Source organism: Zingiber officinale, chromosome 2B (genome assembly GCF_018446385.1).
Source record: "Zingiber officinale cultivar Zhangliang chromosome 2B, Zo_v1.1, whole genome shotgun sequence".
Classification (NCBI taxonomy): Eukaryota; Viridiplantae; Streptophyta; class Magnoliopsida; order Zingiberales; family Zingiberaceae; genus Zingiber; species Zingiber officinale.
In genome coordinates, this window is record NC_055989.1 from 66,800,410 (window position 1) to 66,861,357 (window position 60,948).

The 60,948-nt window shown below is 41.2% G+C and overlaps 2 protein-coding genes across 2 annotated transcripts; one reads left to right on the forward strand and one right to left on the reverse strand.

Moving 5' to 3' along the window:
• Positions 1-32,952: 32,952 nt before the first annotated feature.
• Positions 32,953-33,904, reverse strand: LOC122048317 (classical arabinogalactan protein 9-like). The gene is made up of 3 exons (XM_042609903.1): positions 33,523-33,904; positions 33,115-33,305; positions 32,953-33,024 (listed from the first exon to the last, which is right to left on the reverse strand). Exons 1-3 carry the CDS (start codon positions 33,902-33,904, stop codon positions 32,953-32,955), a joined length of 645 nt encoding a protein of 214 aa, XP_042465837.1.
• Positions 33,905-43,470: 9,566 nt separating this feature from the next.
• Positions 43,471-52,770, forward strand: LOC122045764 (pumilio homolog 23-like). Its single transcript, XM_042606127.1, has 11 exons — positions 43,471-43,765; positions 44,534-44,774; positions 44,953-45,316; positions 45,383-45,688; positions 45,770-45,937; positions 46,244-46,387; positions 49,188-49,307; positions 49,416-49,595; positions 49,727-49,875; positions 50,685-50,867; positions 52,043-52,770. The coding sequence occupies exons 2-11, from the start codon at positions 44,551-44,553 to the stop codon at positions 52,509-52,511; spliced, it is 2,307 nt and encodes a 768-aa protein (XP_042462061.1). The 5' UTR covers positions 43,471-43,765; positions 44,534-44,550; the 3' UTR covers positions 52,512-52,770.
• Positions 52,771-60,948: the final 8,178 nt, after the last annotated feature.

A 60,948-nucleotide genomic window follows, 5' to 3' on the forward strand; every position in this document is an offset into this window, starting at 1 on the left:
GTTCAAAGAGTACAAGGCTGATACGGAGAAACGTCAAAGTAAAAGTATCAAGTCACTATGGTAAGATCGTAGTGACGAGTACCTCTTGGGAGAATTTAGGAGTCACTTATCAGAAGTCGGGATTCAATCTCAACTAACTGCACCTGGTACACCCCAACAAAATGGTGTAGTAGAAAGAAGGTAGAAGACTCTTATGGAATAATTAGATCAATGATGAGTTATTCAGAAAAATTATCAAATTCGTTTTAAGGATATACACTGGAAACGGAAGTGAACATAGTACCTTCTAAAGTTAGAACTCTCTACTCCCATAGAATTACAGAATGGACATAAGCCTAGTCTGAAGCATATTCGGATTTGGGTGGTCTAGCACGTGAGAGACACTGATAAGTTGGACTTGAGTTCACTTGTTTGAGAGTCATCCTAGAAAAATGAGAAGAGGTTTATAGTCCTTAAAATCGGAAGTTCATTATTGGTACCAATGCCCGATTTTAGACTATACTATGAACCACAAGCCCATGAGTAAAAATTGTTTTAAAGAAATTAAAGGACACGTCTAACCTAGTACCAACTGTACAAGATGAAATATCACAAGAAACTACAACACGTATCACAAATGATACACAATTACAGAAAGTGTCTCATCGTAGTGAGAGGGTTGTTAGGCAACCTAAAAGATTCATGCTTTGGGAGAGTCTTTGGATTTGATCCCTGGTGGACATGAACCTGATCCCCGGACATACGATGAAGCGCTCCAAGATAAAGATGCAGCATCTTGGCAAAGAGTAATGAATAAAGAATTAGAATATATGTATTCTAATAAAGTCTGGGAACTTGAGAAATCACCAAATGGTGTAAAAGTCATTAGGTCTACAATAGAAAAGGAAGGACAGACAAGAAGGTTTATACTTTCAAAGCAAGGCTTGTTGAAAAAGGGAAACCTTTTACCGGTAGTCATGCTTAAAGTCTATCCGGATTCCTTTATCTATTGTTGCTCATATGGATTATGAGATTTGGCGAGAGGATGTCAAGATAGTTTTCCTTAACGGAAGTCTTGAAGAAAACATCTATATAAAGCAACCAGAAAGGTTCATTGCAAAGAGCAAAGAGCATCTTGTGTGTAAGCTCAATCAGTCTATGGACTGAAGTAAAGCTCCAAGATCTTGGTACATCCGGTTTAATAAAGTAATCCAGACCTATGGATTTATTTTATAACCGAATGAGTTTTGTGTATACAAGAAGTGTGATGGAAATGTGGTGGTATTTCTTGTACTATACGTAGATGACATTTTTGGTAGTTGGAAACAATATCAAAGTGTTGTCGGAAGTAAGGGTATGGTTGTCCAAACAATTCGATATGAAGAATTTAGGAGAATATGCACGCATTCTTGGGATCAAAGACATAAGGGATCGTAAGAAAAGAATGTTATGCCTATCCCAGGCTTCATACAATCCTTGTTCGTTATAAGCATGCAAAACTCCAAGAAAGGTTTCTTACCTTTTCAGCATAGAGTAGCTTTATCTAAAGAGATGTCTCCGAAGACATCAAAGGAGATAAAGTAAATGAAGGCAGTTCCTTATTCTTCGGCTATCAAAAGCCTAATGCACGAGATCAGGAATCTATTTTGCCAAGGGCATAGTTAGCAGATATCAAAATAACCCTGAATAAGGACAATGGACTGTGGTAAAGCATATATTGAAGTACCTTAGAGGCACTTGAGATTATATGCTATCTTACAAGGCAGTTAATTTGGTCCCTGTGGGTTACACAGATTTTGACTTCCAATCAGATAGGGACAATAGTAAGTTGACCTTGGGATTTTGTGTTTACTTTAGGAGGTGAAGTCATAACTATGGAAGAGTGATAAGCATAGGTGTTTTTTCATACTCCGCCATAGAAGCTGAGTATATGGCAGCCTCTGAGGTAGCCATAAAAGCTGTATGACTCAGATACTTCAAGATAGACTTAGATATGATTTCTGGTTTGCCCAAAATAATTTGGTGCAGTAGCAAACTCGAAGAAACCATAAGTCTATAAGGCAAGTAAACACAATAGAGCGCAAGTACTACCCAATACGAGAAATCGTATAACGAGGAGAAGTTGTTGCCGCTTAGATTGCATCAGGTGATGACCTATAGATCCTTTCACTAAGGTCCTTAAGGCAAGAGCTTTTGATGGGCATGTTAAAGGGTTGGGAATCAGATGTATGGCAGCAGAAATGGCAGCTTAGTCTTTTAGTAAAAGTGGGAGATTGTTAGTGTTGGTGCAACATCTCTCAGGTCAAGGTTGACCTGGTTGACCAAGCTTGAGTCTTGGTTTGGGTTTCGATGTTTGACAATACAAGGTTGATTGAAGAAGAGTCAAGTAGGTCAAGGATTGACCAAATACTTGACTGGGAAGTCCTAACTGGGATGTTAGGCGAAATGAAAGTCCTGGTGAGTGAAGCCAGGCAGCAGAGAAATCCTAGTGAGTGAAGCTAGGTGAAAATCCTGGTGAGTGAAGCCAGGCAGAAGAGAAGTCCTGGTGAGTGAAGCCAGGCAGAAGAGAAGTCCTAGTGAGTGAAGCTAGGCAGATTGGAAGTCCTGGTGAGTGAAGCCAGGCATGATGAAGAAAAGTCCAAGTAGGTCAAAGGGATTGACCGGATACTTGGCACAAAGAAAAGTCCAAGTAGGACAAAGGGATTGACCGGATACTTGGTACAAAGAAAAGTCCAAGTAGGTCAAAGGGATTGACCGGACACTTGGTGAGGGAGTCCTAGTAGGTCAAGGAAGTGACTAGATGCTAGGCATGATGTACCAACAGGGTAAGGTTGACCGAATGTTGGTTTGGAAGGCTTGGGACTTCGTTTTGGGTAAAAACCAAGAGTTGGATCAATCAGTGGATCGATCAGTAGATCGGTCAGTGGATCGATCAGTGGATCAATCAGTTGATCGATCCAGGCAGTTTCCCAGCGCACAGAAAGCCTCTGGATCGATCAGTAGATCGATCCAGAGGTCCCAATCAATCAGTGGATCGATTGGGACGCTGCTGCTTCGCGCGAAAAGCGCTGGATCGATCCGTGGATCGATCCAGGCGTTATTCCAGAGCACAGAGGCGCTCTGGATCGATCCGTGGATCGATCCAAAGCCTCCCCGATCGATTGGGAGCATTCCAATCGATCGGGATTCGACCGTTAGCGTCGATTTAAGGCGCAGGTGTTCATTTCCTTCGGTATTGCTTCCACGACAGAGCTCAGATCTTCACCAGCGACTCCACAGAGCTCTCCACGCTAGTTCTTGAAGTTCTTGGAGGTTCTTCCAAGTCAAGAGGCGGATCTATTGCAAGAGGAAGAAAGCTAGGGTTAGGGTTTTCTTGTACTCATTGTAAGCTTTGTGCTTGTATTTTGTATCTTTTCCCCTTCTTCTTGTAGTGTGAACTTGTAGGGCTTCTCCGCCTTAGGTAGTTACCGAAAAGGAGGGTTTTCTTAGTGGAGGGTGCGTGAGTAGGTGTGGATCCTTAGACTAGTCACCTCTTGTGAGGTGGATACCAAGTAAACCAACCTTGTTAGCGTTGTGTGGTTTGTTTCTTGTATTTCCGCTACGCATCTTTGAAGAAACAAGCAACGACAAGCACCTAGCACGCGATGAGCTATTCACCCCCCCCCCTCTAGCTACTTTTCGGTCCCAACAGTTAGGATGTATACTAAAAGACTAGCTTTTGGTATAAACATTTATCTAGAAATAAGAATCACATTGGTCAAATGTCTACATTTATGATAAATGTAGTTGTTCAATTAATTTATATTGTAGATAACATGGTCTGTGGTGTCACACACAGAGGATCATGTTATCAGTACCTTATAAATTATAAACAATAGCTCACGACCAAGATGGAAAGGAACAAACCATTGGAAGGTCGTAGTGTAATTAGGTATTAGTTTATCTTAACTATATAATTATACTAGTACACTTAGAGTGTATTGAGTAGGACTATTAGAGGTCATTTCTTTTATACTGACTTTATAAAGAAACAAAGACCTCAGTTATTATGGAAGTGTGTGCTCTTAATCCTAATATAATAACAAGCACATATATTTGATATTTATTTCTTTAATTTATCAATGGGTGAGATTTAGTTCGATAAATCAATAAGCCCGATAAGTTGGGAAATGATATCACTTATAGTGTGTGTTGTTGATTATAGAAGGAAATTGTGTCGTAGTGATCTAGGTTGATAATATCCCCAAGAGGAGCTCATAAGGATTGTCATGTTAAACCATGCAGGTGGATTTAGTCCGACATGACGATAAGGTTGAGTGGTACTACTCTTGGACTAAGATATTAATTAAGTGAGTTGTCAGTAACTCATTTAATTAGTGGGCATTCGATATCTTAAACACAGGGAGACAAACACACTCATAATAAGAAGGAGCCCAAAACGTAATTTGGGATTGGTGCGGTAATTCAATAATAATTCTTTAGTGGTATGAATTATTATTGATGAAATTAAGTTGGGTGTTCGGGGGGAACACAGGAAACTTAATTTCATCGGGAGACCAAAATCAATTCCTCATCTCGATCCATATTGTAACCTCTATATAAAAGTCTGGTATCCACTTAAGCCTATCTTCAAGTTCATGTTATTGGCATATCCAAGGATGCCTCATGTTATTGTGATCAACGTAAACAGCCATTGCTTGCTGTGAAATGCCAATTGCTTAAACAAGAATAGCAACTCACGGTTTTGTTTGCCAATCAAGTCAATGTGAGAAGCTTTGTTTAAGCAACTCACGTTTTTGTTTGCCAACCAAGTCAACGTGAGAAGTTTTTCACGTTTTTGCTTGCCAATTAAGTCAACGTGAGAATATTGTCAATTTCCAAGGTGATCACATGGAATTAAGAGGAGAGGAATTTTAATTAAAATATTTTTTTTTGTGGAGAGATGTTTTAAAAGGAAGTTTTAGTTTTTGTCATAACTTGTCTTTTTAAAAATCATCCACATATTTAAAAGGAAAATTTTAAAATTTCCTTTTTACAAACCACCATGAAGGGATAAATTGTTAGAGAAATTTTTATTTTAAAATTTCTAGAAACAAATTAGGAAGTTTTAATTTTTTAAAACTTTCCTTGTTGAGGATTATGTAGGTGGCCGGCCATGTAATATGAGAAAAGGAAATTGATTTTTAATTAATTAAATTTTCCTTTTCATGGCAAAGAAATTAAGGAAGTTTTTATTTAAATTTCCTTATTTGTCAAGACCAAGGAATATAAAAGAGGGGGTAGAGGTGCCTTCATGGCTGACAACTCTATTATTTTTCCTCCTCTCTTTTCTTCCTTGGTGGTGGTCGGCCCTATTTATTTTTCCTTCTTCCTTTTCTTTCTTCTTCATTGGCCGGATCTTGTAATCTCATGGAGCTTGAAGATGGCCGGATTTTAGCATGGAGAAGAAGGAGAGAAAGGAAGTATCCCTTGGAGCTTGGTGGTGGTGACCGAACCACATCTATTCTTAGAATATTTATGGTGGCCGAATCATGCTTGAAGAAGAAGGTGGCTTAGGTGGATTCTCATCTCGGTAGATCGTTGCCCACACAACGTCCGGGATAAGAAGAGGAATACGGTAGAAGATCAAGAGGTCGTTGCATACAAAGGAAGGTATAATTAGTAATTAATTTTCGCATCATACTAGTTGTATTTCTTTTGTATGAATTCCAAACACAAGAGGCATTAGATTCTAGATTTTCGGATTTGTTTCGAAGATGTGTTTTTTTTTTGTTTTTTTTTTCGAATTTGTGATTCGATTGTTCCTTTTGGTTAACCTAGAGTTATTTAAGGAAATTAAATATTAGCTTTTCTTAAAAGGCTTTGTCTAGGCGGTGGTGGTTGCTCCCATATCCAAGAAGGTCATGTGCCTCGTCATGCAGTCCTGGAAGCTAATTTTGGAAATTAATATTTAATGAAATTAATAACATAGGTGGATTTGAATCAATAGTGTTAAGTTCCGCTTGCGATTCAAATCTAAACCATTAAGAATAGATAAGTTAAATTTGGAATCAATGATGTTAAGTTCCATCTGCGATTCCTAATTTAACTTCTAAATAACACAATAGGTTATTTAAGGAAAGGTTCGACACTTGTACAAAAAAATTTTGTACAGTGGAACCGGTACATTTTCTTAGGACTAACCAACATGAAGGAGCTGAAGCACAACATCACCCTCAAGGCAGTGAGAGATAAACATGACGATCACCCTCAATGGTTATGATGGTAAGACGCTTTAAAAAGTTGTTTAATTCAAGTAAAACTAACCATCCGTATGGTATAAAGAAAAGGGCGATCAGATGCTACCACTGCAACGAAGAAGAACACGTTAAAGACAACTGCCCCAAGCTAAGGAACAAGGACAAGGACAAAGGAAAGAAGCATGTCTAAACAAAAAAGTTCAAGACACTAAAAGCGACGTGGGATGATACGTCGTCCGAATCGGAAGTCGAGACCTTCTCTGGACTTGCATTAATGGAAAGTCATCAAGATGAGGACTACATTCAAGCTCGACCGAAATGAGCATCGAGAGCATCGATGAAGGGGGAGCTACGTCAAAAGAAAGCAACAGTTCAGGAGGAGACACGGATAACGAGATCGACAAGGTAAGTCAGGTACAATCTCTTCCTCTTGATAAATTATTTAAGTTTGTTAAAATATTAACTTAAGATTGCTGCAAATTAGAAAAAGAGATTAAAATTTTGAAATTGATTCTAGCTAAATCTTGCCCGTTAGAAGAGTTTAACAAAGTAAAATTAGAAAATGATAATTTGCAAAAAGAAATAAATAACTTAAAAAATCTTGTATACTCATCTAATACAAGTTATAGAAAATTCAATAATCTAAATTGGTATTTTAGATATCACAAGGGATAAATTATAAATATTTCAAAGAAATATGCCCCTAAGAAATACCTAATTAACCCAGTTGGCCAGAACCTATATTGGGTTCCAAAGTCGTGTTTAACTTGAACCTTAATTTTAATTTAGGTCCTTTCAGAGAATTCTTTAAATGTTTAATTTCTTTATGAGGCTTTATCTAAAAGTGGTTGATGATCCAATAGCCAAGAAGGCCTAGTGCCTCGCCACTGCCTGGAAGCAAAAATATTGAAATAAAATATTTAATTAACTAATTGATAAAGCATTAAATTAGGATCAGTTAATGCTTTAGAAATTTTTTTTCAAATGTCTAACTTAGATTTTTTATGCAAAAACTTAGAAAAATTATTTTTTAATAGTTAGTCAACAATATTTTGCTGCTTGAAATTTTTTTTACTTAGAAAAAATTCTCAAATTTTTCTTGCAAAGCTATCTAACTTAGAAATTTTCTGTTAGAAAATTTCTCTTATTTAATTTTTTTTTAAATTATTGTAAATTTTTGGTGATAACAAAATAATTTCCAAATTTTTTTTCTAAGTTTTTTTAGCACCCTTAGATTTTTCTTGGAACCCCATTTTTATGTGATCAAAGGGGGAGAAGAAAAAAATTAAGTCTAGGAGGAGGTAGATTTAATTATTTTTTTTGCACTTTATTGCAGAATTTATTGTTATAATTTTATGTCTTTTTACCCTAGCTTAACTTGGATTGCTCACATCATAAGAGGGAGATTGTTGGAACCCCAAAGTTATTTTGATGTGATCAACCAAGTTAGGTTAAGTCCTGTGGTGTTTTAACTTTGTGTTTAAGTGTACAGGAGCTTAGGAGAACAAGAAGTCGAGCAAAAGACACAGCTGGCGAGAAGGACGGCACGGGAGAGAGCCAACGGGCTCGGTGTGTCCGAGGGAAGCGCGCGACATTTTCGAGGGACGAGAAGCCAGAGCGGAAGGTTGCTCAAGAAGGCTAAAATTGGGTTTGGGTGAGCCTTATTTCGGTTGGCTGAAATCACCCAAGCGAGCGAAGCCGAAGCGGAAGACCCAGGCTGAAGCGAGCAGTATCGGAGCAGAGGGCTCGGACCAAAAGTCAACTAAGTTGACTTTAGTGGTCCAGGTGCCTGGACCAGTCCGGGCGCTCGCAGTGATTCTGGGTGCCCAAAACTCGATTTTGATCGGATCGCATTTGACCGTGATCTGTTACGAAGGGGATAAAACTTTATCCCCCTTCCAGGCGCTTGGAACCCTCCAAGCACCCCGACCAAGGCTATAAATACAGCCTTGGTCCAGAAGCTTTTTAACACAACAAGCAATTGCATATTCTACACTTGTGTGCTTCCCTTGTCTAGTTTAACTTCTCATTTTTTGTATGTCATTATTGTAAGAGGCTTCTTCACCTGAAGGAGATCTTTAGTGTGTGATTCATTCCTTAGATTAACAACATCTCCAGTTGTAACTAAGTTAAATCTGTGAGTCTCTTCTTTTAGTTCCTTTCTTTATTTAATTATATCCAAGTATTCTTTTAAAAGTTCGAGGAGGGTATTTTGTTTTAATTTGTGCAGTGCTAGTCAACCCTTCAATAGTCGGCCACCAACGGTCCCCAATAAGAAATACCCGACCAGTAGTACTTTTTGGGCCAACGTCCTTCCTCCCGCATGGTTGCGACAACATCCCTGATGTACTTCCTGCAAAGCATACTTCGCCTCTTCCATCCATAAGCATTTGAGTAGCGGTCTGGAGAATGCTCGCTTGTACAGATGGTCTCCGATCAAGGTATACATATGAGCTCTTTTCCTGATCAACCTAGCCTCTTCTGGATCAGCAGGTAAGATGCCCTGCTGAAGATGAATGATCATAGAGGCCCTCTAGTCGATCGGTTCTTCAATATTGTTCTGTAGGTCTATCTGATCTATTTGGAAGGTCTGGGCTATCGACTTGTCCAGCACCCAAGTGGTCAAAGAGATGGTCATTTTAGCTAATTCATCAGCTCTCTGATTATCTACTCGGGGAATTTTAGTCACTGTGACCTCTTTGAAATCTTCTTTCATCCTCTTATATGCCTCCCGGTATACCTGCAGCTTGTCACTGTTAACTTCAAAGTTGCCTACTACTTGCTGAGCTACAAGATGAGAGTCTGAATGAACAACCACCCGGGTGGCTCCAACATGCCGAGTTGCTTGCAGCCCTGCCAATAGTACTTCATATTCCGCCTTATTATCCGTGGCTCTGAAATTCAACCGGACAACCAACTGCAAGGTGTCTTCCTGAGGGGATATCAGGAGGATACCAACTCCGCTTCCTTGTTGGATAGATAATCCATTTACATAGATCTTCCAAGTTTCCTCGGAGTCAGGCTAATGAACCTCCGTCAGGAAATCTGCCAAAGTTTGTGCTTTAATTGCAGTCCGGGGCTGGTACTGTATTTCATATTCTCCCAACTTCGTAGCTCATTTGAAGAGGCAGCCTGCTACTTCCACATTAGTAAGAGCCTTCCCCATTGTGATGTTAGTCAAGACTGTGATGAGATGTGCTAGGAAATAGGGTCTTAAGCGATGAGTCATGAGCACCAATCCGTAGACCAATTTTTCTAGGGTCGTGTATCGAGACTCGGTCCCTTTTAATAGATGGTTGAAGAAATACACTGGTCGTTGTACATCGTCCTACTCTTTCACCAACACTGCTCCCATAGCCTAAGGGGTAGCTGACAGATAAACCTAAAGTGGCTCTCCAGCAACAGGCTTGAACAGCGAGGGTAGAGTCTCCAAGTGCTTCTTTAATTTCTCGAAGGCATGTCTATATTCTTCATCCTATTGAAACTTGGCTGCTCTCCTAAGTACTTTAAAGAAGGGCAAGGCTTTATCTGTAGCCCGGGATATGAACCAGGATAGGGCAGTTATTTGATCCACCAACTTCTGAGCCTCCTTCAGATTCTGAGGCGCCTTCATATCTCAAAGTGCCTAGACCTTCTCTGGATTAGCTTCAATCCCTCACTCAGTAACGAGGTATCCCAAGAGCTTTCCCCCTTGAGCCTCAAACAAGCATTTTAATGGATTTAGCTTCAGCCCATATTATCGTAGTGTGCCACAAGTCTCCTCTATGTCTGTAATCAAATTTATAGCCAAAGTGGATTTGATGAGGATGTCGTCCACATAGACTTCCACATTCCGCCCTATTTACTTTCAGAAGATCTTATCCATCATCCTTTGATAGGTAGCTCCGGCATTCCTCAATCCAAAAGGCATGACAGTATAAAAAAAGGTATCATTTGTCGTAATGAAACTAACTTTCTCCTGATCTTCCTGTGGCAGAGGGATTTGGTGGTATCCTTGATAAGCATCAAGCATGCAAATCCTTTTGCATCCTGAGGTCGAGTACACCATCTGATCAATCCTGGGCAACGGGTAGTAATCCTTGGGGCTAGCGCGATTGAGATCTCGTAAGTCGATGCAAACTCGCCACTTATTGTTGGGTTTAGCTACTAGGACCACATTAGAGAGCCAGAATGGGAATTGCAACTCTCTAATGTGTCCCACCTTCCTGAGCTGATCTACCTCAGCTCGGATGATCTTATTTTGCTCGGCTGAGAAGTTCCTCTTCTTCTGCTTGACCAGTTGGGAATCAGGCAGAAGGTGCAATTTGTGCTCAGCCACCTCGTGCTTGACCCCAGGCAGCTCCTCAGGGGACCAAGCGAAGACATCCCTATTGCGAGTTAAGCACTGGACCAGGTCCATCTTGATTTCAATAGATAGGTCGCTTGATATGCGGGTGAGGCTTTCCGGGCGATCAGGATAGAGTTGTACATCCTCCCAAGGGATGGGCTCCTCTTGAATGACGTGGATCCTGTCATCCTGGGTTTGCTAAGCCTTTCAAGCCTCCACCTTCACCATGTTAATGTAACACCTGCGAGAGACCAATTTCTCACCTCTAACTTCCCTGAACTAGTCTCCCATAGGGAATTTGATCTTCTGATGAAAAGTGGAGACTACCGCCCGGAACTCGTGCAGTGTCGGTCTTCCTAAGATGACGTTGTATGAGGACGGTGAATCCACCACTATGAAGGTGCTCCTCCGCGTCCTCACCAGGGGCTCGCTACCCAAAGATATGACTAGCTTGATCTAGCCCATGATCATACTTTATTGCCGGTAAAACCATACAATGAAGTAGTCACGGGTTGGAGTTCACTGATGTCGATTTGCATGCTCTCGAACGCGCTCCTGAACAACGCGTTGATAGAGCTTCCGGTATCCACGAAAACTATGGCAATGCGATTGTTAGCGATGATGGCCTTGATTATTAGGGCATCGTCATGAGGGAGCTCCAGCCTCTCCAGGTCTGGTGGTCCAAAATTGATGGTGGGCCCTGTAGCTTGCTCCTTGCTACACCCTACAGCGTGTATCTCCCAGCGCCGCTCATGAGACTTCTGAGCCCTAGTAGAGTCTCCATCTGTGGGCCCTCTTGAGATCATACCGATCTTGCGGATGGTCATGTTTCCCCTGTTCTCCTCTTCCCGGGCTTCTCCTGGCTCCTGGTTGCGGCCAGGCTATTGATTTCCTTGTCCCGCATTGTCCAGCAGGGGTCTACCAGACCGACCTACCTCGGGTTGTTGGTCGGCCAACATCCTCTGCTGAGTTCTGGGTGCGATCTCAGGTGGAGGCAGGCCCAGCTTCACCGAGCGCCGAGAGTCTCAGGCAAACTGGAGGCAATCACTTGTAGCATGGGTGTGGGGCCGATGGTAAGTGCAATAACGCGGTCCCCATTGCCCGGGCCTGGAGGCTTGAACAGCTGCCACACGTTGTGCCGGCTTGGGATTCTGACCAGGGGGGAAGGGCGGTCGAGCATCCTGGGTGCATGGAAGAGGCTGAGCTAGTGGTTGGGGTGACTTCTTCTCTGGCTTGTTGGTGGGAGTAGGTGCCTTGTCTATTTTACGTCGAGCAGCTTGAGCCTCCTCCACGTTGATATAGCTAGCTACCTTCCCGAGCATCTCGTCGAAGTTCTTCACAAGGTCTTAGATGAGATCTCGGAAGAACTCCCCCTCTACTAGTCTATGAGAGAAGGCACTCATCAGTATTTTCGAGGTAGCGGACGGGACGTCCTGGGCCACCTAGTTGAAGTGCTTGATATAACTTCACAAGGGCTCGGCCGGCCCTTTCTTAAAAGCGAAGAGATAGTGGTTTATCTTCTGGTATCCTGCTGCTGGCGAAGTGGCGCAAGAAGACAGTCTTGAAATCATGAAAATAGGTGATGGACCCGTTCAACAATCCATCGAACCATTTCTGTGCAGAGCCAGATAGAGTATTCAAGAATACTCGACACTTAATAGCATCGCTATATTGATTTAATAGCGCTGTTAGAGTGTATACTAAAAGTCTAGCTTTTGTAAACATTTATTTATTGAAATAAAAGAATCACATTGGTCAATTTCTGCATTTATTTGATAAATGTAATTGTTCAATTAATTTATATAGTAGATAACATGGAGTGTGGTGTCACACTCAGAAGATCATGTTGTCGGCTCTCTATAAATTATAAACAGTTGCTCGCGACTAAGATGGAAAAGAACAAATCATCAATATAGTCGTAGTGTAATTAAGTATTAGTTTATCTTGACTAATAAATTAAACTGATACACTTTAAGTGTATTGAGTAGGATCATTTAGGTAAGTTCTTTTTGTACTGACTTAGTAAAAGAACTAAACCTTAGTTATTATGGAAGTGTGTACTCTTAATCCTAATATAATAACAAGCACATATATTTAATATTTATTTCTTTGACTTATCAAAGGGTGAGGTTTAGCTAGATATATCAATATGCCCGATAAGTTGGGAAATGATATTACTTATCGTGTATGTTGTTGATTATAGAAGGAATCTGTGTCCTAGTTATCTAGGTTGAGAATGTCCCCAAGAGGAGCTCATAAGAATTGTCATGTTAAACCTTGCAGGTGGACCTAGTCCGACATGACAATAAAGTTGAGTGGTACTACTCTTGGAGCTAGATATTAATTAAGTGAGTTGTCAATAACTTACTTAATTAGTGGGCATTCGTAATCTTAAACACAGGGAGACTAACACACTCATGATAATAAGGAGCCCATAATGTAATTTGGGATTGGTGCGGTAGTGCGGTAAAACTCTCTAGTGGAATTAGTTATTATCGATGAACTTGAGTTGTGTGTTCGGGGCGAACACGGGATACTCAAGCTCATCGGAAGGCAAAAACCAATTTCTCCTCTAGGTCCCAGTCGTAGCCTCATTATAGCCTCAAGTTCATCCAAATGTAAGGCTCTTCTTGGTGTCCAAGAAGTGGGCCGGTCCAATGCTTGGTGACCAAGCAAGGGTCGACCACATCCTCTCCTATAGGGGCCGGCCCTTTGCTTGGTGACCAAGCATGAAGGGGCCGGCCATAATAATTCAAAAAGGGAGGGTTGTTTTGAATTTTTAAAATCTTCTCTTTGTAGAAAACTATAAGTTTTAAAAGAGAGATTTTAATTTTTAAAACTTTCCTTATTTGAATTATGCCACATGTTTTAATAGAAAGTTTTAAAAGTTTTAAAACTTTCCTTTTTTAACCATCCTCATGGTTTAAGAAAAAAAGGGAGATAAGTTTTAAAATTAAAATTTTCTATCATCATGTTAAAAAAGGAAATTTTATAAGAGAGTTTTTAAATTTAAAACATAGTTTTAATTTTTAGAAACTTTCCTTTTTTAACTCCTACTTTAGGAAAGAGAGCTTGTAAAATTTTATAAGAGTTTTTTCTCTTGTAAAATTTTAAAAAAATTTATTATTCCTTTCCTAAATATGGTGGCCGGCAGCTAGGGCCGCCAAAGGTTCCAATAATCCTAAACCAAATAGGATTGATCTCAACCATTGATTGGTGATTGATTCAATCAAGAGGAAAGAAAAGGAAAAATAAAAAGGGAAAAGGAAAAACTCTTGGATGATTTTATTTTTTGTAAAAGGTATTTCCTTATTTTCCTTGGGCAAGTAATATAAAAGAAGGGGTGAGGGGGCTTCATGAGACACAACTCTTATTCTTTTGCGTGGGTGATCTCTTGGTGGCCGACCCTCTCCTTTCTCCCTTTCCTTTTGCTCTCTTCTCCTTGGTGGTGGTGGTGGCCGAATTCTAAAGGAAGAGGAAGGACTCTTTTGGGTGGTGTTCATCTTGGAGGATCGTCGCCCACACGACATCCAAGGCGAGTCGAGGAATACGGCAGAAGATCTTGAGGTCATTAGCTTACAAGAGAAGGTATAACTAGTATTTTTCTTCCGTATCATACTAGTTGTTTTTCTTTGTATGAATTCTAAATACAAGAGGCAATTAGATCTAGTTTAATCGAATTTATTTTTCGATTTTGTGTTTTCTTCTTTTTCGAATTTGTGATTCGATTGTTCTTTTTGGTTAACCTAGAGTTATTTAAGGAAATAAATATTAGCTTTCCTTAAAAGGCTTTTCCTAGGCGGTGGTGATTGCTCTCATATCCAAGAAGGCCATGTGCCTCGCCATGCAGTCCTGGAAGCCAATTTTGGAAATTAATATTTATGGAATTAATAACCTAGGTAGATTTGAATCAATAGTGTTAAGTTCCGCTTGCGATTCAAATCTAAACCATTAAAAACAGATAAGTTAAATTTGGAATCAATGATGTTAAGTTCCGTCTGCGATTCCTAATTTAACTTCTAAAGAACACAATAGGTTATTTAAGGAAATGTTCGACACTTGTACAAAAATTTTTGTACAGTGGAACCGGTACGTTTTCCTAGGATTAACCAACAATTGATATCAGAGCTAGGGTTTGCCTCTGTGTATTTTTAGAATTCAAATAGGTTATGCACATGTCATACATAATTTAGGCAGGAAAATATTAGGATGTGCTAACTCTTTTGTTGCAGGCTCCAACTATTATGGCTTATTGATATTGTGTGTGATTGGACCCTTGGACATGTCAAGGGCATTATTTGTGTGCATGATTGTATGTATAAAAATATAGCAAGAGCTGTATTATTATTTTTTTTAGAATTTTATTTTTGTTCGATCTAGAAAACATGTACATTCCCTCGTGGAATATAGGATCGATATATGTAAAATTCTATTTTTGTTGCGGATCGGATTCTTGCGAGACGTGGTACTTTTGGAGCATCAGAGGCGCAGCGGAATAAGAAGCAAGAAGGATACGACAACTCGACCCGATGGCGGTGGCTAAAGATGGCAGCTGCTAGGGTTGGAGCATACTGAAGACAGTGATGGAAAAGGCCATAATAGTTGGAAAATTAATTTCCAAATTTATTGCTTTTATTTACTGTGATGTTTATGTAACGCCCCGGCCCAAGCGGGCCCCACTCGGACCGAACCGGGAACACCACCAGAATTGCCCATTGGGTTGACGACTAGCTCCACAAACCACCGGAGGTCCTTTCAGCGTGCTTTGTCCTCACTCGCACGCACCCTGGAAAACTTCCCAAGAGGTCACCCATCCTCAGATTTCTCCAAGCCAAGCACGCTTAACTTTGGAGTTCTTAAGTTTGGGCTTCCGAAAAGGAAGGTGTACCTTGGTGATATGGATAGTACCATCTAACCTTTTAAGCCATACTTAACCAGAATCTCAGAACTGGGTATTACAATCACCCCCACTTAAAGATACAACGTCCTCGTTGTGTAACCATGAATCACACCACAGACAAATCCCAGAATCTCCCTCGCTAGGTGGTGCCCTGGGTGCTCCTGCCACAGGCGCACTCACGGTCGTAAGGTTGCTCTGATACCATCTGTAACGCCCCGGCCCAAGCGGGCCCCACTCGGACCGAACCAGGAACGCCACCAGAATTGCCCATTGGGTTGACGACTAGCTCCACAAACCACCGGAGGTCCTTTCAGCGTGCTTTGTCCTCACTCGCACGCACCCTGGAAAACTTCCCAGGAGGTCACCCATCCTCAGATTTCTCCAAGCCAAGCACGCTTAACTTTGGAGTTCTTAAGTTTGGGCTTCCGAAAAGGAAGGTGCACCTTGGTGATATGGATAGTACCATCTAACCTTTTAAGCCATACTTAACCAGAATCTCAGAACTGGGTATTACAGTTTATATACATGTGATGTATGCTAGGATAGGTTAAAAATCCTCATTTTTAAATAACTAAGTGGGAGAGGGATTTTAATAAATCTCATGGTCTCCATTACTGGTTTGTAAGTGATGCAACAAGCCTGCGTGTTGGCTCTGAGTGCCTCCCTCCATAACGGATGAGTTTGTTGCGGATCACTAGATCAAACTTCCTTTTATGGATGGTTATACGAAATTATTTAGGAGCGTGTGATCTTCTCCAACTGAAGGGGCATAATCCTATTTAATGAACTTAGTATCAAGTAATGGTATACACTTAGACACATTCAATAGTATCCTCCCCAACGGAGTCACTGCTATTGTCTTGTGTGACCAAAGTGAAACCAACTATTAATTTTATTTGTCATAAAGTTAGGATGACAAGATAATAAAATTAATGGGTCACACCCTCCTCATACAAATGATGAATTTGTATACGTCCACACTAACGTGGCATGCAATATTCACGGTGATTTGAGGTGTTGGTTAATTTAAAATAGTATTGTTTGAGGAATCAATATTATTCTAAATTTAGAGTCTTGACCAAAGTTTATTTTTGTGATTCTTAGGATGACTTTCAACCCACTAGCCATTATACTGAAAGAGAACAAACTTACTGGTCCCAACTATATTGATTGGAAAAGAAACCTAGACATTGTTCTTACTACTAAAAGCTATAAGTTTGTACTGACTGAGGCTTGCCCTGATGCACCTGACGGTGACTCTACCCCAGAGGAGATTGAGTATCATAAGAAATGGATAAAAGCTGATGAGATGGCGCGGTGTTACATTTTGGCATCTATGTCAAATGTATTGCAACATTAGCATCAAGATTTACCAATAGCTTATGATATAATGAACAATCTCAAAAAACTCTTTGGGCACCAGAGTCGGACTGCTAGGCAAGAGGCGATGAGGAAGCTAATGACAACCACCATGACTGAGGGGACACCCGTAAGGGATCATATCCTCAAAATGATGGCTTATCTGAATGAAATACAAGTCCTTGGAGGAGAAATCGATGGGGAAACCCAGGTCGATATAATTCTCCAAACGCTACCCAGAAGTTTTGAGCAGTTCCGCCTGAAGTATAACATGAACAAAAGAGAATATACATTGGTGGAACTTCTGACAGAACTACAGGTAGCAGAAGGAATATTTCGTCACAGTTCTCAGATTCACTATGCTGAAAATGGTTCTACTTCTAAGTCGAAAGGCAAGAAGAAGAAGAAACAGGTCTTTTCAGCAAAGAAGGTGAATAAACCTCAGAGGTGATAGAAAAGCTGGAATGAAGAAGCCAAAGGGCAAGTGCTTCATCTGCAAGCAGTCTGGACATTGGAAAGCGGACTGTCCTCGTAGGAACCAGAACAATAAAGGTATATCTCATACTCTAGTTGTTGAAACATGTTCAGCGGTGTTATCTACCAGCGCCTGGTGTGTAGATACGGGAGCCACTGATCATGTCTGCAATTCTTTGCAGGGGTTCCAGGAAACCCGGCGACTATTTGATGGAGAGATAACTATCTACATGGGCAATGCTACTAAGGTGGCGGCTGTTGCAGTGGGAGACGTCTACTTATCTTTTGATAGGAATAGAAATTTGGTTTTAAGAAATTGTCTTTATGTACCCAATTTTAGAAAGAATTTAATTTCAGTTTCTAAACTGTATTTGGATGGATATTCAGTTTCTTTTAGTAACAATATGGTTATAAAGAGAAATAAGGTGATTATCTGTTCTGGTGCATTGGTTGACAATTTATACACTTTAAATCCAATTTCTCCCACAAAACAAAATATGGAAATTAATAACACATCTTTTAACTCTAAAAAGAGAAAAGAACCTTCGGAAATGAACCAAACATATCTTTGACATCTAAGGCTTGGACATATTAATTTAAGTAGGATTCAAAGGCTTGTAGCCGATGGACTATTGGGTTCATTAGAGTTGGAAAACTTTCCAACATGTGAATCTTGCTTGGAAGGTAAAATGACCAAGAGACCTTTTAAGGCCAAGGGGTATAGAGCCAAAGATGCGTTAGAACTGGTTCATTCTGATTTGTGTGGTCCTATGTCTATCCAGGCAAGAGGAGGTTATGAATACTTCGTCTCCTTTATAGACGATTATTCAAGATACAGATACATTTACCTGATGCGTCGTAAGTCTTAATGCTTTGACAAGTTCAAAGAATATAGGGCTGATGTGGAGAAACGTCTTGGTAAAAGTATCAAGACACTACGGTCTGACCGTGATGGCGAATACCTCTTTGGAGAGTTTAGGAATTACTTATCAGAGGTCGGGATTCAACCCCAATTGTCTGCACCTGGTACACCCCAGCAAAATGGTGTGGCAGAACGAAGGAATAGGACTCTTATGGAAATGGTTAGATCAATAATGAGTTGTTCAGAATTACCGAATTCGTTTTGGGGATATGCTTTAGAAACAGCAGTGTACATTCTGAATATGGTACCTTCTAAAACAGTTCCTTCTACTCCCATGGAATTATGGAATGGGCGCAAGCCTAGTCTAAATCATATCCGGATATGGGGTAGTCCAGCATATGTGCTGAAGGGAGATACTGACAAGTTGGAATCACGTACAGAAGTTTGTCTGTTTGTGGGATATCCTAAGGGAACGAAAAGTGGTTTGTTTTATAATCCTAAAAATCAGAAGATCATTGTTAGCACCAATGCTCGATTTTTAGAAGAAGATTATGTAACAAACCATAAGCCCATGAGTGAAATAGTTCTAGAAGAAATTAGAGAGGACACATCAACTTCAGTACCAAGAGTACAAGATGAAGTACCACAAGAGACTGCAACACGTGTCACACATGATACACAACCACAGACGGTGCCTCGTCGTAGTGGAAGGGTTGTAAGGCAACCTGAGAGATTCATGTTTTTGGGAGAGTCTTCGGACTTGATCCCGGGTAAACATGAACCTGATCCCCGGACATATATGAAGCACTCCAGGATATAGATGCAGTATCTTGGCAAAAGACAATGAATTCTGAAATAGAGTCTATGTACTCTAATAAGGTCTGAGAGCTTGTAGAACCACCTGATGGTGTAAAAGCCGTTGGATGCAAGTGGATCTACAAAAGGAAAAGAGGGACAGATGGGAAGGTAGAAACCTTCAAAGCAAGGCTTGTTGCGAAAGGGTATACTCAGAAAGAGGAAATCGACTATGAGGAGACTTTTTCGCCAGTAGCCATGCTTAAGTCTATCCAGATACTCTTATCCATTGCTGCTCATATGGATTATTAGATTTGGCAAATGGATGTGAAGACAGCTTTCCTTAACGGAAGTCTTGAAGAAAACATCCATATGAAGCAACCAGAAGAGTTCATTGAAAAAGGCAAAGAGCATCTAGTGTGCAAGCTTAATCGGTCCATTTACGGATTGAAGCAAGCTTCAAGATCTTGGAACATCCGGTTTAATGAAGTAATCCAGTCATTTGGATTTATTCAGTGTCCGGATGAGTCTTGTGTATACAAGAAGTGTAACGGAAACGTGATGGTATTTGTTGTACTATACGTAGATGATATTTTGTTAATTGGAAACAATATCAAGATATTATCGGATGTAAGGGTATGGTTGTACAAACAATTTAATATGAAGGACTTAGGAGAATGTGCACACATTCTTGGGATCAAAGTTATAAGGGATCGGAAGAAAAGAATGTTGTGCCTATCCCAAGCTTTATATATAGATACAATTCTTGCTCGTTTTAGCATGCAAAACTCCAAGAAAGGTTTCTTACCTTTTAGGCATGGAGTAGCCTTATCTAAAGAGATGTCCCCAAAGACATCAAAGGAGATTGAGGACATGAAGGCAGTTCCTTATGCTTCGGCTGTAGGAAGCCTTATGTATGCAATGCTGTGTACGAGACCTGATATCTGTTTTGCCGTGGGCATGGTTAGCATATATCAGAGTAACCCTGGACAAGGGCATTGGACTGCGGTAAAGCATATATTAAAGTACCTGAGAAGGACTAGAAATTATATGCTAGTTTACTAAGCAGATGATTCGCTCCCTGTGGGTTACACGGATTCGGACTTCCAATCAGATAGGGACAATAGTAAGTCAACATTAGGCTATGTGTTTACTCTAGGAGGTGGAGCCATTGCATGGAGGAGTGTTAAGCAGAAATGCGTCTCGGACTCAACCATGGAAGCTGAATATGTTGCAGCCTCTGAGGTAACAAAAGAAGTCGTATGGCTCAGGAACTTTCTAATGGACTTAGATGTGATTCCTGGTTTGCCCAAGATCATCACAATTTATTATGATAATAGCGGTGCAATTACAAACTCGAAGGAACCACGAGCTCATAAAGCAAGTAAACATATAGAACGCAAGTACCACCTGATACGAGACATCGTCAAGCGAGAAGAAGTTGTCGTCGCAAAGATTGCATTAGAAGATAACCTAGCAGATCCTTTCACAAAGGCCCTTCCGGCGAAAGCTTTTGATCGGCATGTGGAGGGGATGAGAATCAGATGTAAGGCAACAGATATGGCAGCTTAGTCTTTTAGTATAAGTGGGAGATTGTTAGAGTGTATACTAAAAGCCTAGATTTTGTAAATATTTATTTATTGAAATAAAAGAATCACATTGGTCAATTTCTGCATTTATTTGATAAATGTAATTGTTCAATTAATTTATATAGTAGACAACATGGAGTGTAGTGTCATACTCAGAAGATCATATTGTCCGCTCTCTATAAATCATAAACAGTTGCTCACGACTAAGATGGAAAAGAACAAATCATCAGTATAGTCGTAGTGTAATTAAGTATTAGTTTATCTTGACTAATAAATTACACTGATACACTTTAAGTATATTGAGTAGGATCATTTAGGTAAGTTCTTTTTTGTACTGACTTAGTAAAAGAACTAAACCTTAGTTATTATGGAAGTGTGTACTCTTAATCCTAATATAATAACAAGCACATATATTTAATATTTATTCCTTTGACTTATCAAAGGGTGAGGTTTAGCTCGATAAATCAATATGCCCGATAAGTTGGGAAATGATATTACTTATAGTGTGTGTTGTTGATTATAGAAGCAATCTGTGTCTTAGTTATCTAGGTTGAGAATGTCCCCAAGAGGAGCTTATAAGGATTGCCATGTTAAACCCTGCAGGTGGACTTAGTCCGACATGACAATAAAGTTGAGTGGTACTACTCTTGGAGCTAGATATTAATTAAGTGAGTTGTCAGTAACTTACTTAATTAGTGGGCATTCGTAATCTTAAACACAGGGAGACTAACACACTCATGATAAGAAGGAATCCAGAATGTAATTTGGGATTGGTGCGGTAGTGCGGTAATAACTCTCTAGTGGAATGAGTTATTATCGATGAACTTGAGTTGTGTGTTCGAGACGAACATGGGATACTCAAGCTCATCGGAAAGCCAAAACCAATTTCTCCTCTAGGTCCCTGTCGTAGCCTCATTATAGCCTTAAGTCCATCCAAATGTAAGGCTCTTCTTGGTGTCCAAGAAGTGGGCCGGTCCAATGCTTTGTGACCAAGCAAGGGCCGGCCACATCCTCTCCTATAGGGGTCGGCCCTTTTCTTGGTGACCAAGCATGAAGGGGTCGACCACAATAATTCAAAAAGGGAGGGTTGTTTTGAATTTTTAAAATCTTTTCTTTGTAGAAAACTATAAGTTTTAAAAGAGAGATTTTAATTTTTAAAACTTTCCTTATTTGAATTAGGACACATGTTTTAATAGAGAGTTTTAAAAGTTTTAAAACTTTCCTTTTTTAACCATCCTCATGGTTTAAGAAAAAAAGGGAGATAAGTTTTAAAATTAAAATTTTCTATCATCATGTTAAAAAAAGAAATTTTATAAGAGAGTTTTTAAATTTAAAACATAGTTTTAATTTTTAGAAACTTTCCTTTTTTAACACCTACTTTAGGAAAGAGAGCTTGTAAAATTTTATAAGAGTTTTTTCTCTTGTAAAATTTTAAAAAAATTTATTATTCCTTTCCTAAATATGGTGGCCGGCAACCTTGCTTGGTGCCCAAGCAAGGGGCCGACCAAGCTTAATCTTAAACCAAATAGGATTGATCTCAACCATTGATTGGTGATTGATTCAGTCCAGAGGAAAGAAAAGGAAAAATAAAAAGGAAAAACTCTTAGATGATTTTATTTTTTGTAAAAGGTTTTTCCTTATTTGCCTTGGACAAGTAATATAAAAGAAGGGGTTAGGGGGCTTCATGTGACACAACTCTTATTCTTTTGCTTGGGTGATCTCTTGGTGGTCGGCCCTCTCCTTTCTCTCTTTCCCTTTGCTCTCTTCTCCTTGGTGGTGGTGGTGGCCGAATTCTAGAGGAAGAGGAAGGACTTTTTTGGGTGGTGTTCATCTTGGACGATTGTCGCCCACACGACGTCCAAGGCGAGACGAGGAATACGGCAGAAGATCTTGAGGTCATTAGCTTACAAAGAGAAGGTATAACTAGTATTTTTCTTCCGCATCATACTAGTTGTTTTTCTTTGTATGAATTCTAAATACAAGAGGCAATTAGATCTAGTTTAATCAAATTTATTTTTCGATTTTGTGTTTTCTTCTTTTTATAATTTGTGATTCGATTGTTCTTTTTGGTTAACCTAGAGTTATTTAAGGAAATAAATATTAGCTTTCCTTAAAAGGCTTTGCCTAGGCGGTGGTGGTTGCTCTCATATCCAAGAAGGTCATGTACCTCGCCATGCAGTCCTGGAAGCTAATTTTGGAAATTAATAGTTATGGAATTAATAACCTAGGTAGATTTGAATCAATAGTGTTAAGTTCTGCTTGCGATTCAAATCTAAACCATTAAGAACAGATAAGTTAAATTTGGAGTCAATGATGTTAAGTTCCATCTGCGATTCCTAATTTAACTTCTAAAGAACACAATAGGTTATTTAAGGAAAAGGTTCAACACTTATACAAAAAATTTTGTACAGTGGAACCGGTACGTTTTCCTAGGATTAGCCAACATGCGCAGCGTTCCTAAACTTGCAGAGATGATCCTCCGAATCTTTACTGCCATCGTATTCTCCAATGGTTGGGGGCTTGTACCCCTTCGATAGCTTCTCCTCTAGTACCCTTAGAGAGAAGGGCACTTGCTCATCGGGTTCCCCTCGGGGCTCCTCCCTGAGGACTATAGTTTTCCCCTTCTTTGAGTCCTTGGGCGGGGAGCTTTTCACCATAGAGGAATGCGGTTGCTCTTTCTTATTATAACAGTCTGGGCCCTTATGGTAGTAGTTCGAGGCTAGTTCATGGTAGAAGGTCAGGGGGTACTCCTCAGGTTGCTTCCTCTTAGACCCTCTATCCGAAACATGAGTCGGGTCCTTGGAAACGACAACCATTTTGTATGGTCACGAGGCAACGGTCTGTTTTTCGAAAGCCGCTCATCTCTTAGCTTCCTTAAATAGCTCATACTCCCCTGCCATCATGGTCACGTTGATTCGTCCAGTCTCCTCCATCTTCATGCTCCAGAACAGGTGAAGAAAGTTCTCACAGACGGCGCTAAATTGATCATGTCCGGAATCTGAGTCAAATAAAGGTCGGGTGAGTTGTTGTTGGCGTTGACGGAGGGGCAACTGAGACACCTTTCTCGCATGCGGCGCTTCCAAAAATGGACTCCCATGCGATGTTGACGGACGACGATGACTGAGCCGGTGGCACCTGAGCTCTGTGCACACTCAGACAAGCACATGGGCGTTAGAGGCTAGAAACCAAGGGAAAAGTCTCCGGAGCAGGCCCTCCGACGCTCAAGTCAGGTACTTTTTCCCTAGAAGAACAGTGTACGAATGAAAAAGAAAGTAGGAGATAAGTGAGAATATGCGAGAGAGCGTACCTGTGTGAGGGAGAGGACCTCCCTTTTTATATGACGGTGCATACCTTTTGGAGCCTGACTGATGTTAGAGAATGTCGGGTGTCAGGACTTGTCGAGTGATGGAGGGCACGTGGCATCCTCTTATAGCCTGAAGGAAGGTTTCATTCGCAGGTGACTGCAGACCGTTGGAATATTCCTTGGCACTTAGCAGTTATTCTCTGACAGGTGGTTGTAATTCCCTGACCTTGTTGTCATGTAGCACCTTCTGTCCCGACCGGGCCTGAATAGGGCAGCTCGGGATGATCAATCAGATATAACACCTGGCCTAAACCTTGGGGAGTCGGGAGCCGCAGAGAGATTGTCCAAGAACTGATCGGGAGTTAGATGACCGGGAGTTTTAACTTACTGAGAGCACTAAGCCTAAGTACAACCAGGCCGTGAAAGCCCAACCCATCAAATCCAGGCCAAGTATCACCCCGACTGTCTACTCAGGTGTCTCAGATTTGGAGTTCTGGTCTGTGAGAACCCGACCGAGAATCAAGTTGCTGACGTCGTCACCCAGTCTTACTTCCTCTTTCCATACCTATTGACTGTCCCGTCCCTTTGGCTTCTAACTGCCACATCCCCTTGACTTCTGACTGTCATGTCCCCTTGACTTCTAACTACTCAATCTTATTAGACTCCATCGTTATACATGGTATCAATTAACATTAATAGTTTTTATGATTTAATTAATGTAATGAAATCATGAGAGTCTATATATGTCTAATTTGTAACTCTCATTTGATATAGAAGAAAACATCAAACTCTGCTGTAGCGACTCAATGCTCTAATAAAATCTTCTTCTTCTATTCTCTTCTTGTCATTGTTCTACAAAGAACAATGATATGCTTAAGGAAAAAATTTCAAGGAAAAACTCAAGGATAGATACATAAATTCATAACTCATCATTTCACTTTTTGTGAACCCCATAAATTTATGTGTCTATCATTTAATTTTTCATTGAGATTTTTTCTTTGAACATATCATTTTTCTCTACAAAATATATTCATTTCCAACATCCAAATGGTGCATCGGCCGATGGCCACCAACCTACGCTAAGTCACTAGATTTGTCATCCATCGATGTTGATTCCACGTCGACAGATGCCTAACGGGCACTTCGAAGCTACCTCGGTCGCCCATGGAAGGAGTTCTCGATGATAATCATCATGGAGTCGAAGATCGACAAATTCATCCACTAGGAAGGGAACCTGCCTTCGAACAGAAGGTTTGCGTTGAGCACGCTCATGGGCGTCGGTGCATTTTTGTTTTTAAAAGTACTATGAGATCATAATTACTATGCAATTATAGTATGTTATGATCTCGTAATTGCTGCATAATTATAATATTTATGATTTTATAACTGTTATAATTGATTAATATGGATAATAAATAAAATATTAACTATATCTTATAGCTACTTTAACATAATGTTCATCAACCTTAATCAATATTGATAATGTTAACTAAGGATAAAGTGTTCAGTAATTATTACATTACAATGTTATTAGTATTAATAAGAGTTAAAGTGTTACTGTAATATAATATTGACCCATATTAATTAAGATGAAATGTTCACGTTGTATTGTATTAACATTGTGATACGGTGAATGTTTGTGGGGTCAGTAAGGTGAGGTGGTCAGAAATCAAGCTTACGTGGAAGTCAGAAGTCAAACTTACATGGAGGTCAGAAGTCAAGCTTACATAGAGGTCAAAAGTCTAGCCTTCGTGGCTGGTCAGAAGTCAAGATTATATGGTTGTGGTCAAAGTCTTAGCTGACGGGGCGGTCAAGGGATAGGAGTATAAATTTGACAAGGGCCAGCCATGATAGCGGTCCAAGACAGGGCCCATGGGCCAGGTACATTTGAGGATTGAGCCCCTAAGTCAAGGGTAAAGGAAAGAAAGTCTTGGGGGTAGAATAAATAAACCTGGCGTGTATGTCAGGACGTAGAAGCCAAGGATAACGGTGAACAGAAGCAGGTCGGGAAACAGACTTGGCATATAGGTCGGGACATACAAGCCAAGGATAACGGTGAACAGAAGCAGGTCAAGAAATAGACCTAGCGTGCAAGTCAGGACATACAAGCCAAGGATAACGGTAAATAGAAGCAGGTCGGGAAACAGACCCGGCGTACAGGTCGGGACATAGAAGCCAAGGATAATGGTGAACAGAAGCAGGTCAGGAAATAGACCCGACGTACAGGTCGGGACATACAAGCCAAAGATAACGGTGAACAGAAGCAGGTCGGGAAACAGACCTGGCATATAGGTCGGGACATAGAAGCCAAGGATAACGGTGAACAGAAGCAGGTCAGGAAATAGACCTAGCGTGCAGGTCGGGACATACAAGCCAAAGATAACGGTGAACAGAAGCAGGTCAGGAAATAGACCTAGCGTACAGGTCGGGACATACAAGCCAAGGATAACGGTGAACAGAAGCAGGTCAGGAAATATACCTGGCGTACAGGTCAGGATGCACAAGCCAAGGATAATGGTAAACAGAGGCAGATTGGGAAACAGGTCGGGTGTGCAGGTCGGTACATGGAAGCCAAGGAGTACAGGGAGCAAACGCAGGTCAAGAAACAGACCGGTCAGGCAGGTCAGAACGTACAAGCTATGGATAGTAGTGGATCGAACCAAGTCAGGATGTATACCTAGCGTTTAGGCACTACAGGACAAACAAGTCAAGGAATCGTAACCGCTTGTCAGAGAATGTCAGAGAACAATCAAGGTGTCAGGGAATATGCTAACAATCGGGGTGCACAACGCCTTCGATTTTGCCGCCCTCCTATCAGGAAGAGCCACGTGTCAATCACCGCCAGACAAAGCCTGACATCCGACATTCCCTGACACTTGCCAGGTCCCAGAGGCATCCGTTGCAGTATAAAAAGAGATGCCTTGTCCCTTATGCAGGTACGCTCACTCGTCATTTCTCACTAGTCTTTACTTTTTCGTCCTTGCTCTGTGATTTTTGGGGAAAAAGTACCTGACTTGAGCGTCGGAGGGCCTGACCCCAGGACTTTTTCCCTGGTTTCTGGTCTCTAACGACCCGTGGACTCGTCTGAGTGTGTGCAGAGCAACAACATCATCGTCCTGGTCATCTTTCTTCGTCAGCCGTCCGTGAAAACCTTTCTAGGGGGGTGCCAGGTAGATCCGAGGCTTCAGCGACTTTCTGTCAACTTCCAACACACCAAGGCCTACCTTCATCCGACTCAGCTTCCGGATGGGATCAAATTTGGCACCGTATGTGGGAACACAACAGCCTGTTCGGGAACGTGAAGATGGAGGAGTTTGGCTGCATTAATGTTACTATGACCACTGGAGAATATGAGCTTTTCAAGGAGGCCAAGAGGCGAGCAGCCTCCGAAAAGTAAGCGCCCGTCTCGCGACCGCGACAAGTTCCTGCTGAAGCTTCTAAGGAGCCCCTCCCTGTCTCAGATCGGAGCTCTAAGAGAAAATAGCCTGAGGTATTTCCTCAGGTTCCTTATCGTGAGCCCGGTGTGGGATATTATCAACCAGAGCCCCAGGGCCACAGCCTCAAGAAAGAACAACCACAAGTCTCAATGGCCGAGAGCTCCCTGCCCAGGGATTCAAAGAAGGGGAAGGCTCTCATGATACCAGAAGTATTCCCGGAGGATCTGGACGAGAAAGTACCTTTCTCAGCCCGAATTTTAAATGAAAGATTGCCCAAGGGTTATAGGGCCCCGTCGATCGAAGAGTACGATGGGAGCAAAGACCCAGAAGAGCATTTACGAAAATTTAAGAATGCAGCTCTGCTGCATCAATACAGTGATGTTGTCAAATGTAAAGTTTTCTTAAACACTCTAGTTGGCTCTGCATTGAAATGGTTTGATGGGCTACCTCAAGGGTCCATCACCTGTTTCTTGGATTTCAAGATGACCTTCCTACGTCGTTTTGTCAGTAGTAATAAATATCAAAAGACATATCACTGTCTTTTCGCTCTGAAGCAAGAGTCGACCGAGCCCTTAAGAAGTTATATCAACCACTTTAATCAAGTGGCCCAAGATGTCCCCACCACCACTTCGGAGATTCTAATGAGAGCCTTCTCTCATGGATTACGAGAAGGAGAATTCCTCAAAGATCTCATCAAAAATCCCGCTCAGAATTTTGATGAAATGGTGGAAAAAGATACCTGCTACATCAAAGTGGAAGAAGCACAAGCGGCTCGGAGGAAAGCTGAAAGACCACCTCCCTCTACCAACAAGCCGGAGAGAAGAGTGCCTCAACCACCTCCTCAACCTCTATCGTGTGCTCGAGAAGCCAGACTTACCTTCCAACCCGGGCCGGAGATCAGACCCGCTCCCCGAGTTACAGCTGTGCATGCTCCCCGACCAGGACCATGGAACAATCGGTATTGCACTTATCATCGATCTCGCACTCATGATACTAATCACTGTTTTTAGTTTGCTCGAGATTCCAAACGGGCTGCCGAGATGGGCTTACCGCCGCCTGAGTTAGCCCCTCAGTTAATCAAGATGATGGAAGAGCAACAAGCCGCAACAGGATAGGCTGGGCAATCCCGTCCTGACCTAGCAAGGCCCAGTACTCATCAACCCGGTCGGGGGAAAGAGCTAGAAGGATCACGGGAGGCCGAGAATAGAGGCAATGCTGTCGTCAGGGAGATTGGCATGATATCTGGTGGGCCAACTGATGGTGACTCAGGAAGAGCGCGCAAGTCACATGTGCGCCGCTTGGAGGTTCACACTGTTGGGTGCAGTCAAGAGCAGGTTGCTGGCCCTATTATTAGCTTCGGGCCTGCAGATTTGGAAGGCCTAGAGTTGCCTCATTATGACGCCCTCATCATCAAAGTCATCATCGCCAATAGCCAAGTGGCTCGGGTTTTCGTGGACACCGGGAGCTCGGTCAATATTCTGTTCAGAATCGCATTTGAGGAGATGCAGATCGATGCCACCAAACTTCAGCATGTGGCTACTTCTCTATATGGATTTACAGGCAACGAGGTGAAGCCAATGGGTCAGATTAAGCTGGCCATATCTTTGGGCACTGAGCCGTTGGTGCGCACAAGGAGGAGCACTTTTATAGTGGTGGACTCTCCTTCTTCTTATAATGTTATTTTGGGAAGGCCCGCCCTGCTTGAATTTAAGGCTACTGTTTCAACCTTCCATCAAAAAATCAAATTCCTCGTGGGCGAGCAAGTCGGGGAAGTTAAAGGAGAACAAAGGGTTTCCCGCCGATGTTATATCGATATGGTCCGGGTGGAAGCCCGGAAAAATCAAAGGATGCAAGACAGAGGTGTCCATGTTGTTCAAGAAGAGCCTTCACTTATGGCTGAAGAGCCTATCCCCTGGGAAGAGATACAACTACACGCCGAGCAACCCGAAAGTCTGACCCGTGTGGCAAGCGACCTTCCTTCTCCCCTCAAGGAAGAGTTAATTCAATGCTTGATTCGTAACCGGGACGTCTTCGCCTGGTCTACAGAGGAGTTACCTAGGATCAGGCCAGAGGTAGCTGAGCATAAGTTACATCTACTACTAGACTCCCGACCTATCAAGCAAAAGAAAAGGAACTTCTCGTCAGATCAGAACAAAATAATTAGAGCCGAGGTGGACCAGCTCAAAAAGGCAGTCCATGTTCGAGAAGTGCAGTTCCCGTCCTAACTCTCGAATGTGGTTTTAGTAAAGAAGCCCAATAATAAATGGAGGGTGTGTATAGATTTTCAGGACCTCAACCGAGCGAGTCCCAAAGATTGTTATCTCTTGCCTCGGATCGATCAGATGGTGGATTCCACAACTGGTTGCGAGAGGATCTGCATGCTGGACGCATACCAAGGGTATCATTAGATACATTTAGCGGTGGAGGACCAAGAAAAGGTTAGCTTTATCAGGGCTGACGGTACTTTCTGCTATACTGTCATGCCCTTTGGTCTTAGGAATGCCGGAGCCACATATTAAAGAATGATGGACAAAATCTTCCGGGAGCAAATCGGGCGCAATGTGGAGGTGTATGTGGATGATATACTTATCAAGTCCCCGTTAGCCGTCAACCTGATCGAGGATGTGGAAGAAACATGCAGAACTCTTCGGCAATATGGGCTGAAGCTAAATCCCTTGAAATGCCTTTTTGGGGCTAAGGGGGGGATTCTTGGGCTACCTGGTGACCGAGCGAGGAATAGAATCTAATCCAGAAAAAGTTCAGGCGCTACAGGATATGCAGCCTCCTCAGAATTTAAAAGAAACTCAAAAGTTGGTCGGTAGAATAATAGTCCTATCAAGATTCATTTCCAGGTCTGCAGACCGGGCCGCTCCTTTCTTTAAAGTGCTCAGGAAGGCCTCCAAATTCCAATGGGATGAAGATTGTACCCGAGCTTTTGAGGAGCTGAAGAAGTACTTGGAGACTTTGCCATCTCTATTTAAGCCAGTTGTCGGGAAGCCCTTGTGGGTCTACCTATCTGCCACCCCCGAGGCCGTAGGGGTTGTGCTTGTTAAGGAACATGATAATGTACAACGGCTAGTGTATTTCTTCAGTCATCTATTGAAAGGGGCCGAGGTGCGATACACGACCCTCGAGAAATTGGTTTATGGATTGGTCCTTATGGCTCGGCGGTTAAGACCTTACTTTTTATCACACCCTATCACGGTTTTGACCAATAGCACTATGGGAAGAGCTTTAACTAATGTAGAAGTTGTAGGTCGACTTATCAAGTGGGCGATGGAGTTGGGGGAATATGATATACAGTATCAACCGCGCACAGCCATTAAGGCACTGGCCCTAGCTGATTTCTTAAAAAAAATTCATCAAACCAACTCTGAAGAAACTCGGAAGGTATATGTGGATTGATCGGCTAATCACCAAGGAAGCGAGGTCGAGGTCTTATTAATATCTCCTCAAGGGGATATACTCCAATTGGCGGTTCGATTGAATTTCCAAGCCACCAACAATGAGGCAGAGTACGAGGCTTTGTTGGCAAGACTACAAGTAGCCCGGCACGTAGGGGCAGCCCGAGTAATCATCTATTCTGATTCCCAGCTAGTAACTCAGCAAGTAGCTGGCAACTTTATGATAAATTGCGATAAATTACAAGTGTGTCGGGAAGCTTATGAGAAGATGAAAGAGGAATTCGCAGAGACCATGGTAACTAAGATCCCCAGGTCGGAGAATGAGAGGGCAGATGAGCTAGCAAAGATGGTCAGTTCCTTAACCACTTGGGTGTTGGATCGGTCAACGACCCAAACTTTTCTGATAGCTCAGATAGATCTGCAAAATAATATAAAAGCAACTATTGATTGGCGGGCACCCATGATCAACTATCTCAGGCAAGGTATCTTACCGACCGATCCGGAAGAAGCACGGCTGATCAGGAAGCAAGCTCATGCTTATGTCATGATCGGAGATCAGCTCTACAAAAGGTCCTTCTCTAGACCCTTACTCAAATGCTTGGGTATAGAGGAGGCCGACCAGGCCTTGCGAGAAATACATCTGGGATGCTGTGGCAATCATGTAGGCGGTCGGACATTGTCTCGCAAAGTACTCCTGGCCGGATATTTCTGGCCCACCTTACAAAGAGATGCTCACAAATTGGTAAATACCTACCTATCTTGCCAGAAACATCAAAATTTAACACATCGACCTACAGCTCTGCTAAGAACGTCTATTGTCTCATGTCCTTTTGATTAATGGGGAATGGATATTGTGGGACCATTTCCGATGGCACCAAGTCAGAGACGTTTCTTATTGGTAGTGGTAGATTATTTCTCTAAGTGGGTGGAAGCGGAGGCCCTAGCCAGGATCACAGAAGATGTCGTCATACAATTTCTATGGAAGAACATTCTTTGCAGATTCGGTATTCCTCACAAACTGGTGTCAGACAATGAAAGACAATTTCAAGGGAAAAAAATCTAGACCTGGTGCAAGGGGTTCGACATCACACAAGCCTTCACTTCAGTAGCATACCCACAAAGCAATGGTTAGACTGAGGTAGTCAACCGAGAAATAGTACGAGGTCTAAAGGTTAAGCTGGATCATGTGGGAGGCAACTGGGTGGAGGAGCTGTCAAGCATCCTATGGGCTTATCATACAACACCTAGAGAAAGTACAGGTCTGATACCATTCCACCTGGTTTATGGCAATGAAGCAGTCGTGCCCATAGAAATTGGAGTGTCATCAGTCAGGAAGACATTATACGATGAACACACAGAGCGGCGGTTGGCTGAGCTGGATCTTATCAGCGAAACCTGCGACAAAATGATGGCTCGGCTAGAGGCTTATCGACAAAGAATGAGACAAAATTATAACAGAAGAGTGATTTCTCGATTCTTTGGGGAAGGAGATCTGGTCTGGAAGCAAATCAAGCCAGTGGGGGATGTAACCAAGCTAGCACCGTAGTAGGACGGGCCTTACAAGGTCATCAAGAAGTTATTGTCCAGGGCTTATTGCTTACAAGATGAACGAGGCAAGAAGCTAGACCGACCCTGGAATTACTTGCGACCTTATCGAGTCTAAAGGAGCATACCAAGAAGAGTAAGCCGGGCGGTAAGTCGAGCCGTCACTTACCCGACAAACCAGGGTAGTGGACCGGGGAAAAGCAGATCGGAAAGAGCAGAAGAGGATGTGAAAGCGGAAATTGTATGCCCTAATACTTTTTGTGGCAAAACTAAGCAATTTTAGCAAAAGTAAGCCTTATAATGCAAAGGGAAAAATAGCAAAGTACTTTACAAGAAATTGTTAAGTCATTATATACAAGTAGCCAAGAAAGATCACTTGAAAGGAGAAAAAACTTCATCGGGGATCTCTTTAAGGATCCGATCATGATCTAAAAATTCAGGAGGGGGAGCTGAGTTCAAGTAGCCTTGCTCATAAAGTTGACGCAGAGCCCTGGCCGCCCCGTAGATAACAGACGTGGAGAAACGTCGTCCAGCTTGTGTACAGAATTTCGGAGAACGAAGGTACAAAGCGCGGCTCTGTTGACAGCGGTCATTTTCTCCTTCTTTGTAAATGGCCAGGGTTGTTGATGCCCCTTCTGCAGTAGTTCGAGCCTAAGACAGTTCATTTCGGGCGGCTAATAGTTCTGCTGCTTGGGATGTCAATTGGGCCTCCTGGGATTTTAACTTCTTGTCTTGCTCTTACGCTAAAGTCTCGCCGGCGCACAGCTTTTGAGCCAATTGGTCCATAGCTCGCTGATGCTCCAAAGCTTGCTGGTCCATGAGTTGCTAGTGTACAAACTCAACTTGGCTTTTTTCTTCCTTGAGGTCCTTAAGCTTTTGGTCAGATATCGTCAAGGATACCTCCAAGCTATTCTTTCTGGTTAGAGCCTTTATTTCAGCTCTCAAGGCGTAACTAGCCTGCGTTGGGTTATTCAATTGAAGCTCCAGTTCAGTTACTTTGTCCTGCAGCATCTTATGTTGACAATGAACGGCATGAAAGGATTGATTTACTATCAAGGACTCTGCGCAGGCCTGGGACATAGGAGAAACATCTGATGAAGATGAAGAATATAATAGTTGTAGTAAATAGTCAGGGAATCTGACCTTGATATATAGCTCAGAGAATCTATCCATCTAGGCGAGGGGTGGCAAAAGTTCCATCTGATGCCTACTTTCTTCCCACACAGTGGTAGGTGACCTTTCAGTGTCAAGGAGCTATGGGAACATCACGCCGAGATTGTAGCCCAGCCTCAAAAGGAGTGGTGGTACGATAGTAAAGAGGAACAGGTGGTGGCGATTGAGAAGGCCCCGCAACGGAGCTAGAAGGCCCAGCAGCCGACCCCGAGGGAGCTGAGGGAGGCACAGGAGACGGTTCTGGAGGTGAGGTAGCTGGTGAAGGGTGTTGCGAGGGGCCAGCTTCAACGCGTTGAGGCTGTTGCGAAGCAGCGGGTTGAACCAGTGACGGATCAACCTGAACTTCGGGCGGAGAAGGTTGAGCTAGCGGAGGCTCAACTAGAACCGTGGAGGGATCAGGAGGGATATTTGCTTGGCTCGGGATAGGAGCTTGGGCTGTAATAGGAGACGAAGGAAGAGAGGCGGTTGCAAGCGGGGGTGAAGGAGAAGGGATGGTGGAAGGGCCTGGGTCTGGCATCGAAGGAGGGGCTCGGCGGCGAAGTCTCTGAGACAATGGTTGATCATCCGAGTCAGACTCTTCAGATGGTAGCCAAGCCCTACGCCGAGAAGAAGAGGCGTCACGAGTCAAGCGGTCGTTTATCGAGCGTGCTTGATGAGCCGCCTGAGAAGTTTCTCTAAAAGCAGGGTTGGCGTAGGGAACGTTGCATGATCTTCGACCAAGGCCAAGACCAGGGATATAAGTAGCTCTGGGAGGATTAACCGATTGAAGAGGAGTCGAATAATGGGCCGGGCTGTGCGTGGGGCCCGGGGGCGAATAGGGGTAGCCGGCCGGGGTGGACGAGCAGTCCGGGGGCGAGTAGGGAGAGCCAAGGGAGCAGGTCGGACACTGGAAGACCCTCGGCTAGCAGACCGGGGTCGAGGATTTGCTGGGGAAGCCCCACCGGTGGAGGTCGAAGACGAGTAGGGAAGTGCTCTTCTTTGTAAAATGCCTCGACCCCGCCTCATGATTTCCATGTCACTCAGAGGAAGAGGTTGAACCTCTGAGGCACGGGTTAAGACTTCAACTGCACAGGATAAAGTAGGAGGTCAGTGGCAATAGAAAAAACAAAATATTTTTGAAGTGGGGATAGAACTGAAAGGGAAGCTTACCCAGGGAATGAGGCGTATCCGGAGTAAGATAGCTCAGGCGGAAGTAGGCAAATAACTCCTTGGACAATAAGCGGGTTAAGTTTAATTGACAGCCCACTAGGCGAGAGGAAGCCTCTATATAGGAGGTATCAAGATGAAAATCCTCCAGCGGCGGGCTCGGGGGAAGTGAAGATTGCCATCGCAAGGGCCACTCCACCTCCTGGGGAAATCGGATGAAGAAAAATTTGTTCCTCCAGCTTGGGTCAGAAGGCGGCAGGGGCGAGAAAAAAGTAGTCCGAAGACGAGGCTGGAAGCAGAAGGTGCCTTCTTCCTGTTGTCGGAGGGTGAAAAAGCAATGGAACAAGTGGGCGGACCAGGACAACTTGCAAACGTCGCAAAGTACCACGAAGCCGCAAAGGAGCCTTATAGAATTCGGCGTCAACTGTCCTAGAGGAATCTTGAAATGGCGGCACACATCCGAAAAGAAGGGGTGCAGAGGAAGACGAAGGCCGGCCACAAAGTGCTCCTTAAAGAAAGTGCAATATCCATTGGAGGGTCAAAAAATTGGTGTATCCTGGTAGGAATGACTACATGCGCATTATCCCCGACTCCGTAGGTATAGCGCAGGTCATCCCGATGCAATTCATCGAAAGTGGATGAACCAAGGTAGTACACCGCCGCCAAAGAAGGAAGAAAAGAGGGGGACGCCATGAGAAAAGAAATGGAAGGAAAGAAAAAAGATCGAGCGGGAAGCCAGCAACGCAAAAGCAAAGGTTCGGGAATGATACTGGACTCCAGCGGAAGGAAGAGGAAGGCGTGCAAAGCCTAGAGGCGAAGCTTGAGGAGATTACTTATAGCTGCCAAGCAGAGGGGCAGTTTCGTCAGACTATCATCCATCGGAGCAAAATAATTGGCGGGAACAAAGAGAACCGATGGATCTTCCTTGAAAATAACACCCAAGGGTATATTTGGAAAAGTACCGGCGCGAAGTACGAGAAGATGGATCTCGGAAAAAGACACTAGTTATGGAAAAGTGTCCTCGCTTTCCTGGTCTGGGATTAACCCTCAATTTCCCGGCCTTAAGTTAGCCTGACCTGGATTGCAGGGAAAAGAACAGACCGGGAGGTAGGGCCAAGCCAAGAGGGTAAGCAAAGAAAGGCGAGGAAAGCAGGTCGGGTAAAAGAGGGATTCTCGACCGGGGTCCAATAAGACAAGCTAGAAGGCCAAAACACATTCGTAGGTTCGCGAGTCGTATCGATTTGGAAATATGCCATAAAAGGATGAACATACTATAAGAAAGTTGATAAGCTATAAGAGAAAATTGAAGGCCGAGGGTCATGTCACATCACAAGAAGGTTAAACACGCTAAATTGTAGATAAATCTGGAGTTTTTAGCAAATAGTTTGAACGAGAGTTGGATAACTACATCTTTACATCAAAAGGGCAGTACATAATGCCATCTCAAGGATTATGGCCAGCAGGAGGCTCCGGAAGGAGGAACAAGTCGTCATCATCTTTAAAAGAAGGAAGCGACTCGTCTGGAATCTCTTTCATCAGGCGGGCAGTATCTAAGAAATCTTCTGAAGGGGCAGCGCGAAGCAGATCCTGTTCAAACATTTGGCGAGCCCCGCCAGCCGCGCCGGAACAAAGCATGAAATTCATCAAACCCCCTATCTTCCTCAAAAAGAAAGGGGAGGTGGTGTATGCTCGCCTGTAGGATCTCAGACGACCAACTTCGCCCGCCTGGTAATTTGTTAACTCTGCCCGAGCCTTTTCTGTATCAACTCTGGCCTTCTCGGCATCAACCCGGGCCAAAGTCAGATCTTGTTAACCCTGAGAAACAGCCCCTGAGCTTTCAAAAGGTCGGCCTGCATTGATTTGAGGGTCGTTTGGCTGGCCTCCCACTGGTTGTGAAGGGCCTTCTCTCGGTCTGAACTAGAGGCCAGTTGATCCTGGACATCAATTAAAGTCTTCTGAAGGGCCTCTCGGGTTTCCTGCAGACTCATCAACTGGGCGTCCTTGGCGTCCAGCTCCACCACTAGAGAGCGATGCCTCTCCACTTCAGAAGCCAATTTGGACTCGCTTGTTTGCCGAGCCGCTTCCAAAGTCTTTATCTTATCAAAAGCCGCATGAGAAATGTTGCGGGCAGACTCTGCAGACTCCCCAATCAATCGAAGATAATGCGCTAAGTCCCCAGGGGTCGGATTGAGGGGATCGCGAGGAGTTAGCGGCAGCTCTAACTCCTGAAGACGAGCCTTCAATACTTCATTCTCCTTCTGCAAGCGAGCGGCGTATTGAATGGCGCTCAGATTGGCGGAACAGGCCCGTGTTAGATAAAGGAAGAAATATTACAAAAGATTCCAGCAGAGGAGCATTGATACAAGAAGACTTACAGAAACAATCTGACAAGCCGCTTGATCTAGCCCCACCATCGGGGGATTCTTCCAAAACTTCTGATTGCCTGAGTGTCAGGCCGCCGCTAAATCACCCTGTAGTTCAATCAGGGCAACAGGGGGAGGAGCCCCTTCAGCAGTTTCTTCGGCGGCGTCTGACCCTGTGGAGGAAGGCAGGCACCAAGAGTCAGTAAAGGAATACTTGTTGCGAATTTTCCTCCGAGATCGAGAAGTAGAGGCGGGAGCAGCTAACGGAAGGGAGGCAGATTGAGTTGCAGAACTCCCGGGCTGGTCCATTAAAGGAAGGGGTAGCTGCCTAGGAGAGGAGGCCTGAGTGGGAAAAGAGTCCTGATCAGGAGTTATAGCCCGACCGAGGGTCGGGGCTGATATGTGAGGCGACATAATGGGAACTTCCGGCCCCAAAGCAATCTCCCGATTAGGAGTAGCAGCCCTGGCTTCCGGAGAATGGGGAGTGGCAACGGAGCGACGACCAGAAGGAAGAGGTGGAGGTGACGCCTGAGTCGCTGGAATGACCCTCTTCCTCTTGCGCTGGAGCCTTAGAAGTTTGGCCGCGCGGGGGAGACGTGGCTCGCTCCTCCTCGACCTGCTCTACAGTGGCCAGGTCAACCTGCTCTACAGTGGTCAAGTCTTCTACAAGAGCCACATCCAGGGGAAGGGCCGAGGAAGCTTCCTCCTGGGTCGGCACAGAGGGGGCGAGCTGAGAGGCAGAAAGAGCAGACTGCGAGGCAGAAGGGTCAGACCGGGAAGAGCCCGCCAAGTTCTGCTTAAGCTCCGCACTTAAAACTTTCAAAATAGAGAAAGACTGGCGTTTTATATCGGAGGAATATGCTCGGAGCATGGCATCCTCTGCAAAGGGAAAGAAAAATACCTCAGTTGGCGAAGAATAGCAAAGAGGAAAACGGGTTCTTACCTAGTGGAGCCCTGATGTCCGCCTGAACTAGGCTGAGCCCGAACAAATACAAAAAGCCTTCCAGTAGCAGTATAGACAAGCGAACGCTCACTCCTTGAAGTTTTTCAGAAGTGGCGTCGTAGGAAGGCTAATGGTGATGTACAGGAAGGTCGGAAGGAATATCAGGGCGCCAAGGGATCGGTTCGACCAAGGGTAAAGATGTAGGTAGTCTAATAAAGAAGAAGCATGACTTCCACCCCTTGTTAGAAAAAGGCATGTCAGAGAAGAACTTAAAACCAGGCATAGCCTGTACCATAAACACTCCTGGTTCTGATCGTTTAAAAGAATAGAAGTGATGGAAGAGATGCACGGTTAGGGGAATTTGGTATATACGGCATAGAATGGCAGTACCGCAAACTGCTCTGAAGAAGTTGGGAGCAAACTGGGAAGGGCAGATACCAAATTATTGACTCAGAGAGGAGATAAAAGGATGGATGGGAAAACGAAGGCCCCCCAGAAGTTGATCCCTAAAAACGGTCATAAAACCTTCAGGAGGGGACGAAGGATGCTCATTGGGTGTGGGAATATGAAGTTCGTATTCTTTGCCAAGCCTCAGGTCAGACCGAATTATGGACAGGTCATGGTTGTCTATGTCAGAAATAAAACACGAATACCAAAAGGAGGTCTTACCGTCAACCATTATCAAGGGGAAGGAGGTTGAGGAAGGGGTCAGTCGAGAAGAGGAAGAGCACCAGGCATGAATAGTCTAGAAGGGGGAGGGTCGGGACACCAGAGAAGGCGAAGCAACACGAAGACGAAGGCAGTCGAAACGCTCAAGGCAACGACAGCGGACTGCCTTTAGGGCTTATAAAGAAAGTCTTCCTAGGGAATATCGAAAAGAGGCGTCGAGTATATTTTTGGGTAAAGCGCCCAAAGCCGTCTGATCATAGAACGACAGATTTTTCTGGGAGATTGTGTACAAAAAGGAGTGGAGTCGGCGGCGTCATACGGCGTAAGCAATAAAGGCGTGGGACAGGTGTCGAGCCCCTATGAAGCATATTAATGATGGACGTGATAAGGAAATCATGAGATAAAGCGGGTGTACAAAAACGCCTCCCACACGATTTTCTCGGGAAACGGCGAAGAAAAGGGGTGAGAATGAAATTCGAATGTGGCGAGACCAGGACTGAGTAAGATTTTAATATGTTTTCCTCATAATACATCTGATATGGTATATTTCGTGAATGCAAACAAAGTGGAAGCAATCTCTTCGAGTAATTCCCGGTCGGGAAATCACCTCCAGGTCGGAAATATCTAGCCTGATCTGGAAATCACCCCCAGGCCGGCAGTATCTATCCTGGTCAGGAAATTACCTTCCAGGTCGGCTGTCCCAGACTCTCGCCCCAGTGAGAGTTATAAGTGAGCAAGGCTCTCACGTCCAATGACCTTCCAGGTCGGCTGTCCCAGACTCTCGCCTCAGTGCGAGTTATAAGTGAGCAAGGCTCTCACACCCAACGACCTTCCAGGTCGGCTGTCCCAGACTCTCACCCCAGTGCGAGTTATAAGTGAGCAAGACTCTCATGCCCAATGACCTTACCGGTCCGCTGTCCCAGATTCTCGCCTCAGTGCGAGTTATAAGTGAGCAAGGCTCTCACGCCCAACGACCTCTCAGGTCGGCTGTCCTAGACTCTCGCCCCAGTGCGAGTTATAAGTGAGCAAGCCTCTCACGCCCAATGACCTTCCAGGTCGGCTGTCCCAGACTCTCGCCCCAGTGCGAGTTATAAGTGAGCAAGACTCTCACGCCCAACGACCTTCCAGGTCGGCTGTCCCAGACTCTCGCCCTAGTGCGAGTTATAAGTGAGCAAGGTTCTCACGCCCAACGACCTTCCAGGTCGGCTGTCCCAGACTCTCGCCCCAGTGCGAGTTATAAGTGAGCAAGGCTCTCATGCCCAACGACCTTCCAGGTCGACTGTCCCAGACTCTTGCTCCAGTGCGAGTTATAAGTGAGGAAGGCTCTCACGCCCAACGACTTTCCAGGTCGGCTGTCCCAGACTCTCACCCCAGTGCGAGTTATAAGTGAGCAAGGCTCTCACGACCAACGACCTTCTTGGTTGGGGCAATGATTTTCTTGGCCTATCCTCAAGCGTCTTATTGGCTTTAGTCAAAGGCTCATATGTTAGGAGGTAGAATGGGGTAAGCAAGTTATTTTTATTACTATTATTTCTGCTAGACATATTATACGAACGCAGGTGCTCTATAAAAACATGAGGATACCCAAGACAGAGTGTGGGGTTACACCATGAATGGAACTCAGAAAATAGGTTTTATCCCATTAAAGTCAAAGGTACATTTTTCAAGGGTTTACACGGCTACCAGAGCCGGAGGCTTGATCCTTTCTAGTTAAATGAGCTCGGACTTTAATTAGATCCTCTGTAATAAGATCAATAGTACGCTTCAACTGCCCGATAGTTTCATCTTTGATCTGTCCTTCCTCTTTTAGAAGAGCTACTTCATCCTCATGCTTCCTCTTCAAGTAAATAATATATTGCACCTGACTCTGGAAGTCCGATTGAGCTTTATGCTTGAGAGCAACTTCAGCCCGGGTTCTGGATTTGGCGGTCAGCCAAAGGTTTTCCATTTCATGCATAAGGGACGCTTGAAGATCTCTGCTTGCAGTCATCTCCAATAGGATTTCTTCTTTTTGAGCCAGTAGTTCCGTCAGAGCTGCAATTTGTTGAAGTGAGGCTTCCTCTTTCTGAGCCGATAACTCCAGTAGATGGGAGGTTTGCCGAAGTAAAGAAGCAAGTTCGCTAGGTTCTGTCGGGGTTCCATGAAGTCAAGATATGGTGTTGGCAAACGGATAGCCGGAGGTAGAAGATGCTCGGACCTTTTATAAGGAAGGAGAAGCTGAAAGGATTCCCATGAAATTTAAGTCGTCACTTGGGAATTGTGCGACATTTATGGGAAAAGTGTGCGCTCGGAAGTTGAGGAGTCAGCATATGCGCGTAAGAGCTCGCTAGTCTCCCAGGGCGGAGGGAAACTTTACAAAAGATAGACGGAAGACAGGTCAGCGGAAATCGCAAGAGCCAGGTCAGGTAACTCAAGGACATAGGTCTAGTCAGTCGGACTAGAGCCTCCTTTGACTAGACTTGAGGGGGAGGTTTGTGATACGGTGCATGTTTGTGGGGTCAGTAAGGTGAGGTGGTCATAAATCAAGCCTACATGGAAGTCAGAAGTCAAGCTTACATGGAGGTCAGAAGTCAAGCTTACATGGAGGTTAAAAGTCTAGCCTCCGTACCTGGTCAGAAGTCAAGATTACATGGTCGTGGTCAAAGTCTTAGCTGACGGGGTGGTCAAGCGATAGGAGTATAAATTTGACAAGGGCCAACCCTGATAGCGGTCCAAGACAGGGCCCATGGGCCAGGTACATTTGAGGATTAAGCCCTTAAGTCAATGGTTAAGGAAAGAAAGCCTTGGGCGTAGAATAAACAAACTTGGCGTGTAGGTCAGGACGTAGAAGCCAAGGATAACGGTGAAAAGAAGCAGGTCGGGGAAACAGACCTGGCGTACAGGTCGGGACATACAAGTTAAAGATAACGGTGAACAGAAGCAGGTCAGGAAATAGACATAGCGTGCAAGTCGGGACATACAAGCCAAGGATAACGGTAAATAGAAGCAGGTCGGGAAACAGACCTGGCGTATAGGTCGGGACATAGAAGCTAAGGATAACGGTGAACAGAAGCAGGTCAGGAAATAGACCTAGCGTACAGGTCGGGACATACAAGCCAAAGATAACGGTGAACAGAAGCAGGTCTGGAAACAGACCTGGCGTACAGGTCGGGACATAGAAGCCAAGGATAACGGTGAACAGAAGCATGTCAGGAAATAGACCTAGCGTGCAGGTCGGGACATACAAGCCAAGGATAACGGTGAACAGAAGCAGGTCAGGAAATATACCTGGCGTACAGGTCAGGACGCACAAGCCAAGGATAATGGTAAACAGAGGCAGATCGGGAAACAGGCCGGGTGTGCAGGTCGGTACATGGAAACCAAGGAGTACAGGGAGCAAACGCAGGTCAAGAAACAGACCGGTCAGGCAGGTCGGAACGTTCAAAAAAGGTAGATCCGCTACCTTAGCGGCCCCCCTAGTGCCGGCCCCACGGATATGGAGGGAGGTTCATGCAGGTACACAGGCCATAGGCGCATGGCGGGGTAAACCCCAGGTCGTCAGTTCCTGAGAATCGACCTCTGGTCATTACGCCAGAAATACCATGCGCCCACCGTCTGCGCTACACCCTGGGGGCAAGGTCAGAACGTTCAAGCTATGGATAGTAGTGGATCGAAGCAGGTCATGATGTATACCCAGCGTTTAGGCACTACAGGACAAACAAGTCAAGGAATCGTAACCGCTTGTCAGAGAATGTCAGAGAACAATCAAGGTGTCAAGGAATATGCTAACAGTCGGGGCGCACAACGCCTTCGATTTTGTCGCCCTCCTATCAGGAAGAGTCACGTGTCAATCACCGCCAGACAAAGCCTGACAGCCGACATTCCCTGACACTTGCCAGGTCCCAGAGGCATCCGTTGTAGTATAAAAAGAGATATCTTGTCCCTTATGCAGGTACGTTCACTCGTCATTTCTCACTAGTCTTTACTTTTTCGTCCTTGCTCTGTGATTCCTGGGGAAAAAGTATCTGACTTGAGCGTCGAAAGGCCTGATCCGGGGACTTTTTCCCTGATTTATGGTCTCTAACGACCCGTGGGGCTCGTCTGAGTGTACACAGAGCAACAACGTCATCGTCCTGGTCATCTTTCTTCGTCAGCTGTCCGTGAGAACCTTTCCAGGGGGTGCAGGTAGATCCGAGGCTTCAGCGACTTTCCGTCAACTTCCAACACACCAAGATCTGCCTTCATCCGACTCAGCTTCCGGACGGGATCAAGGGGTGTTAAAAATATCAATCTGACCATTCGATTTGAATCGATCCGAAAAAATCAGATTTAAATAGAAGGTTTTTATATTCGAATCGGATTTCGATTCAAGGGTTAGAGATTTTCAAATCGGGTTTAGATTGATTCGGATTGATCTAAATTTATGTTTTAATACATTTTTAAAATTAAATTAATTTTTTTAAAAAAATTAAGAGACTTAATATGTATATCAATACTAATGTTAATATGATAATAATGAAATATTGAGATAAATGTAAAGATTATAAGAAAATTAGTATAAAAAAATTATTTTTAATTAAATTATTTATGTCGGATTTGGATTTGGATTGATCAGGTTAAACCTCAGGTTCAAGAGTTTTGGGTTGATTCAAATTCATATCGAATTTGAGTTAAAAATTTTTATAATTTTTCTTTAATTTGATTTAAATATGATCTAATTCATCTGAATTAGCATCCCAAATTCTGATTCTCTTTTTGTTAAATAAAATTGTATGAGCTGTGGTTTCATGTCGTATAGTGCTAATTATTTGTTAAAAACAAATAATTTAAATATTTGTAAAAGTATAATTTTTTATTTCATTGATGTGATAAATTTTAAATTATAAAAATAAAATTTATTTTAAAATATTTTCTCTATAAAACTGGGAAATTTTTACCAAAAAAGTTAATTAATTATTTAATTTTGGCGTATCTAGTGATCGGAATTGCGCTTTTACGGCTTTGCCCTTTTCCGGAAGGGTTTCTCTCAAAAGCGCGAGCCACGACGGCGGCGGCTTCATCGCGGAAGTCCTTCACAGCAAATCGCGGTACACGCTACGTACTGAATCTTCCTGTGCTCTCCAGCGACGTGTCTCTTCCGCTGGATCCATAGTTCAAACGAGCAGACGTTTTTGCTGCTCGAAGCTGCCGACGACGACTTGCGAGCACGGTTGAAAAATTACCTAAAAAACATTCTTCATAGTGCTTCGCCGCTGATTTTTTTTCCGTATATTACAAGGTACGAAGACTTCTTCAGTCATCTCTTCGGCTTCAGTTTTCGTCTTTTCGCCCAGTTTGCTGCTTTATGATTAACTAACTTCGAAATTTGTTACATTTCGTCTAAATCATGCGGCAATGCACATAACTACGTTATTTTGGCAGTGACACTAAGAAACTATGCAGTAAAATTTGTCGAATTGAATTGTGGTTGCTATTCGTTTTTTTAAATGCACTGAGATGTTGATTGAGCATATCAAAATGCTGGATGTGTGTGTTTATTAAAAAAGGTAGATCCGCTACCTTAGCGGTCCCTTTAGTGCCGGCCCCACGGATATGGAGGGAGGTTCATGCAGGTACACAGGCCATAGGCGCATGGCGGGGTAAATCCCAGGTCGTCAGTTCCTGAGAATCGACCCCTGGCCATTACGCCAGAGATACTATGCGCCCACCGTCTGTGCTACGCCCTGGGGGCATGTGTGTGTTTATTAATGTTCTGCTGGAACATTGTTCTGTCTTAGCAACGAGGGCGCATCCACTAGTTTACAGTAACAGTTGTTGACAAACTGCACTATACATGCTTGCAGATTGAATGTAGTAGTATGATAGATATGCTGAAAATTTGAACTATTCTATCCAGCTACTATTTGGGTTGTATTTGCAATTGCTTGTGACAATATACACTTACTTTTACAAGATGGAATTCAGTTGTTTCTTAGTTTTACTTTGATTTCTGTTTGATGCTTTCTTTGATCTTGGCTTATTTCTCCTTTTTGATACATCGATACAGGAAGTTGTTTTTTTAACATGGGTGAAGAGAAGAGCTTGACCAAACATCTGAAAAAGAAAGCAAAAAAGAACAAAAATCATAGAAAAGACCACCTTGACCATTCTAAGAAGAGTTCATCAAGTCACGGAAGCAGAAAAAGGAACAAGGATCCAAAACAAAGAAGAGGCTCTAGCAATGCACCTAAAGGTAGCAATACCGAAGAAGTGTCATTTAATGTTAAATCGAGAACCCCTATACTCAGGTTTGAGACTCCTTTCTTGCTCTCCTTTTATTAGCGCTGATCTTAAGACAAGGATCAACCCTGCTTGTATGTTGTGTCTATGAAAAGTAATCATGTATATCATTGCATGGTTGTTTAATCTTGAGGATAGCTAATATCTGTCATAATCAATGGAGCCATCTTGGTAACTGGTGTGCAGGAAACCAATTGATCCAGAAACCACAAAGTACTTTGCTGAAGTTGCAAATTTGTTCCACAGTAATGAGGTTGACCTAGAGGATCTGCCTACTATTTGCAATAATGCCCTGGAAGAAACTAGAGGGAAAGAAGTTGAGCTAGCAACAGACATGACTATAAGTCACACAATTCAAAATCTTCTTGAAGGCTGTGATATGGACAGATTATGTGGATTTCTTCGTAATAGTGCTAAAGGATTTGTGTCAATCGTGACTGATAAATTTGGATCACATGTAGCTGAGACAGCTCTCAGGTCGCTGGTGAAGCATATGGATGAAGAAGGTTCTTATGCTTATGCTGATGAGATACTCTCTAAGCTATGCCAGGTAAATCTCAGGCATCATTCCACGATACGGTGTGTCCTTATGTTAACCAAATCCGCCTTCATGCAGGTGGTGATTCTTGATGTTGTAAGTGTGATGTGCAGTCGTTATGGGTCTCATGTTCTTCGGAGTCTTCTATGTCTTAGCAAGGGTGTGCCGCTAAACTCTTTTGAAGAATTTCATGTTGCAAAGCTACAAGATAGTTTGGCCAAGCGGTTAAATAATAGGCCCATTCAATCTGGTGGAAGCAATAGCCAGAACTCTCAATATGCATTTCCTTCTCTTTTCAAATTTCTTGTTAGTGAAATGGTAAACCATGCAAAGGATGAGATCAAGACCCTGAGAGTCAATGAGCATAGCAGTTTTGTGTTGCAGGCATGCCACAACACTCTAAATTAGTATGAATTCGTAGCTGTTTTCTGGCCTTTATTTTTATATGTTTGTACATTTTGTCAGACTGTATTGAAGTTGTCAGTTGGGGATGATCAAGCTCTGTCTCATGCGATATCAACTGTGCTTGGCTGTGATATAAAAGATATTGCAGAGGGAAGGATTGTGAGTAATTCACAGAAGGAAGAAATCATGGATTTGCTTGAAGATACTGCTTCTAGTCATCTGTTGGAAGTAAGCTTATTTAGGCTAGCTATCTGAGTCTGTTTGCTTATCAGAATAACTTCAAGAATAACTCTTTTATATGTGTTTTTGCCACAATTACTTTAACACCATATAAAAAGATAAATAAATAAATTTTGTTAATATCTGATTTATAGTCAGACTAAACATCATCCCAATCAATGCTTCTTTTTCAATCTTTCCTCCATCTGTTTGACTCTTCCTTAATTCTTGATGCAGTGTATGATTTCCCTTCTGAGATATGTTTCTGATACTTTGTTTCTAAAGACATTGCTGATCATGCTCCTAAATCTGCAGGTCATAATTGAAGTGGCACCAGAAACTCTGTACAATGTGCTTCTCACTGAAGTATTCAAGGATTCATTATTTGTCATGTCATCACATAAGTATGGTAACTTTGTTGTGCAAACGCTAGTGTCTTCAGCAAGAACCAAGGATCAGGTATTAAAAGTGATTAAGATGATTTTCTGTTTTTCTAACAATTTATTACTTATTCAGTTTCTCATATATGACATATCAAAAGGGTTAACTGTTAAATCTTCCATTTAATCCATTGTATGAATAGGCTATTTGCTGCAAATACTATTTGCTCTTGGTATATGCAGACAGCCAAACAACCCCTTAGTTGCATGACCTATACATGTTGCCTCCCATGTTCACTCGTACATCTAATATTAGTTGATAAATCTTCCATCCTGGCAAGATATGAATAGACTATTTGCTGCAAACACTATTTGTGTTTGTATCTGCAAGCTACCAAATACTTAGAAAATGCGGAAGAAATAATTTCTTATACAAAAGAATAGATACACGACTCTCTTGTTTATAGAGAGAATTTATAATAGAAAGGAAACTAATGAAAAGGAAATTAAATAATAAGGAAACTAATTAAAGCTAATAATTGACAAATGATCCTTTCCTATTTTTCCTGATTTGTATATCTTTGATTTTAATGATTACAGGATTTCCAACACTCCCCCTCAAGCTGGTTTGTAGATATCTTCCATAGCCAGCTTGCTAGTCAACTTATCAAATTGTTTCTTGCGTAGTCCCTTTGTTAATACATCAGCTAATTGTTCATTTGTTGGAAGATATGTCTTGCATATTATTCCAGTGTTGATTTTCTCTTATGTTTATCCACCTCTATATGCTTTGTGCGATCATGAAGAACAGGATTATGAGCTATGGAAATAGCAGCTTTGTTGTCACAATAAACCTTTATAGGAGTTGAGTAAGAAAGCTTCAATTCCTCATCCTTTCAAATATCTCAATATCCTATAAACGACCTCGAAATGTTCTGCTCCTAGTGAGTGCATGAACTGACTTACCATGCTAACTGCGAAAGCGATATCAGGCCGCGTATGAGACAAGTAAATCAATTTTCCTAAGAGACTTTGATAAAGGTCCTTGTTCTTTACTTCTTTAGCCCTAGCAGCTTGTAACTTCAAGTTATGCTCAATTGGAGTCTCAACCATTTTACACCCAGTAAACCTGTTTCTCCAAGGGGATCAAGAATATATTTTCTTTGATTAACAAATATACCTTCCTTGGACCTTGCAAATTCCATTCCGAGGAAATACTTGAGGGCTCCTAGATCTTTAATTTGAAACTCTTTTGCAAGTCTCCTCTTTAGGTCTGCTAATTCTGTTTCATCATCACTGGTTAAGATAATGTCATCAACGTAAACAATTAAAACAACAACTTTACCTCTTTTTGAATGTTTATAAAATATTGTGTGATCTGTTTGACTCTGCCAAAAACCATAACTAATAACAGCCTTTCCAAAGCATTCAAACCATGCTATTGGTGATTGTTTGAGTCCATATAATGCCTTGTTTAATTTGCACACTTTTTCACTGCCAAGTCTCTTTTCAAATCCAAGCGGTAGACTCATGAACACCTCCTCTTCTAGATCACCATTGAGAAATGTGTTTTTAATGTCAAGTTGATGTAGAGGCCAATCTGAATTTACTGCAAGAGATAACAGAATTCTAATAGAGTTTATCTTAGCAACTGGAGCAAAGGTCTCTTGATAGTCAATCTCATAAGTCTGAGTGAAACCTTTACCCACCAGCCTAGCCTTGTACCTTTCAATGCTTCCATCAGCTTTACATTTTATTGTAAACACTCATTTACACCCAACTCGTTTCTTCCCTTTGGGTAGATCAACTATTTCCCAAGTGCCACTTCTCCTTAAAGCATTCATCTCTTCCATGACGGCTAAATTCCAACTCGGATCATTCAACGCTTCCTGTATATTCCTTGGAACAAACAAGTGTGAAATCCTAGAAATGGTTTTTTGACAGTCTTTGGTAGGAAAGATAATTTGCAATAGGATGATTAGTGCAATTTCGAACACCTTTTCTAATTGCTATAGGAACATCAAGCTCGGGAATAGTAGGTGAAGAATTAGACACAATAAGAGGAATCAAAAATGGACTTGTGATAAGGTTACCTGAAATTTCGAAGCCAGAGCTCGGTTTTTCAGACGGGTGTTGTGCAAGCTTGACATTCGAGTCTTTATTCCTTAGATGAAATCTCTTCCTAGTATAAACTTGAAGCTCAGAATTCAGATCACGAGTCATAACCATGAAATTTTCAGCATCCCATATGGCATGCAGCAGATCATTAAGAGCAAGAGTCTTCTTGTCACCCGTGATATAATCGATTTTTCCTTGCCCACAGATATACATTCGGATGGATTGCGGCCACCGGAGGAAGTTGTCACCATTTAGGCGGATACTGGTGATCTGGATTGAAAGAGAGTTGGAATGGTGTTGCAAGGTCTCAGAAGGTTCTAGCATAGTGGCAGGGATTGTAGTGATTTCGGACGTGACTTTTGATATAGCTCTGATACCAACTTAGAAAATGAGGAAGAAATAATTTCTTATACAAAAAAATAGGTACACGACTCTCTTGTTTATAGAGAGAATTTACAATAGAAAGGAAATTAAATAATAAGGAAATTAATTAAAGTTAATTAAAGCTAATAATTGACAAATGATCCTTTCCTATTTTTCTTGATTTGTATATCTTTGATTTTAATGATGACAGGATTTCCAACACAAATAACCACTTAGTTGCATTAACCTACACATGTTTTCTCTTGTATTAATTGGATATCTATAATCATCATAACTATCTGTCTTATGTCTGAAAATTTTACTATAACTTTCTATGGAATATAAAATCAAGTAATAGACGTGTTACCTGAGAACTAGGCGTTCTTTTATTTCTTCAGATGGAGTTAATCTGGAAGGAACTTGGTTCAAAATTTAATGAACTACTCAAGCTTGGAAAACCAGGAGTAGTTGCTTTAATGCTAGCTGCATCTGAGCGACTTCAAACCCATTTGCAGGAGGTTTTTCCTCACTTTTTATAATTTATAAGTTTCAGAGTACATACTTATAATCTCCAATATATCATTTTTTTATCAGCGCTATTGTTTTATTGTAATTTCTATATACAGTGTTGTCAAGCTCTTCGTGCAGCAGTAATTTTAGATTCAGAATCTCCAAGCTGCATTGTTCCACGGTTGCTGTTTCTTGAGAACTATTTCAAAGATAAATCCAGTTGGAAATGGCCTGCTGATAACAAAATGCATGTATTGGGTTGCATAATGTTACAAATCATTTTTAGGCATCCAAAGGTACTATAAAGCTTCCATTTAATCCATCACTTTGCTTATACTGAGCCCAAGTCATCTAGTTTGCTGCATCTTCCTAGAATAAGTTCCTTATTTTGTGTGATTTTCTTTTACAATGTATATGGCAACAACAGCAACCAATCCAGCCTTATGTCACAAGTTTGGCATCAATGGAGCCTGCCCATATCTTTCAAACTGCAAAAGATTCTGGAGGAGGCCATGTTATTGAGGCGTTTCTCAGTTCAGATGTTTCCTTGAGACTGAAGCACAAAGTTGTCACCAAGTAAGTCAAAGAGCATTAAATAGAAGAAAAAACTATCTTATGTTTGTGCCTGTTGATGCCTCTAATTCTTTTGACGATGGCCATTTGAGAATCTTGCAACATTGATAGGCAAACAGTAATTTGATCTTACCTCATGCAATAAACCTTTCTATCTCAACATTAATCAGGTAAAACCTTATTGGTGATATGACTAAAAGGGCAATTTATCATAGAAGAACCTTATAGTAAGCTGCATGTTTATTCCAATGAACATGTGCGTTTAATGCTTGTCTTTACATACAAAACTCCAGATAGAAGATATGCAAATGTTTTTGTGTATTTCTTTTGTCGCTGAATAATCTTTTGTAAATGATGTGGTAAAAATGATTCATTATGCAAATAGCTTTTTCTTTGTATACAAACTGTGGTGTTTGTCTGCCTTGCCCTCAGAAAAGGTTTTTCGTAGTACATGATGGTTTGGATTATGACTGTGCTGACATTTAGAAACAATTGATATCATTACATAGTTTTTACTGTGAAGAAGTGAAAAGAAATCCTTTATGCTTTGCATCACTGTTTAACTTTTAGATTACTTACCTTTCCAACTTTATGGTAGCTATCTGGGAATGCCTTTTCAATTTGTGCTGTGAAATTCTTTAACATTTGTTTAATCATCAAACGATTGCTGACATTACTACATGTTGAAATGCATTTTGAATTTAAGCAACTGATTTAAGCTCAACAAGATATGCATACTCTCTAATTTTTGCCATCTTAAGAAATCTAGTACTGATGCCTTTTTTTCGTTCATGCGATTGCTGCTTCTGAAGACTGCGAGATCATTATGGGGAACTAGCAATGAGTTCTTCTGGCTCATTTACAGTTGAGAAGTGCTTCAGCTCTGGTAACATGACCTTGAAAGAAACTATTGCAGAAGAAATTCTGGCTGTACAACCTGAACTTTCTAAGACAAAGCATGGACCATATTTGTTGAAGAAGCTTGATATTGATGGGTAAGTTCAATCTTATTGTCAGTGTGTGTGTGTATATATATATAGAGAGAGAGAGAATTGCTCTGCAGACCGCCTGCTGCGGAATCGTGCACGCCTTGACTATATTGGAGGCGCCTTCGTCAAATTATTTTTTTTAATGGAGTTGAGGCACCTGGATCAAATCCAGACGCCTTTATATATAATCAAAATTTCCTTAAACATGAACACTATACCCCATGAGCATCTAAAATTTTTAATCTTGAACACTATGACCCAAGAGGGAAACCTAAACCCTAAAGGGAAAATTTTATTAGCTTAAACCCATTATAACCCTAACTCCTAAATTCTAAAATCTTAAATCTTAAATTCATATAATATACCCTATGAGCATCTAAAACTGTTAATCTTGAACACTATAAACCAAGAGGGAGATCTGAACCCTAGAGGAAAAATCTTATTGACTCAAATCCATTATAACTCAACTCTTAAATCCTAAAATCTTGAACCCTAAATACATATAGTATATCCCAAAAAAATAAACAAAAAAAAATAAAGAAATAAAGATTTGGCACCTCAACGATATTTAAAAAAAAATCCCAAGGCGCCTCTGGTGCACACGAATCTGCAAGAACGGGTTCGCAACCTGTATATATATTGGTCACCTTCAAATAGCCGAAAGCTGCTATTGAAGTCCATATATCACAATTCAGCAGCCTGTTCTGTTGGGAGAAATTAAGGGAAATGTCATTTTACTCCAAAGGTGTATTCACTTTTTCAATCAGATTGCCAAAATATTCCTAAAATTCGAAAACTCTCTTCATTTTACCTCCCAAACTATCACAGTTAAGTCATCATGTATTACTTCCTGAAAAATGTGTTCATGTCAAAGTTTTGACAGTAGCGAGTTTCCTTGTAAATTCCAAGAGAAACAAGGGATTCGGAACCAAGTGCCAGAGTGCTCATAATCTCATTGTACAGCACATTCTCAGGAACTGCCTCCATTTCTGAGTTTCTTTTGCATATTTTCTGATTGAAATTATACAGTGGACATGACTCATCTCTTCCATCTCAAGTTATGAATCAATCTGCTTCTCTTTCTTTCTGGTTTTTACATGAACATTGAGGGCTTATCTCATATCTAAGTGAAGATATTTTTTTTGTAGATTTTTCTTGATTTTTTTCTTCTTTCATTTCAGATTTGCCAGCAGGCCCGAGCAGTGGAAGAAGAAACAAGAATCAAAAGAAAATGCCTACAAAGAGTTCCATGCCCTATTTGGCTCCAAGAGCGAGCCTGATGAGCAAAATAACAAAGCACCTGCATTTGCAAAATCCCCCAAGAAGCAACTCAAAAGGCACGAGAAGGTAGGCAGGGATGTTGGCAACGTTACGACCAACTCAGTATCCGAATTTCCTGGCCTCAATAAATCAAAGACTGAGCTGGGTTACCCTAGCAAAGAAACGAGTCGTAAGCGCAGTTTAGAGGAGGCATTTATGAGAAATGAAACTGGTAAGCGAAAATCGGTTGCAACAGATCTTGCTGACCTTGCTGCGAAATCAAGTTTGAGCGCAGAAGAAATTCAGCAGCTGTTCAAGCCATCAATGACAAACGATAACAAGCGGTACGACAATGCGAAGTTGCCTCTTCTGAAGAAGCAAAAGTGGTGAGGATGCAACTCCTAAGAAATTTTTGTTGTGATTACAAACAACCATTTAGAACAGGGTTTACTTGTTGCAGCGGCTTGAAGTAGATAGGCCCAAAAATTTGATATGACATGTTGTAAAGGCGTGATAATGATTAAAACGGCAACTTTCTCCTACTGGAGTTCACTTTGGTGTTTATCTCTATGGTCCTGCTTATTTAAGAGGATGGAAATAAAAATTGTAGAAAGATTTTTACAGTGGAAAACTTTTCCTTATTTACTTATGGTGGAATTATTTTTCTTTTATTTGTTGTTTACATAATGGGCAAACAAATTTACGAATCCATAAGCTGATTATTTTTTTTATCAATTTTTTGTTCATCCAAATTATTTACGAATTCATAAGCAGATTAATTTTTTTTTATCATTTTTCATTTATTCATGTGATAAAAGGTAATTTGTTTGTCCTCATTAATTTGTCTTTTGATTAATATGAATGAGGTAAATTATAAATAATTACTAGCTATTAGTTTAGATGGGCATGCTAAATTTTAATTTCATAATAATATTCCATGTCTCAATTCATTACTTTCCTTCCAATCAAATTTAAAATCAAATTTCTCCCAATTGACAATTGAGCCCTATGTGGTCGTTTATTGTGGTTCACTATTATGGCAAAAGATGAATACGTTCGCCCCCAGCGTGCCTACCAATCCGTTTCAAGGTCAACACGGAGGAGGTAAATCACATGCGGCTACTAGCCTTTGGAATAGTGACTAACACATAAGGGAGGTATTTACCTCGATTTTACCGAGATTCAAACTCCAGACCTCATTATAACAATATCTCATATGCTAACTACTAAACTCATATGAAGAGACCCGCTTATTGTGGTTCCACGTGACCGCGGACGGTGGCTCTATGTATATGATAATGTGAGGTTGCCTTGCCCAACCAAGGCACCGTGTGCGGTCTCTTCCTCCGTCTTTTTCTTTCTATTATTTTTATACTGTTTTTTTCTTTCTTATTCCTAAATATACTTTTTTTCTCTTTCCTTCCCATTATTTTCTACTCTGAATTCCTTTCCTTTTTCATTTTCTTACAGGATAAGATTCTAAATAAATTATAAATAAATTAAACATTCATAAATAAATTTAGACAAAAATCATTTAGGTTGATTTAATAGTAAAGAAATATATAAATAAAAAATAAAAGTTTGATACTCCATCCAATAATTTTTTTTTTATGTTTATTTGATACACACATAATCTTAAATAAAACGAATTATGATAGATCATGTTTTCTAAATTTTTTGAATATTAGTTAAAATTATAGTTAAATCTCAAGGAAAAATTTAGAGATAGACACATAAAATGGAGCTCATAAAAGTAAAATTAGTAGGTCATGAATTTATGTATCTATTCTTGTGTTTTTCTTTAAAAAAATTTCCCTTTATGTTAAAAATGATAAAATAAAAGTTTGATACTCCATCCAATAGAATTTTTTTTTATGTTTATTTGTTACCCACATAATCTTAAATAAAATGAATTATTGATAGATCATGTTTTCTAAATTTCATAAATATTAGTTAAAATTATAGTTACTCTAATATATTTAAAATTATTAAATAATTATAGTTAAAAGTATTTAATATTGATTAAAATTATTTAGATATTAATTAAAATTAATCTAATTTAACTAGTCTAACTTAATTAAAATTGATCAAATATTATTGAAGTGGTTTTGATCACAATTTTAAAAATATTTAAATTAATTTTGATTAATATTATTTCGTATTTTATTTTTTTTTATTGGTATCAGGTATCCGATTTATGTTGACTAATCGTGAGGTGATCGATTCAGCCCCATAGAAGTTTTCCATGGGACATCAAGGTAAATCGGGAAACGCTTATAACAGGAGTGTTCTTAGGCTAACCGCCTATTAAAAAAAAATCATTCATTAATTCACAATCCCACATAAGTTTTCCACTAGATATCAAGGTAAATTGAGAAGTACTCGCAATTGGAGTATTCTTGGGTTAATCGTCAATTAAGAAAAATTCATTTATTAATTCATAAAAGTTGAAACTTGATCTTTGATGTCTGTGAAATTGGGAAAATATCTTACTTTTGTCGGGATAATATTACTCCGTATTCGAATAGATTGAAAGTAAAATTAAAAAATATTATGAATCTGTAAGTGTATAGAAATGTCGTCAGTAATATAAAAGATTATCGAAATCACAGGGATTGTTGATTAAGCACTAGAGATATTACAACGTAAGTTATCTAGACGGTCGAAAGTTGACTTTGGCACTTGCGAACTAACGAGAGAGATTGAAGAAAGGGAAAGAAGGTTGATAGAAAGAGAAAGAGAAGAGAGTTGGTTTAGGGAAGGTTGGCTTGGGAAAGTAATTCTAAGATTTCAGTATCATTGTGATACTCCTTAATGTAATATAGATTTCTGATCTCAATTCCTCTATGTCTATGACTAGTAGGGAACCTAAATGAATACCGATGTTACCCCATGACGATTTTACTAGAGTGTTCTCCCTATTGATATATTCGATGCTACTAAGTAAAAAAGTACAATATAGAAGGTCTGGTTTGGTGGTTACCCTTTGTCACCAAGAGACCCCCGGTCATGTGATCTAAATTAGTCTATCATCTCCTAGCATAGAATTGGGAAAAACTCATTAAGCACTACTTAGAGTCTCCCTTATATGGACTTAGCCTCCATTTCAAGGGAGCGCCCAAGATGTCTAGTTTAATAGTTACCTTCTATCACTAAGAGACCCTGGTCATATAATCTCGAGTATTCTCGTTACGCGACGACTAATCTATACATTCATCCAATTAAATAACAAGCGTTAGCTGTTGGGTCGATCAATAAGAGGATATGATTATTGATTTTATGCTTCAGTGATTTCAATTAAATTGAGAGTGCAAATCTTATTCTTTTAGTGAAGTAGAATAAGATTAATAAAATTATCTTGATTAATCATGAGTTAATTAGATCAAATTAATTTATTGGAGCTTAATTTAATTGGGTCCGATCAGGTCCCTTTGGTGGCTTGAATATAAACTCGGATAAATTATATGAGTCATAATTTATGAAATTTGTAGGAATACATTAATTAGATAATTATGTCATTCTCTATTAAAAGTTTATATCAGAATAGAAAGTTGTGACCACACATATATAATAATCCTCGTTTGAGTTTGAGAGAACACCAAAGAAAGCTTGGAGGTTTGAAGAGTACAGAGAAGAATTGTTAAAGTACGCTGCTTCAAAGGTAATATCTAATTATTTGTGTGTTGTAATTAATTATTCGTGTTAAATACATAGAACAATCACAATCCTGTGTAGTAGAGATCATTGGAATCACAAGAAACTAATTTTGTGATTTGGTATTCTTAACCTTAGCTTTTATTGGTATCAAAGCCATGGGTTTTGATATTATTTTACATATTTCGAATTGATCAATTATTTATGCATGTTTTAGTTAAAGCTGTGTTAGATTTATGTGATCATGGTTTAAATGAATGAATTTATTTTTGAACAGTTTATGGCCCTAGTTTTTTTTTGGTAAAATTGTATTTTGTATTTTCGAGTATGTAACCAAGGAGGCAGATTATGACTCCATGTTTCCCCTTGTTTTATTTTCTAGCAATTATTTTGCAATTTTTCAAAGTTGAAATTTTCTTCCACTGTCTCGAAATTATGGAGGACCAATAGGAGCTTCAGAACCGAATCACAGATCCCATGAACAACAAGACAAGGCCAAATTTGGGTTGTTGGATTGAAGATTTGGGCTGGATACATGTAGATTAAAATTGAAGAATTGGATCAATTTGATATTTAATTCATTTGTAATTTTGTGTCTAGGATGGGCCATAAATTTGTTCTTGCTTAATTATTGCTTATATTGCTTTAATTATTATATGATTTAATTGTCATTCATGTATCATGCAACGTAGATTGCATAAACACCACTTTAGGTAAAATTTTATTTATTTTCTATTCTAATTCGTTTAGTTTAGAAAATAAATATAGTGATTAATAATTGAACTATTTTACGAGTTAAAATAGTTAGGATATTATTATTCTGTTAAAACCCAAAATTTAAAAAAATATTAAGTGTGAGAGGGTGAATTTTAAATGAGCCCACGATCTCCCTTATCTGTTTATTAGTGAGAATATATGTATGCCTCATGCCAATTTTTTTGATCTCCCTATAGGAGGGCTACATTGTTTTGATTACTTGATGGGACCCATTATGATAATTATTTTAATAGTAAAATTGATTATGCTTGCCCTATAGGTGGCATGATTAATTTGTCACCTGATAAATAATTATTTTAAAGGTATACACTTAAGTCAGTGATATTGTGAGAACTTCCTATAGAATATTTTTGCAGTATTTTTTGATGGCCAAAATCAAGCAATACTAAATTAATATTGCATGTGTTGCTAGATATATTTAATTTAGTAGGAGGGTCTCAACCTAGCTATAAATCATATTTATTTTTCCCAAAGAAAAATATGTATTACAATTTTGGAGTTTTAAGTAATTGCTGTGTTGTAGTAGTTTTGGGATCTACGCATGCTTTTCATGCATAACACTTTATTTTATTTATTATATGCATTGGTCATTTAATTTATTTTATTTTCAAAAAATGACTATTCACTGTCTTTGATTCTAACTAACAACTAATTTATTGGAGAAAATTACATTGATTGGAAATGCAATTTGATGATTGTCTTAACTGTGGAGAAACACAAATATGTGTTTACTGAACCATGTCCATTGGTACCTATGGTGGAGTCCACACAGCTCAAAAGCAGGCTTATGATAAGTGAATCAGTTCTGATGAGATGGCTCGTTGCTACATATTGGGATCCATCTCAAATGTGCTGCAACAGAGACATCAAAACATGGACACTACTATAAAAAATCATGGAAAGTCTCTAAGAAATGTTTGAGCATCAAGGATGCTAGGCACGCCAAGTAGCTATTAGAACCATTATGAACATGTGCATGGAACCCAGGACATCCGTGAGAGATCACATGCTTGCATTGATCGCTTAGTTTAATGTGGCTGAGGTTTTAGGAGTTGAAATCAAATAAGAGACTCAGGTTGACATGGCACTTGAGACTCTCCTTGAGATGTTCTCAGGGTTTAAAGTCAACTACAACATGAATAAGCTGAATATGCCCCTGACTGAGCTGATGAAGGAACTCCAAAATGCTGAAAGTGTTCTTAAGACTAAAAGTGGTGATGTATTTGTTGCTGCTTTTGTTGGGTCATCTTATTCCAAGCCAAAAAGTAAGAGTGGAAATAAGAGGAAGAAGCCCAACAAGAAGGGTCCACAACAAACTGCAAAGAAGGCAAAGGTAGATGGCAAGCCTAAGGGAAAGTGTTTCCATTGTGGAGAGAGGGGTCATTGGAAGAGCAACTGGCAGGAATACCTAGCTTCCAAACAGCAAGGTGGTGGCGAGTTATCTTTTATTGAGTCTTGTTTAGTGTTAATTCTACTAATATTTAGATTGTATATCCTGAAGCACTAATCATATATACAATACATTGTAGGAGTTCCAAGTAACCAATGAGCTCAATGAAGGGGAACATACTCTTAGAGTTGGCACAGGAGCTATGGTGTCTGCAAGAGCTGTTGGAGTTGTTTATCTTTATTTTTTTATAATAAACATTTATTTTTAAGACATTGTTATTATGTTCCAAAGATTACTAGAAATTTGATTTCTGTTACTTTATTATTTAGACAAGGATATTATTTCCATTTTTCACAAATGGTGGTTGATATTACCTTGAATAAAACTCTTATATGCAAGGGACATTTGTATGTCTTAAAACCTGTTGATAGCTCATTGCATCACATTGAATCCAACAAACGAATAAACTTATCTCCTACCAATGAACTTATTTGTGGCACTTGAGACTTGGTTATATCTGTTGGTGCAATTTTCTTAGGTCAAGGTTGACCAGTTTAACTAAGTTTGAGTTGGTTCAAACTTGAGTCTTGATATTTGAGTTTTGATGTTTGACAAAATATGGAGATTGTAGGTACAATTGTCTATTTAGAGAGATTATTGGTGTAATTCTCCTCTGATCAAAGTTTGACCAATTTGATATGAAAAAGAGTCAAGTAGGTTAAGGTTGACCGAATACTTAATTGGGAAGTTCTAACTGGAGGTTAGGCAAGAGCAAGACCAGCAGAAAGGTTGGCAGAAGAAGAAAATCTAAGTGCATCGATGTCAACCGAACACTTGGTGTAAAAATCCTGGTGAGTAAAGTCAGGTGAAAAGTCCTAGTAAGTGAAGCTAGGCAGATGAAAATCCTAGTGAGTGAAGCTAGGTGATGAAAAGTCTTAGTGAGTGAAGCCAGGTAAAAAGCCCTGGTGAGTGACACTAGATAGTGAGGAAGTCCTGGTGATTAAAGCTAGACAGTTAAAAATTAAGATGGATCAAAGGTTGATCGGACATCTAGTGATTAGAAGTCCAAGTGGGTCAAGGTTGACCAGACATTTTGCACGAGATGAAAAGCCTAATTGGGTCAAGATTAATCGGGCATTTGACATGAGAAGAAAAGTCCAAGTGGGTTAAAGGATTGACTGGATATTTAGTGAAGAAGTCCCAGCAAGTCAAGGGTGACCGGATGCTAAGCAATGAGGAGTCCCAACAGATCACAGTTGACTAGATGTTGCGTAAGGAACCATGTTTTAAGCAATTAAGCTAAAGGCTTAATCACTTAAGTCATTTGATCACGGAAACAGAATGGAGCTGAATCGATTGAGGTAATCTATTCATCAAGCCTTAATCGATTAGGCTAATCGACTAAGGTTGTTTTTTTGAGAAGCAGAAGCTATGATAAGCGATTAAGCAGGGAGGCTTAATCACTTACGGCTAATTCTCGAAGAATAAACAAAAAGCTTCCTAATTAATTAGGCTAATCAATTAGAAATGCTTAATTGATTGGGATAGTCGATTAAACTTTAGAAAAGTAGTCGTTATGCAAGTTGCTGACGTGGTAATCGATTAAGGAGATTCTTAATCGATTAAGGCGCCAACGGTAATCTTATAAAAGGATTTTTCATGCATTGTTTCATCAGAGCTTTTGACATTGGTTCTTGAGATTTGGGGAGACAAGTATTGTTGCATTTCTCGCCTTCAAGAGGCATTCCAAAGCAAAAAGAGCTCAAGCAAATCAAGGTTCAAAGCGCTAAGTTGTGTTTTAATTTGTATTTGTGTTTCGAGTTGTATTTTTATTCTTGAGCTTGTACGAGATTTCTCCGCCTCCATATTATTTCCGAGAATGAGTGTTTTCATAGTGTAGAGGTGTACACTATGTGGATCCTTGGATTAGTCATCTCATTTGAAGTGGATACCAAGTAAATCCTATTTGTTAGTATTGGAGTAGCTTAGCTTCGAGTATTCCGCTACCAATCATCATCATTGAAGCAAAGCGAGCTATTCATCCCCCCCTCCACCCCCTAACTCCAAAGTGTCACAATAATATCAACCTGAATAGGATTCAAAGGTTGGTAAAGGGTGGACCTTTAAGTGATTTAAAGATGAAAAACTTGCATGTATATGAATCTTGTTTAGAATGTAAGATGACTAAGAGATCCTTTAAATCTAAAGGAAATAGAGTAAATGAAGTTTTGGAATTAGTGCACACTAATGTATGTGGACCAATTAGTGTTCAAGCTAGAGGTGGATTTGAGTATTTCATTACCTTCACTGATGATTACTTTAGATACGATTATGTTTACCTAATGTCTCACAAATCTGAAGCTTTTGATAAATTCAAAAAATTCATAAATGAAGTGGAAAAATAATTGGGTAAGAGCATAAAGACATTTTGATCAGATAGAAGTGGTGAGTATCTATCTAAGGACTTTAGAACATGCTTATCAAATAATGGGATATTATCCCAATTGAGCTCACCAGCTACTCAGCACAATAGTATCTCTAAAATGAGAAATAGGACTTTGTTGGATATGGCTAGATCCATGCTAGGTTTCTCTAAGCTCAGTACTATTGGTGCGGTTAGCACTAACGATTTAACCCATGTTTTGATGAATGACAAATCAGGTTAAGTTAGTTTATTGTTGTCTGACACTTTGATCGAGTGTGCAGGAGAAGTCCAGACAGGTCGACGGGCTGACCGGATGTCTGGCATGAAGCCCAGCTAGGTCGACGGGCTGACCGGATAGCTGGCGAGAAGTCCAAGCGGGTCGACGGGCTGACCGGACGCTTGGCAAGAAGTCCAGCTAGGTCGACGGGCTGACCGGATAGCTGGCGAGAAGTCCAGACGGGTCGATGGGCTGACCGGACGTCTGGCAGGTAAGTGAGGTAAGTCACTAGAGGGGAGTGACTGGGAGGACGCGTTCCCGGGAAGGGAACATTAGGCGTCGATCCGGCTTAGATCCATTTCGG

Coding starts and splice junctions, on each gene's coding strand:
- LOC122048317 (XM_042609903.1), bottom strand. CDS start 33,904: ATGCCAGACCCAGGCCCTTCCACCATCCCTTCTCCTTCACCCCCGCTT. Junction 33,306..33,522: donor ACCTGTTCCTCTTTACTATC/GTACCACCACTC, acceptor CATCTTCATCAG/ATGTTTCTCCTATGTCCCAG. Junction 33,025..33,114: donor CCAGAAAGAATAGCTTGGAG/GTATCCTTGACG, acceptor CTCATGGACCAG/CAAGCTTTGGAGCATCAGCG.
- LOC122045764 (XM_042606127.1), top strand. CDS start 44,551: ATGGGTGAAGAGAAGAGCTTGACCAAACATCTGAAAAAGAAAGCAAAA. Junction 45,938..46,243: donor CTTCTAGTCATCTGTTGGAA/GTAAGCTTATTT, acceptor CTAAATCTGCAG/GTCATAATTGAAGTGGCACC. Junction 46,388..49,187: donor CAGCAAGAACCAAGGATCAG/GTATTAAAAGTG, acceptor TTATTTCTTCAG/ATGGAGTTAATCTGGAAGGA.